The sequence below is a fragment of the Trachemys scripta genome, chromosome 21, assembly GCF_013100865.1.
Source record: "Trachemys scripta elegans isolate TJP31775 chromosome 21, CAS_Tse_1.0, whole genome shotgun sequence".
Lineage (NCBI taxonomy): Eukaryota > Metazoa > Chordata > Testudines > Emydidae > Trachemys > Trachemys scripta.
In genome coordinates this window covers 18,140,401-18,203,175 of record NC_048318.1, presented here as the reverse complement: position 1 = coordinate 18,203,175, position 62,775 = coordinate 18,140,401, and the positions used below count along the sequence as shown (strand labels likewise).

General features: G+C 42.5%; 1 protein-coding gene across 2 annotated transcripts; it reads right to left on the bottom strand.

Moving 5' to 3' along the window:
- Positions 1-3,671: 3,671 nt before the first annotated feature.
- KMT2A (lysine methyltransferase 2A) lies at positions 3,672-61,183 on the bottom strand. 2 transcript variants are annotated; one of them, XM_034754752.1, is made up of 36 exons: positions 61,120-61,183; positions 55,239-57,907; positions 53,637-53,814; positions 52,979-53,213; positions 51,534-51,598; positions 49,964-50,335; positions 49,163-49,236; positions 47,921-48,049; positions 46,865-46,978; positions 44,813-44,959; positions 44,050-44,142; positions 42,887-43,007; positions 41,578-41,691; positions 40,635-40,819; positions 38,976-39,149; positions 37,961-38,071; positions 37,518-37,591; positions 36,877-37,070; positions 35,751-35,857; positions 34,913-35,050; positions 32,969-33,127; positions 32,550-32,667; positions 32,374-32,452; positions 31,925-32,085; positions 29,973-30,161; positions 24,668-28,985; positions 22,161-22,238; positions 21,032-21,096; positions 19,881-20,051; positions 19,148-19,222; positions 17,568-17,742; positions 16,980-17,087; positions 16,369-16,452; positions 15,832-15,961; positions 12,026-14,632; positions 3,672-6,293 (listed from the first exon to the last, which is right to left on the bottom strand). In XM_034754752.1, the coding sequence occupies exons 2-35, from the start codon at positions 57,792-57,794 to the stop codon at positions 14,357-14,359; spliced, it is 11,367 nt and encodes a 3,788-aa protein (XP_034610643.1). In that variant the 5' UTR covers positions 57,795-57,907; positions 61,120-61,183; the 3' UTR covers positions 3,672-6,293; positions 12,026-14,356. The 2 variants fall into 2 exon arrangements, with proteins under 2 accessions (XP_034610643.1, XP_034610644.1); XM_034754753.1 differs by lacking the exon at positions 16,369-16,452 and having other exon boundaries at positions 44,050-44,145.
- Between the last annotated feature and the right edge of the window lie 1,592 nt (positions 61,184-62,775).

Here is a 62,775-nt window from a genome sequence, read left to right as displayed (position 1 = left end):
CAGTTTATATCCATTCGTTCTCGTATCCACATTAGTACTAAGCTGGAATAATAATTCTCCCTCCCTCGTATTAATCCCTCTAATATATTTAAAGATAGCAATCATATCCCCCCTCAGCCTTCGCTTTGTCAGACTAAACAACCCAAGCTCCTCTAGTCTCTTTTCATACAACAGGTTTTCCATTCCTCTGATCATCCTAGTGGCGCTTCTCTGCACCCGTTCCAGTTTGAGTTCATCTTTTTTAAACATGGGAGACCAGAACTGCACACAGTACTCCAAATGAGGTCTCACCAGCGCCTTGTACAACGGAAGCAGGACCTCCTTATCCCTACTAGATATACCTCGCCTAATGCATCCCAAGACAGCATTGGCTTTTTTCACCGCCACGTCGCATTGTCGACTCATAGTCATCCTGCGGTCTACTAGGACCCCTAGGTCCTTCTCCTCTTCCGTTACTTCTAACCAATGCGTCCCCATCTTGTAACTTTTAAAACTTGTAAAAATTTTTATTAGTCATCCCCAAATGCATCACCTTACACTTTTTACTATTAAATTTCATCCTATTCCTGATACTCCAATTCACAAGCTCATTCAAGTCTCCCTGCAGGATATCCCTATCCTCCTCCGAATTTACAACGCCTCCCACCTTCGTATCATCCGCAAACTTTATCAGCCCACTCCTGCAATCGGTCCCGAGGTCAGTTATAAATAAATTAAATAAAATGGGTCCCAAAACCGAACCTTGAGGCACTCCACTAGTAACCTCCCTCCAACCCGACAGTTCACCCTTTAATACGACCCGCTGCATTCTCCCCAATAACCAATTCCTTATCCACCTCTGGATTTTCATATCGATCCCCATGTTTGTCAGTTTAACCAATAATTCCTCATGGGGTACAGTATCAAACGCTTTACTGAAATCCAGGTATATCAGGTCCACCGCATTTCCCTTATCTAATAAATCCGTTACTTTCTCAAAGAAGGAGATCAGATTCGTTTGGCACGATCTGCCCTTCGTAAAACCATGTTGTAATTTATCGCAATTGCCACTAACCTCCAGGTCCTCAACTAGTTTCTCTTTCAGAATTTTCTCTAACACCTTGCACACTACAGATGTTAAACTAACAGGCCTGTAGTTACCCGGATCACTTTTTTTCCCTTTCTTGAAAATAGGAACCACATTAGCTATTCTCCAGTCTAACGGGACCACCCCCGAGTTTACAGATTCATTAAATATTATCGCTAATGGGCCTGCTATTTCCCGCGCCAATTCCTTCAATATTCTCGGATGAAGATCGTCCGGTCCTCCCGACTTAGCCCCATTAAGGCATTCAAGTTTTGTTTCTACCTCGGATACGGTAATCCCCCATCCTGAATGCCCCTCTGTAGTGGTGCTAGTATCCCTAATACCTTCATTGGCCTCATTAAACACCGATGCAAAATATTCATTGAGATATCATTGAGATATTGCGCCATGCCTCGATTGTCTTTAATCTCCTCTCCGGCAATAGTCTTCAGCGGTCCCACTTCTTCTTTCTTTGCTTTCTTCCTATTTATATGGCTGTAAAACCTCTTACTATTGCTTTTAATTCCCCTCGCTAGGTCCAACTCTACACGGCCTTTGGCCTTTCTCACTCTATCTCTACATTCTCTGACTTCGCTAAGGTAAGTTTCTTTACTAATCCCTCCCCTCTTCCACTCTTTGTATGCTTTCTGTTTTTTCCTAATCGCCCCTTTGAGTCGGTCGCTCATCCAGCTCGGTCTAAATCTCCTGCTTTGTAATCTTTTTCCCTTTTTTGGAATGCAGGCCTCCGACAGCTCATGCATCTTTAACTTGAAGTAATCCCAGGCTTCTTCTGCCTTAGAGCGGGCGCCGGGGGCTGCTGTGCTCCCTGACTCCTGGGCTCTGTAAGAGCCGAACTGCCCGAGCGCTACCAGCTTTGGGCAGCCCCCATGCCTCTGGACCCTGCACCCCCGGCCGGGCACTTCCCCTCCCGGGCTCCAGCTGTGCTGGGGAAGCGCCGGCCGGGGGCGCAGGGTCTGGAGGCTGCCCGGCAAACCGTGAAGCCGGTAGCGCTCAGGCAGCCCTTTTCACGTGGCTGGGAGGGAGAAGGAGGAATGCGGGGCGCTCAGGGGAGGGGGCAGACTTAGGGCGGGGACTTTGGGGAAGGGGCAGGGGTGGGAAAGGGGCCGGGGCCCGGGCCCATGGAGTGTCCTCTTTTTTTATTTTTTAAATATGGTAACCCTAATGTTGCTCCACTCCACTTGGTGACCTACTTACCTAAGGTGATGTCAACCTGTGTTCGCTTTGCCAGTGTTCCCAGTCTTCACTGCCCACAAAGCAGTTTCTCCCTCAGACACCTCTGTGCTGGCTTCATGCCTGAGGAAAAGCCCTGATCAAATCCCCACTGTCAGTGTCTTGTCCGCCTCAGGATGCCCCTCTGGATGGTTCTCCAGGCACTACAGCAAAGGGCATCGCTGGACAGGTGACAAGCAGGGCCTGTTGTTCTTCCCCTTCTTTTCTTTGCCCTCAACTGAAACCAGCCATCCACCATCCATGAAACTAACCCAGCAGGGCCAATTCCTCCCCAGATTCATTGGATCCGCATTTCCTCAGTGTATCTGTGGCTGTTGGCTGGCTGGCGGTTTGTACAGTGTCCTGCAATGTGGCTCCAACCCCAACTGAGGCCTTTGGGCTCTAGCAGCATATAAACATTGATTACACTAATATAACTAACTTTCCTTCCATTAAGCTGAGTTTCATAATGCTTTGAACTAATTCTGTATCAGAGGCCAAGATGATAGGGAGATGCTGAATATATGTGAATGTTTCTGTTTCCTGAAGAGCTTAGAACATGGATGCCCAGTGCCACAGTAAAATCCCACACACAAGTCACAAAGTACACACACACACACTCTTGGCACAGGGTCTACTTAACACCTGGGTGATTTTTACAAATGGTGTTTCACTTGTTCTGTGACCATGAGGGATCAAGGACTTGGGAGGGACAAGGCCTCCTTCCTTACCCTTCAATAGCTCACTCTCCATTAGTACTGCTTCCTGCACCATCATCTCCGTAAGCAACTCTGCTCAATATCCCAGAACTTTCAGAAGCCAATTCAAAACTGCCTTGTTTTTAGCTTCTTCCCTCTCTACATACCTTTTGCCCGAGCCACTTGCATCCCTTCATACAACGTCAGCCACGCTACTGCAGGAAACTCCTCTTCAGCTCCTGGCAAAGGTAAAGGGAGCTCGAATTCCACACTACCCATTCTCAAACCTCCCAAGCACGGTTTTCTCCCGTCTGTACCTTCTAATTTTTATTTCATGACATCACTGCATGCCCTTATGTTTCAAGGTTACCTGTCAAGAACCATCCCCTTTTGAGGCAGGGACTCATTTCTTTCGCAGCGCACCAGTCACATCTATGGCACTACAACACAAATAGTAATAATGAAGCCACATGATACCCATGTGCCTTTTCTGAAGAAAGGGTGATTCATATGATGAGGCTGAGCGATGGTGGCACTGGAACACCTCCTCCTCTCCAGCTTTTTAAAAATAAAGTAAATCAAGAGTCACCCTCTGCAGCAATAAACTTGACATGTTTATTAATTAAACTATCACTTAAATAAAAAAAAGTGCATAGAAAATAAACATGTTTAAAAACTCCTTTTTGTTTTTTTACAACTATATACACTTTTATTTTTACATTCAGTCTTTCGCAGAGCTTTCAGCATTGTTTTTTAACTATTAAAGTATTTCCTTCGTCCCTGTGACAGGGAGTTAACACTGATGTACTTTAGACATTTCCTTTTTTCTTTTTTTTTTTCCTTTTTTTTTTTAAAACCAGAAGCTTGGAAGAACACAAGAAAAAAAGAAATAAAAAGATCTGTTATACATGATAAGTTGTCGAGAAATGTATTATTTCTAGAACATAACCTTGCCATTCTAGAGCTTTTTTTTTTTTTTTGAACAATTATTCACCTATCTGTATTTACCAAAGAGACTGTTAAGTTTAATAAAAGAAACACCACAAGTATAGTTCTTGGTTGATAGACAAAGCTACAGTACCTTGTTAAAAAGATACCAGGAAAGCACAGAACACATTTTTCCCTATATGCAGGTGGTACCCCAACATTCATAACCAAAAAAAAAAAAAAATTCCAAAAAACAAAAAAACAAGTTGTACAAGTACTGACTGGTAACATTGAAGGTCAGAAAAATCCTCAAGCAGGGAAACTACGGGCTAAGTATTTCATTTCTGCAGCAAGCTCCTGAATGCGAATGCTGTCACTCTTCAGGCTGAGGTGTCCTGCACTAGTGCCAAGCAAGCCCCCTTCAGTTTACATTTGTTAACCCAGAAGTACACAGCTTGATTATTTTTCCTGCCTTTGTTAGCAACTGTAACACAATCCTTATCTATAGTGTTAAGAGAATTAAAAGCCATGGACCGATACTGAACTAGGCTTCATTACACGGTGCATTACTATATTCGTTCCTATATATATCATATTTATAGTTATAAAAAAAAACTCGCAAATGTGTTGAGTATGGACCAGTAGTATGGGTTTGAATGGCATGATTCTGCACAAAGACCATCTTGCTGAAGAACCTGGTATTGCTTGGAAATGAAAGAAAATGAAATAAAAAGATTATACCCAGCCCTTTGCAATGACCCGCTTTTCCTTTAAAAAAATTGGTTTGTACAAATAAAAATAAATGCCTTAAGGTTTGACTTTTAGTATTTTCAGATATCATGATCTATGTCAGTCCTTATAAAATATACATTCATATACGAGGAAGCTGCATTGTGCTCACTATTAGCCTGGGCAGGACAGGGTTAAAGGGCACATAGGCCTGTGTCTTACAGATGAATCATTGAAAACTTAAATACTAGCTGCCAAGGCTTCTCCCCACCTTCCTTTTATTTGTTTAAAACTGTAAGTGACTGAAAACCTCTGTGCTGGAGATAGACTGGTGAGAACAATGGAAGTGGGGAGCCAAGGGGACCCCTGGCCCAGCCTGTAAGTCAGCACAATTCAGCTTCTCTGGTTTACAGACAGTTTCACTGGCCACAGTGGCTGCTGGTTAAGGCAGCCACAACAGGTATAGCAGCAAAGCATTCAGTGAGCTGGACCTTCTACCAAATTCTAGCCTGATCCATTTGCGCTCTCAGTCCTCACGGTAGAGGAAATTTCTAGTGCCTGGTTCTCAGAGGGACTCAGGTGGTATCTCTCTTCTGTTTTCTCCTTTACTTATTTTTTCCCCCTCTTCTTGATTTTTTTTTCCTAAGGGGGTTTGTGGGAGCAGTGTTTCCTGATCAGAGCTTGCTCTTAGTGTGGATTTCTGGTGAGGACTCAATTTTGCTTATCAAATAGCTGATAGCTACACAGATTTTTGGCAAGAGACAAGAATGGGATTGTTGTCAGCTGCAGAGGCTAATTCTCTGCCAGATTAAGGGATATCAGCAGGAGGGAGAAGGGGGAAAATGATTGAACTAGACCATTCTGAAGTTAAAATTCACCGGTGTGTCCAGCACTGGAACTGTCCCCCAGCACTGCTGCGAAGAGCTGCGTCTAGGGACGCTGAGCTGAGATTGCCCCAGACATGCTTTCTGGCCTCTCAGTGTGTGTGCATTCCCAAACTGTCAGTGCATCAAATCATTTCAGTAACACGTGCAGCTTTGACTTTGATTTTTCCTTTAAAAAAAGTTTTACAAAATAATAATCACACAGTGCAATAAAAAAAGGAAACAGCAATTCCTGACCCTTCTGAGTGCTGCATTTCATTCTCAGGTCAGAGGAAGAGGTCTCTGGGGTTGAATGGCACAGATACATAGTGCTAGAATGTGAGCGCTAGGAGTTATTAGTCAATGCTGTCCAATTTCCATAGGTGGCTGCTGACACTGTTTCATAGCAGCCTTTCAATTTGCTAATTCAGCAAATTGTAGATGGCCTGTCCACAGGGACAGATGAGAGAGGAGTACATTATCATTTTACTGTTCAAAGGAAAAATTCATATGTTTCCAAGTGAGAGGCACTCAGGGCTGAGAAGTGCATTGGTGGGTGCAAATCCCACACCTGTTCCTAACAATGATGGTGAACAAAGGCAGGGCTGTGGTTCTATTGCTTTGCTCAATTTCCACAGGACCAAGTTTCTCTGGCTGAAGAGTTGAGAATTTTCCGAGAATGAAAACCCACTCTGTCTCTTTATCCAGTGAAGCTGCTTTAGAAACACAGTAGTGAGTGATGGGAAGTTGGCTTTCCCTGCTACCAATCACAGTCCTGGGCTTAAGGCCTGGTCTACACTACGGGTTTAGGTCGACTTTAGCAGCGTTAAACCGAATTAAGCCTGGACACGTCCACACAACGAGGCCCTTTCTTTCGACTTAAAGGGCCCTTTATACCGGTTTCTTTACACCACCTCCGACGAGGGGATTAGCGATAAAACCGGCCTTTGCGGGTCGGAATTGGGGTAGTGTGGACGGAATTCGATGTTATTGGCCTCCGGGAGCTATCCCACAGTGCTTCATTGTGACCGCTCTGGACAGCGCTCTCAACTCAGATGCACTGACCAGGTAGACAGGAAAAGACCCGCGAAGGTTTGAATTTCATTTCCTGTTTGCCCAGCGTGGAGAGCACAGGTGACCACGCAGAGCTCATCAGCACAGGTAACCGTCATGGAGTCCTCCCAGGATCGCAAAAGAGCTCCAGCATGGACCGAACGGGAGGTACGAGATCTGCTCGCCATATGGGGAGATGAAGCAGTGATAGCTGAACTCCGTAGCAGTAAAAGAAATGGAAAAGTATTAGAAAAGATCTCCAAGGCCATGAAGGACCGAGGCCATAACAGGGACACACAGCAGTGCCGCGTGAAAATTAAGGAGCTAAGGCAAGCCTACCACAAAGCCAGAGAAGCAAACGGAAGGTCCGGGGCAGAGCCGCAAACTTGCCGCTACTACGCGGAGCTGCATGCGATCCTAGGGGGTGCAGCCACCACTACCCCAACCGTGTGCTATGACTCTCTCACTGGAGAAACACACAGGGAAGACGGTTCGGGGAACGAGGAAGATGACGATGGAGGTACTGTAGGTAGCTCACAGCAGCAAGGAAGCGGAGAAACCGGTTTCCCCAACAGCCAGGATCTGTTTGTTACCCTGGACCTGGAACCAGTAACCTCCGAACTCACCCAAGACCCTCAGGGCACACAGGAGACCTCTGGTGAGTGTACCTTTGTAAATATTTGTAAACATTACACATGGTTTAAAAGCAAGCGTGTTTAATGATTAATTTGCCCTGGCAATCGCGGCCAGTACATCTACTGGAAAAGTCTGTTAACGTGTATGGGGATGGAGCGGAAATCCTCCAGGGACATCTCCAGAAAGCTCTCCTTTATGTACTCCCAAAGCCTTTGCAAAAGGTTTCTGGGGAGGGCTGCCTTATCCCGTCCGCCATGGTAGGACACTTTACCACGCCAGGCCAGTAGCACGTAGTCTGGAATCATTGCATAACAAAGCATGGCAGCGTATGGTCCCGGTGTTTGCTGGCATGCAGACAATATCCATTCCTTGTCTCTCTTTGTTATCCTCAGGAGAGTGATATCATTCACGGTCACCTGGTTGAAATGGGGTGATTTTATTAAGGGGACATTCAGAGGCGCCCGTTCCTGCTCTTCTGAACAGAAATGTTCCCCGCTGTTAACCATGCGGTGGAGGGGAGGGGTGAAGTGATCATCCCAGAGAATCGTGTGTGTGTGTGTGTGTGGGGGGGTGGTTTTCTTGTGTTTGTGCCGCATGTTAACCGGGAAACTGCAGCCCCCTCCTTTTACATTGAAACCCCATTTTAAATGGACAACCCAATTCATCCTTGAGATGGGAAATGCGCTGCTGTTTGCAACCTTTCCCGCATGTTAAGAAGGTTAAATAAGCCAAAACACTGTGGCCTACGATGGCTGCCTGCAAGCCGAAATATGCGACCTTGTAATGAAAGAGTGTACCCATTGTTCCCTAAAATGTGTCTTTTTTAACCACCTCTCCCTTCTCCTCCACCAGCTGCAAATGTTTCTCCTTCGCAGAGGCTCGTGAACATTAGAAAGAGAAAACGTAAGACGAGGGACAAGATGTTCACGGAGCTGCAGATGTCCTCCCACGCTGATAGAGCACAGCAGAATGCGTGGAGGCAGTCAATGTCGGAGATGAGAAAAGTCCAACATGAACGAGAGGAGAGGTGGCGGGCTGAAGACGATAGGTGGCGTCAGCTTGCAGACAGACGGCAAGAGGCAATGCTCCGTCTGCTGGAGCATCAAAGTGATATGCTCGAGCGTATGGTTGAGTTGCAGGAAAGGCAGCAGGAGCAGAGACCGCCGCTACAGCCCCTGTGTAACCAACAGCCCTCCTCCCCAAGTTCCATAGCCTCGTCACCCAGACGCCCAAGAACACGGTGGGGGGGCCTCCGTCCACCCAGTCACTCCACCCCAGATGATCGCCCAAGCATCAGAAGGCTGGGCTTCAATAAGAGTTAAAGTTTTAAAATGCAGTGTGTCCTTTTCCATCCCTCCTCCCCCACCCATCCCTGCTACCTTGGCAATTATCCCCCTACCTCTGTAAGGAACTAATAAAGAATGCATGAATGTGAAAAAACAATGACTTTATTGCCTCTGCAAGCGGGAGGGGAGGGAAGGGTGGGGTGGGGTGGTTGGTTTACAGGGAAGTAGAGTGAACCGGGTCGGGGGGGGGGTTGGAGGGTTCATCAAGGAGAAACAAACAGAAGTTTCACACAGTAGCCTGGCCAGTCACAAAACTCGTTTTCAAAGCTTCTCTGATGCGCACCGCGCCCTGCTGTGCTCCTCTAACCGCCCTGGTGTCTGGCTGCGCGTAATCAGCGGCCAGGCGAGTTGCCTCAACCTCCCACCCCGCCATAAATGTCTCCCCCTTACTCTCACAGATATTGTGGAGCGCACAGCAAGCAGCAATAACAATGGGGATATTCTTTTCGCTGAGGTCTGAGCGAGTCAGTAAGCTGCGCCAGCGCGCTTTTAAACGTCCAAATGCACATTCCACCACCATTCGGCACTTGCTCAGCCTGTAGTTGAACAGGTCCTGACTCCTGTCCAGGCTGCCTGTGTATGGCTTCATGAGCCATGGCATTAAGGGGTAGGCTGGGTCCCCAAGGATCACGATAGGCATTTCAACATCCCCAATGGTCACTTTCTGGTCCGGGAAGAAAGTCCCTTCCTCCAGCTTTCGAAACAGAGCAGAGTTCCTGAAGACGCGAGCATCATGTACCTTTCCCGGCCATCCCACGTTGATGTTGGTGAAACGTCCCTTGTGATCCACCAGGGCTTGCAGCAGCATTGAAAAGTACCCCTTGCGGTTTATGTAGTCGGTGGCTTGGTGCTCCGGTGACAAGATAGGGATATGGGTTCCGTCTATGGCCCCGCCACAGTTTGGGAATCCCATTTCAGCAAAACCATCCACTATTGACTGCACGTTGCCCAGAGTCACTACCCTTGCTATCACCAGGTCTTTCATTGCCCTGGCAAATTGGATCACAGCAGCCCCCACAGTAGATTTGCCCACTCCAAATTGATTCCCGACTGACCGGTAGCTGTCTGGCGTTGCAAGCTTCCACAGGGCTATTGCCACTCGCTTCTCAACTGTGAGGGCTGCTCTCATCTTGGTATCCTGGCGTTTCAGGGCAGGGGAAAGCAAGTCACAAAGTTCCATGAAAGTGCCCTTACGCATGCGAAAGTTTCGCAGCCACTGGGAATCGTCCCATACCTGCAGCACGATGCGGTCCCACCAGTCTGTGCTTGTTTCCCGGGCCCAGAATCGGCGTTCCACGGTATCAACCTGCCCCAGTAACACCATGATTTCCACATTGCTGGGGCCTGTGCCTTGTGAGAGGTCTATGGCCATGTCAATTTCCTCATCACTCTCGTCGCCGCGCTGCAATCGCCTCCTCGCCTGGTCCGGGTTTCGCCTTGGCGTGTTCTGGCTCTGCATGTACTCCAGGACAATGCGCGTGGTGTTCATAGTGCTCATAATTGCCGCGGTGATCTGAGCGGGCTCCATGATCCCAGTGCTAGCTATGGCGCCTGGTCAGAAAAAAGGCGCGAAAGTAGTATCTGATGGACCAGGAGAAGGAGGGCGGGAGGGAGGGAGGGCCGAGTGACGACATGGCGTACAGGAACAGGGAGAAACACAAACAACTGTCACACAGAATGGTCCCCCCAAAGATTAAACTGGAAACCCTGGGCTTAGCAGGCCGTTGATTTCACGGAGGAAGGGGAAGCAAATGAACACAGAACAAATCTATTTTTTACATCTTAAGGTGGCAGCCGACGCTGCAGCATGAGTGACAGCCATACCAGTATGATGACGATGGGTACCAATCATAATATACCATCATCTGCCAAAAGGCAAGGGGCTGCTGCTGTGTAGCAATGCAGCCCCACGTCTGCCAGCCCCACGTCCGCCAGCACCCAGCATCGCCCTCGGCCTCTTCTGGGTGCTTAGCAGACAATATTGGGCAATTGGCAGAAAATAGTATATTATGACTGGTAACCGTCATCATCGAAACAGTAGCATGTCTGCCCAGGTGGCCATGATTGACAGCCATACCAGTACGACGACGACGGGTACCAGTCATAATATACCATCGCCTGCAAGGGGCTGGTGCAATGCAGCACTACGGCTGCCAGCCCCACGGCTATCACTCATGCTACACCGTCTACCGCCAAAAGGCAGTTAGCAGCTGCTGCTGTGTAGCAATGCAGTCCCACGTCTGCCGGCACCCAGAGGACATATGGTGACGGTGAGCTCAGCTGAGCTGAGCGGGCTCCATGCTTGCCGTGGTATGTTGTCTGCACAGGTAACCCAGGTAAAAAGGCGCGAATCTATTGTCTGCCGTTGCTGTGACGAGGGGGGAGGGGCCTGACGACATGTACCCAGAACCGCCCGCGACACTGTTTTGCATCATCCGGGCATTGGGATCTCAACCCAGAATTCAAAGAAAAGGCGCGAACCGCTTCTCGGCTCGAGCTGTGGCGCAAACGTAGTATCTGACGGCCTAGGGGAAGGAGGGAGGGGGGCCGAGTGACGACATGGCGTACAGGCACAGGGAATTAAAATAAAGAACGGTGGCTGTGCATCAGGGAGAGACACAAACAACTGTCACAGACTGGTCCCCCCCAAAGATTAAACTGAAAACCCTGTTGACGGAGGGAGGGGGAAGCAAATGAATACAGAGAAAATCTATTTTTTACATCTTAAGACGACGGTGCAGCGTGACTGATAGCCCTCGGCATCTTTCTGGGTGCTTGGCAGCAAATACTGGGCGGTGTATGACGATGGTCTTCAGGCCTATTGCACGAGCTGCTGCTCAGGGAAGACTCTGCTAACGTGCGATGACCCGACTTGTAATAGGCCGGCTAACAGTCATAATACACCATTTACTGCCAAAAGGCAAGCCCCACGGCTGCCAGCACCCAGATCGCCGATGAAGGCTACCAGTCTACTGCACCGTCTACCGCCAAAAGGCAGTTAGCAGCTGCTGCTGTGTAGCAATGCAGTCCCACGTCTGCCGGCACCCAGAGGACATATGGTGATGGTGAGCTCAGCTGTGCTGAGCGGGCTCCATGTTGTCTGCACAGGTAACCCAGGTAACCCAGATAAAAAGGCGCGAATCTATTGTCTGCCGTTGCTGTGACGGGGGAGGGAGGGGCCTGACGACATGTACCCAGAACCGCCCGCGACACTGTTTTGCATCATCCGGGCATTGGGATCTCAACCCAGAATTCCAAGGGGCGGCAGAGACTGCGGGAACTATGGGATAGCTGTGGGATAGCTACCCATAGTGCAATGCTCCGGAAGTCGACGCTAGCCTCGTACTGTGGACGCGGTCTGCCGACTAGAGCACCTAGAGCATTTTATTGTGTGGACATACACAATCGGCTGTATACAACCGATTTCAATAAAACCGGCTTCTATAAATTCGAACTAATTTCGTAGTGTAGACATACCCTAAGTTAATGTGATCTCTCCAGAGATGCAGGGACCACTCACGCTCAGTAAGTATCCTGGCAGGATCAGTGAATTACTGAGGAGGACATGTCTGCTCTGCAAGATTCAAATAGGAAGAGCAAGGTGGAAAAATTCGTATTTCCTGCCATATTCCTAATTCTGAGCTCTGAACAAACTAATGGAAAAAAGTAAAGATAGCGATTATTACCCCCTCTCCTTCACCTTTCTATAAACAGAACAGTGGCATGTGTCAAGGCAGAATCATGCCTCTTTCTGCCCAGCGGTAGGAAAACTGTACCAAAAAATGTTAACACAGATGTTCAAATAAAGTTCCACTGAGTCAAACTCCTCCTGAGTTGGGTGATTGTTCCCCATGCCCTCTCCCTTGACAAATCAATATAATTAAGGTTCAGTCAAAGCTTCCAGGAAACAGTTACTTAAGTCAACAAGGCAGAACAAGATTAAAAGTAAAATAAAAATAAAAGTATCCCCCTCTCAGGAGGAAGGATCAGACTATGTCCAGCCAGATATTTCCTATAACCATCCTATGAAAATAAAAAAATTATTAAAAACAGATTATCTTAAATTAGGATAATACCACTGTTTAAAAATAGCCTTGTCATAAGTGCTTTTCCCTATGAAGTGCTTCTCATAGAAAAATATACAAAATATATTTACATTTATAAAACCTTAAATACTACACTGTAAACAGAACAGAGTAAAATCCAATCACTTAATTTAACAGGGTTGGGGCTTTTTTTTTTTTTTTTTTTTTTTCTTTTTCCTCTTTTGGATCCAAAAGGGGGGAAAGTTATCCCGCTTGAACCAGGACTAGTGTCATTCTGTTTTGCTTTTTAAATGGATTTACTATTTCACTCAGGTGGGTTTAATTGTGGCAGTTGCAAACTGGTTTCCTAAACACATTTTTAAATGCTACAAGGAGTATGCTCAGACTGTTAGTGTTTGGCCTTGCATGTCTACTGAGCTTTTAAAACCCCCTTTTGGTGCCTATTCCTATGTCTTACAAGGAAGATTGACGTAACCGTAACCTAGAAATGGATCTAGAGAGAGGGATGTGCTTAGAGAAATCACTCATTTGTCTGATTCATTTATCCTACTACATTATTTAAACCACGTGAGCAGAGCTTCTCCAGCTGCAATCTCTGCAAACCGCCTTTGCTGGTTTCTGTCTGGGAGCACAGGCTGGCTATCAGAGCTGCTCTCCATTTCGGACAGTTGCAGGTCCTGCTTCTCAGCTCATGGATCTCCATTGCTTGGGCAGGTCAGAGGTAGGAAGCAGATCTCTCCCTAGACCAAAGAAGAGTGCCGATTTCTGACGGCAGAAACATGGGAGAAGAGTTGTTCCTACTCTACAAAGGACTTAATTACTGAAACAAGGCCTTTGCTGACAAGGATTTCCACTTTGGGTTGTAAATCCTGAAGAGTGAATCACTGTAATCAGTTGGCATAAACCCAACACAGCCCCTTCCTTTACTAAAATAGCTAGGAACTCTCTCATACAAAAACAGGAATTTCAGAGGAAAATGCTACTGAAACCCTTTTCAGTTCACTTACAGGCTGCTGTAGGTTACCCTAGTCTTATTTACTCTTCCCAGGCCCCAATAAAGGACAGACCAACCAAGAGAAATGCACTGGGGCCACCTATGGCTGCTCTAAGAAGTCTGATAAGACCCAGCCTGCTCACAAATAGTGTTTTGGAAATGCATGGTGGAAGGAACCAGACACTCAGAACATCCTTCATGGAGCTGGTTGATGGGATACAGTCTCTCTCCTGAGGAAAAGCTCAGTCAAGTACTGTGCTTTTTTAAATTATGACACAGCAAGCGACGGAAACTGCAAACCCCACATTGCCGTTCCTGGCAAAGCTGGTCACAGAGTCCTGACAAACCAGAAACAACAAAGGACAAAATCTGAGGCCTCTACCCACATATGGGTTTTGGTCTGTTTTGCCTCATCCATCCACCCTTCCCCCTCTCCCGCTCACTATCCCACAATGACAAATACAGGAGGAGGGGGGGGGACGGGGACAAGGAGGAAAGGGGGGGGGGGGGAGTGGAAAAAGTATAACAATCATATTGAGGATCTTCTCTGATCATCCGTGTCTTTCACAAAGGATAAGTGTGCGCATGTGAGACATGAAGATGTGGACTCTGGCGGAGAAGCGCAGCCATCACTTACGTCCCTGAGCCCCCGTCAATCTTCATTTCCGTCTCTGTCCTCCCCTCTCCCCCCAAAAGGCGGGAAGGAAATGCATTGTAACTTTGGTTCGCCCCAGGCCCTTCGGGGCTCACTCACAGCTCATGAAAGTTTTAGTTTAAGAATTTCCTGCACTTCTTGGCGCCACAGTTACAAGGCAGTTTGTTGCTGGCGTCTTCAATGGGGAATTTGTAGTCATACGTGAGTTCCTCCCCGCGGTAGATTTTGCGCATGGCGAAGATGACAATGTGTTTCTGGCCATCAATGTTGATTACACGGGAGTAACAGTTGGGCTCACATGAGTGGTTGATGAAGCGGGCTGCATTTCCGTGCATAGTGGCATCTACCACTTCGGAGTCATCAATGCGGAACATGTAGCAGCCAATCCCCTGGGCATGGAGGAAAGAAAGGCATTTAGAGTTCAGGGAAGCCAAGAGTCCCTCTCCCCTGCCTGGAGTTTCAGGAGATTGTTTATTACCATAACTAAACAAGAGAAATCAAAATGTAGTTGGTGTGGAACCATGATCTCCTTAGAATCCTGCAGCCACTCTTCAGTTATAAGGTACTTGCTTGAGCCATTTTATCCTCATACCTTTTGAATCCACAGTGCTGATGCAGGGCTCAAATATTTCCTAAGCCCTTGGAGGAAGCAAAGGAAGTGATGCTAGAGCTCCAGTCAGTGCTGGAAAAACTGGGAAGTCTAGAACCCCAAACTACAGAGTTCAGGTGCAATTTTCACGCCTATTGCACGATACATTTACTTGACTCCCTTTAACCCATCCTTGCACCCACACAGACATATCTATGCCCCTTGCAATCCCCACAGACCCAGTCTGGCCAGGCTCGGGGCCCATTCTCTACAAACTGCTGCTGGAGGTCATAACACTGCATTGCTACTGGAAGTCACTAGTTTTAAAGTCACCACAAACATGTTTTGGCTCTGTCCGAAAGCACTTGGGATGTCACAATGTGAAACTTCTCTCTTTTTCATAATTATTTTCAGTTCAACATTATTCTGCAAATGTCTACGTCAACACAAACAGAAAAGAGTCTTCAAGAAGAAATTGCTGATATGTATAGGAGAAGTTGCCAACAATGGGCATTTAATTCAGGCCTTCTCCAAAGCAAACACACATCAGAATGTAAAATTTGTTTGGCCTCTACATTTTATGTTGTCAGACGAATTATCTAGTGGTTTGAGCACAGGAATGGCAGCCAGAAACTCTTCCGTTCTAATCTTGGCTATGACACCAATCCCCTCTCTGAACTGGGGCAAACAGCTTAGCTCCTCTGCCTTCATTTCCCCATCTATACTCCTTATCCCACAGAGGGTTGTGAGGATCAGCTGTTTGTACAGTACACTGAAGATTATTAGCACTTACATAGTACTCCTATTTTAAAGGACTCCACACATTAGGGCATATATTTTTTCCATAGTTACACAGGGTTTCAGTTCCATAACCCCTGTGAAAGACAATTATCAGTTTCCTCTTGGGAATGCCCCCTTCAGCTCGCCAACCAGAGAAAAGTGCTGTGAATGGGTTTAATTGTGCCTTTTACAAACGTTGATGAAAGCCACAGAACTCACCTTGCTGTCATAATACTTCTCTCGTTTGTCAGTGAGGATGGAGCGAATAACATTGCCTGAATATTCAATCACCATCTCACCTGCATCAATGTTCCTTTTGCAGAATAGGCCCCGGCCATGGATGGGAGACCTAGTAACAAGGTAAGAGAATAGATCAACCAATGCAACTGGACCACGTTGTATCAACTGAAGATCAGAAAACCTTAGCACACAGGCTAACTCTTCATCAACGGGACGAAGGGTTTGACTCTCCTCACTGGGTTTTTATCATATGCAAGTAACCTAAACCTTTTTAGCTTCCCTTCCCACCCCAGAAATAAACGCCTGAGCTATCACCAAGGTGAGCTGGCAGGAATAAGTGGTTTGTTCTGAGGATCAGCTTTGTAAAGATTTGACCTGAAAACAAAGAAAGGGAAGAGACGAAGGGGGAGAGAGAACTCTTTCCCTTCAACGTTCCAGTCGGACTTTAGAAAGGGTTTTCAATTTTTAATCACCTTCTGCCCTAGACAGAGTTAAAGCACCAGAGTAAAACCATACCTGTAGACACCAACTGCCTCCTTGGAGGTCTTCTTCAAGTGTCGGAATCGCATGGGCATTGGCAGATCCATACTAGTTGCCCTCCTAGAACAAAGAGACACTGCTAAGTGATCACCTTTATTCGAGAGCCCATGCCAAGCGTTAGTCGGTATAGTTTCAAAAATACTAACATTTAGTCACTGTGACACTGCAGCCCAATGCCCACTGAGAAAGCAACCAAGTTTAATACAGTGTATTTTTCTATAAATATTATATTATAAAGCTGTTCTTAATTCAACCTCAGATCTCAGACAAACTCCTTACTGCTAACCAGCTCTCCTCTTTTGCAAATTTAATATAAGTAAAGTAAACTTTTTTGCCTTATTCTCCCAGAATGCTGATCAGAACATCCTGCAGTAGCATGAAAACAGATTAGAGAGGGGCTGGCCATGTTCAGTAGCCAGCTCCCCTGCTAATGCAGGATTGTCCTCTACAATCTATTTTCTAGTGTTTTGTACATTTAAAGTTGTAACACCACACCTCCAGGTGCAATAGACAAGACCAAAATATTTGGCTTTTCTTCTTAGTACCCTCCCCTTTTCCCTTTTGGAGACATAAATCCAGTTGCATACCGAGCAGACTTCAGCTGCACTTCCTCCTCTTCCTCATCATTGGGGTTGTATTCTGGTGGCTGTCGGTGTTTAGAAGCCAGGAAATTGAACATATCAAATGCTGACTTCCTGGAGGGCAAAGAACATGTGTATTACTGGCAAAGTTAGTTTTCAACAATATCTTGGCTGCAGCAAGGGCTATGTGTGTCGGTTACTCTATCACTTCTCTGGCCTAACTTTCATTTCCTTCTCAGTGATTCATGCTCACCTCAGGTGCTGATCAAAGCTGTGTAAGGCAGCAACATCAAATAAACAATCTTTAGGATTGTGAATGGAAGTGGTAAAGTGGGCAGTCTTATTAATTTCAATTTCCTACTGCTTGGCAAAGCTAAGAGCAACAGAAGAAGTACTAGAGCTGCATGCAGACTCAGGAATATACAGGCCATCAGTTTACATTTGGAAGATACCATTAACCTATAATCTTGTTTTTAGTTTAAAGCTTAAATTTTGTAGAAGTTTACAGTTTATTCCCCCTCACTTGCAAGGGAAAGTCTCTTACGCTGGCTAGTAGACAGGTCAAGTCCCGCCCATCAGAAAGCTCACACTTACCTGAGGTGGACTTCAGCCCTAGCAGAGCCATGGGGATTCAATGGGGGTTCATTGGTCTCCTCTGGTTTGTGGAACCTAAATTTATAATTGTGGCAATGCTTTGCTCCATAAAGCTGCTCAATCAGGAACACAACAGCGTCATGGATAATCCCCAGCATCCTCAAACCATTCACACCTAGAACAAGGACAAAAGGAAATGGTAAGAAATCACGAGTCAGTGAAGACAGGCAGCCTGGAAAATAAACCAGCCCATTAGAAACCAGTGGAAGCTCCTGCCAGAGCCCTGCATTAGCTACATTGTTTGATTTCTAATGAGAACTTAAAATAAAAATTCTTTTGTTTCAGTCTCTGCATCAAGACCTATCCCCAGTTCAGCAACTAGCAGATGAACTACAATCATCTAGGACAGTGGCTTTTACATAGTGATTAAGTTGGTCAGAATGCTAACTCCTATAACAGATGTATAAACTATGCCTAACTAATAAAAAACCCACACTGGAGCTTATAGGGTAACTCTGGGCATTCCACTTGTATGCTATGCAGTTACATTAGTGCTTCATAGACTTTAAGGTCAGACGGGACTATCATGATCTCTAGTCTGACCTCCTGCACACTGTAGGCCACAGATCCTCACTCACCCACTCCTATAATAGACCTCTAACTTCTGGCTGAGTTACTGAAGCCCTCAAATCATGGTTTAAAGACTTCAAGTTACAGAAAATCCAACACTTACACTAGTTTAAACCTGCAAGTGACCAGTGCTCCATGCTGCAGAGGAAGGCGAAACCCCCCCCCCAGGATCTCTGCCAATCTGACCCAGGGGAAAATTCCTTCCTGACCCTAAATATGGGGATCATGTGGGCAAGACCCACCAGCCAGACACCTGGAAAGAATTCTCTGGAGTAACTCATAGCCCTCCCACTTTAGAGTCCCATCACTGGCCGTTGGAGGTATTTGCTGCTAGCATTGCAGATCGGCTACATGCCATTGTAGGCAGTCTGACCTGAAGCGAGGAGATTTCTGATCATACCATGTTGTTAAACAACTTCATGGCAGAACTCCAGGACACATCTAAACTAGTGCTATTTGTGCAGCTAATACACAGAATAAAAAGGTCAAATAGGCTCAGGTGGCCAGCCACCAGACATTAAGAGAAGTAGAATAATTTTCTTGTTTGAAGAAGTAGCAAAACTGTCTAAGCTTTGTACAATAAAAGCCCAACATTTCACAGCAAATGTAGCTTGCTCAGTGGATCAAACACAATCCCTGACACAAAGTAATGCATCAGGTAATAAGAGAGAAAGTCACTGACCCAATCAGTCTCATATAAAAGTTACTGTTGCTACAATATTGGAGCTTTTTATTTATGCAAACCTTGAGTAGTTTTTCCCTGCTTCAATCAAAATATTTACTGCCGAAAATGTTTCTCCTTTAAAGAAAAAAGCAATTGCCTATAAGCAATTGCCGTTTTTCTTCTGAAGACTCTACTCTTGTTTGACAATTTCCTCATGACACTGGTTTATCTGCTCTTAAAATACACTTGCTGGCAAAGAGGAAACAACCTCAGTGCTTGGTATTACCTGCAAACGATAGCTGCTTCAGACGGGCATTGGAACGAGCTTCTTGAACTTTATCAGTCAGTGATTTCCAGGCATCTGGGATTAGAAAATGGAAGACAAAACAATCAAAGAAGCTTTGCATCTATCAGACATCAGGAGTAACTGGATCAGCTGCTCAGTACGTCTCTGGATCGTCTTCTCATTCAGTGAGGTCTGCAGTAACGCAGCCAAGTCCAGAGGCTGTGCGTGCATCCGTATGCACACAGTACCGATCAGTATCTAGCAAAACACTCATGTGGCAGAGTGTGAATAAGCCATGTGGCAAATATAAAGAGAAATGGAATCAGTGGCCATAAACTCATTACTTCTCCTGTAGTTATACAGTTTTCACCCTCTCCAAAAAAACTTATTGGTGCACAGGCAAATAAGTAGCTTGAGCAATGACATTTGAAACAAAAGTTAGATTGCCTAGTGCCTGGTCTGTGTTAATTATTTGCTTTGTCCCACCACTCCTTTATATACCAACAACATTGTTGGTCGATGGATTCAAGACAAAGTGGGCCAATGCAGACATTTAACACAAACCAGGCACTCTGGCATAGGATTTTGTTCCAAAGCTTTATGTCTGAGAGAAGACAAGTCTATTCTGAAGAAGCTTGATACAGAGAGCACAATTTCTCAAAAAGCATCTTTTGTTTTTAACCTCTGGGAACAAAGCTCAGAGAAAGTTGCAATCAGAAATCATTGCCCTCACCTTCAATACTTTCTGCACAGATCTGAAAACCATCATCACTTGAGATCTCGAAAACTAGTCCTTTCTTTGGCTTCTTCTCACCAAGGCTTTCTTTCCTCTTTTGTTCTTGCTGCAGCCAAAACATAAGTGGGGAGCTGAAAGTGCCTTCCTCCTCCTCAGGAGCTTTGGATCCTAGAAGACAGAGAGACCAACATGAAGATGCACTTGGTCAGAATGAAGCTTTATTGTACACCCCCCCTCCCCCACCAAACAAACAGATCCCTAATGGTGAAAAGAATTTGTCCCAGATCTGAACAATAGATGATTATTTCTAAGAAGCCACCAAAACTTAAGTATCATTCTTAGTAAGAGCTGCCTCCCTTATCAGTGTGCCAGGGTTACTCCCTCGTTTTGAGATCCTTTTCATGCAAACCAACTCCTGGTTGCTTTAGAGGTTAATACAACCTGTAGAATCTGTAAGGTAATTTAACATCTAACTCTGCATGTGGGAGAACAGCATACATGATAGTAATCAGCTGTACAGTTTCAGCAGAATCCATGTCCACATGCAGGCATGTGGACTCAGCCAGAACAATTCTGCTAATGAGATTAAGTGACTTATTAAAGTTCCACAATAATGGACTACCTACTGAACCATCTGCCATCACCAGTGGCAATGGGAATTATAAAATGGGAAAACAAAGACAGGTCTCTCCATGAACCATACTCTAGGGGAGCTACTACAGGAATATCAATTTCTGGTGATGATGAACAGAAAGAAAACTGCAGTTAATGGGACAACAGCTTTACCACCAGTTTTAATTCTGTTCTCTGTATATGGGCATTCTAAAGTCTGGAACTGTTCTGAAGCTCTCATTTCCTGATCAAGAACTGAGGTCCTGAGCATGGATTTTACATCCATTTAGAAAGCGAAAGCCAGATTACACCGCAACATGAGAACATAAAAATCAAAGTTGCAAGTTTCTACAACTACAACCACAACCACACATGCAATTCACATGACTGTGTCTGGAACATAACTCCCTCCAAAACTAGCAGAAAACAATACAGTGGCTACTAAGAGTTCTTTAAAGCGGTCAAACATGAAAGTGACTATATAGTTCAACACCAAAGACTGCCAAGAAACTGCATTTTTGGAAGAAGTGACAAACCTGTATTTTCTTGCTCATTTGCTGTGTTCTGCACTGACTGTGGCTCTGTAAGAACTGCCATTTGCCTTGGGGAAAGGGAAAAAAAAAAAAGAAATATAATCCTTGGAAATAAACCACCCCACAGAAGGCAACTCCTGTTTTTTTCTATAGCTGAGCCATCTAACCAGTTGGGAGGGTTGTTTGTGTTTCACAGAGACAATGTCAACTTGAATATTTTTAAATTGATTAAATATAAAATTTCTAATTTCTAATAGAGCACAGTTTAAATAATACTCTTATTCCCAATATGTTTAGAAGAGTTTTTCAGCTCTCCAATAGCTGTTTATAAGGGTCCTTTCAGAAAGAGAGAAACTGACCGTGCAAGAGAACAGTGAACCAAACTGCATGCCTGTGACCGAAAGCACCTCTGTATTCACACCCCACACATTACCGTCATCATCTTTGTCCAAAATATGCCTTGAAAGTTATATTGGAAAACTAGTAACTCACTGGTCAATAATATCATGGTGAAATGTATGTAATCCATTAACCATGAACCACACAGCCCTAACTAGACAAAAGTTGACTGCACCCCAGAACTTCACAATGTCTTATACTGATAGACTCAAGGAGCTCAAAGGCAAGGTTAAGGAGTGACTTGATTACAGTCTATAAGTATCCACCTGGGGAATAAATACTTAATAATGGGATCTTCAATCTAGGAGAGAAAGGTGTAACACGAGCCAATGTCTGGAAGCTGAAGACAGACAAATTCAGACTGGAAATAAGGCGCACGTTTTTAACAGTATGCAACTATTTCCACACATTTACTCCTGAATCAAGTATTCTGAAACCAGCTGGTTTCAACTGAAAATGAAAACATTCTTATACATTAACATTCATTTCTGTGACATTTATCACTGTGGCATGTACTCGGATTATGTTATTACAATGAATCTTGTTCTACTAGATTAAACAAGGATTTAATATTGTGGCTAACAAGTGACATACATTCCAGGCTGAAAGCTACCGGGGTATTTTAATTTACAACAACAAATACAAGGAAGGAAGAACAGAGTTTTATTTTGTTTATAAGGTACTGAATATAAATCTGCAAAACCTGATGGGAAAGGTTTGTTTTAATACTTACCCTGCAGGCTGCCCAGATGGCTTTTGTGGTAGCTGATCTATACTTGTATCTTGAATGTCTGCCTTCACTGCGGGAGTCCTGGAACAGAAAGATTTGGGATAATTCAGAAGACTGTACAAACAAAAATTTACTGCGACCAAGAATTAATGGCTCTAGTGGGACTGCCATAAGTGATTCAGCATTTCAGCAAACTACAAAAATAGGAACAAATGCTACTGTGAAACCAGAGGACAGAAAGTAGATCAAATTGCTAGTGCTTTAGGTCAGATCCAAAACTCGCACTTCAAAGGAATGGAGTACTCTAGGATCTTTACAAGGATGTTTTTGCATAATCTTAAGCATGGAGCCACGGGGACACTCCATAAAGGATGGTATGCTGGCAAAAAAAAAAATAGCCTAGAATATTTACAAATAGAAGTCCAATTATGTCTAGAAGATTGTGGATCAATTGCTTTTCAAAACAGACTTACAGCACTGAGTTAAAAAAAATCAAGGAACTGTAGAACTGAGTCATATGACCCAACTAAGCAGACTAAAAGGTCAAGGGACCTGCCTAGTACTTTTGGGCAGGTCCCTTGCCCTCCAGGAACTGCAGTGGATTGCTGGGTTGCCCTTGGTCAAATCCCTTATCATATGGACTGTTGGCAATGTCACACAGAGAGGACACTTGGAGGACTTTCTGAACAAAAATGTTAAGTGTCATATTCAACACCCAAGTCCACAGTCCTTATTCTCCCTTCTTCCTACAGATTTGCACTTCAAGTAAAATCACCAAGACATATGCTACTTCAATTCAAAGACTGGAAAGAAATTGCCATACAGTGAGACACTTGAGTTCAATCTGTTTAGCTTATCAAAACAAATCAAAGAATGATATATATGAAGGACTGGAAAGGACCTAAGAAGATTGAGAGTTGACTTGATTACAGTGTATAAGTACTTCACTGAGAGAATATACCAAGTACTGAACTGCTCTTTAAAATAGTTTAAATTCTATAAACTGATGTTAACTGGCAGTTGTGAAAACATCCCAGAACCTGGTGGCAAAGTCACATGCTATTCCTGAAGACCAAGAACCATTGGCTGGAAGTTAAAACCAGACACATTCAAGTTAGAAAACAAACATTTAAAAAGTGGGGGCATTTAACCATCGGAACAAGCTACCAAGGAAAGTGGTAAACTCTCTTCAAATGCAGACTGATTGACTAAAACATCTTCATGAAAAGCAAACACAAGCTATTGGGCTCAGAACAGAAGTAATAGGGTGAAATTCTTCGGCCTGTAATATATATAGATCTGACTAAATTATCTAATTATCCCTTCAGGCCTTAAATTCTATAAACATTCCCTATAACTTGTGAGTCCTCTTTCCAAAGGAAAGAGAAAACTCTGTTGCATGATGAAAATGCAATGTGATTACTGACATTAACTGGCATACAGCTTTAACCCTTTAAATAATTAAACAACTAAAAAGACATCTAGACAAGGTTCTAGAAGCATTTACACACAATTAACCATATAATTAAATCTCAGCAGCATTAACATGCTATTAACAACATTTAACTGAGTATTCTACTCCCGTGACATTTTAAAATCGTACCATGGTGTTCAAGAAAAAAGAGAAACGAAGGGGCAAAATATAGGGCAGAATGAATTCAAAACAATTTACGAACTACATGTAGGGATCCCACTTCACCAGCCACTAAAATATAGACATTTCCAAAAGTGAAACAGGACACTTGTTTTCCAGCACACAGCAACAGCACACAACAGAAAGGGTGTGCGGAATCCCATTGCCACTTGAAATAGCAGGGTTATTTGGGAAGGCAGATTGTAATAGTCCAATTAGAAATTTGGCTAGGATGTTAGGACTAACTCTCCACTTGCAAAAAGTACCTTGGGATCTTCAAATGACTACAACTGGTCAGAGGCTCAGTTTTAAGTTCTACCTAAAAAGCTGGTATCACGAGCAGCAAAGTACTTCCATTAGGAACGTACCAGAGAAGTCTCTTGGTAATGACTTGGAAGAGTGCAACTTCCTCAGACCACCAGCATTTCCTATAACCACCATGCTTTCCTTGCAGAGTTCCAATCCAAGTTCTAATCAGGCCAAATGCTGCCAGATTTTAAGATAAAAAGTGTGTATTGATAGATCCAAAGCATCTATCAACATGATCGCTAACCACCAACTAAATTATAGCACAGCTAGAGGTACCATGTTTGCAAACGACTCTGCTCCCCCAAATAAATGGTTACCAACAATCTGTAAGGGCTGTCAACCATGAATGAAAGCAAAGATTGTCTGTTGACGTCTTCAGAAATCTGCTTTCCCTGTTCAGATGTCCATTGATGGCAGTGAATGTTACTCTAGAATTTACTACTAAAGGATTCTCTATGAGAAGATAAAAAGGAAATTTGATGTGGGGGACCAGTGCAACAAGAGCCAATTTTTTACCACTGTAACAAAACCTCAAGGATACGCAAAAGCAAACATATGTTTCTCTTACCCTGCAGCTGAGACCTGGGATACAGCATTGGCCCCTCTGTCTGGAATGTGTACTTCAGGGGGACTGGTCCACATGTGAGAAGTTTTATGCTTCTTTCCATTCGCTTTGTCTAAAGGCGGTTGAATTCGTTTAATTTTTGGCTTCATTTTTGTGGGACCGAGCACTGAGCTACTTGCAGACTGTTGGCCAGATGACGGGGAGCCTCCAGGCGAAGCTGAACTGGCATGCATTGCAGTTGAGGAAACCTTGCTTTGCTCAAGGCCTGTGTTGTTAGGAATGTCCACTAGCTGTGGAAAGCTTGACAACTGAGGTGCTGAAGCGGTGGCAAGGTCCAGCTGGGAAGAAGCATTTTTGATGGCTAAAAGTTGTGTCATATGCTGAAGCTGATAGGGACCTTCTGGGTCAGTGGATGATTGAGCAACTGTCATGCCCATAGTCTGTGCTGAAGGCAATACACATATGCTTGATGCAGCTGTCATTGCTGCTGTAGCTGGAGTTTGTGACGTCCCCAGTTGTGAAAACATCCCAGAACCTGGTGGCAAAGTCATGTGCTGTTCCTGAAGACCAAGACTTTGCTGACTGGCTTTGATCAAGAGATTGCTTATTGAGCCAAGGTCTCCCAACAATCCAGGGCTAGTTAATGTTACAGAACCCTGTCCCAAAACGTGGCCAGGTACTGACCCACCAGTGCTAGGTGCTGCTGTGGCCTGCATGGATACTACATTCAGCACTGATGAATTTGATGCTAGTCCCGACACCGGCCCTGTCGTGAGGTGGCCGGCATCTGGTCCAATAATGCTGGGTGAAGTGCCAACTGCCGCAGCAGGGGCTGCTCCCACACCTTGGGGCAGCAAAGACGCTTGCTCAAAATACATGACTCCAGACTTAGACCTTTTAATAATATTGGGAACTGTCCTATGGGATGTCGAATTTCCAAGGGTCCCCAAATCTAATGGGCTGTTGGAAAGTTGGGAGGGAGCAAAATTAATCAAAGTCATGTTGGAAACCATATCTGAAGGAGCTATGGCAGAAGGGGTTCCAGACGGCGCTAGCTTTTTATTCTTTCGTGACTGCAGTCGGGATATTGGCCTTTTCTTCCCAAGGCCAGATGTTGGGGTGGTAACTGTAGTGCCAAGGTCTGTCCTCTGGCTTGCTTCAGACACTAAAAGTTGAGGATCAGGAGGTGGCTGTACACCAATAAGGAGACCTGATGCAGGACTGCCAATATTTGGTGGGAAACCACTCTGAGTAGCTGTGGGAAAGGTATGCAAATGCTGGTGATGGGACATAGGCAACAGTCCTTTGCTAGTGGGGGGGAATAAAGACTGAGATGATGGCAGGCTTGGATTTAATTCTGTAGTCAATGTAAGTGCACTGCCCATGGGCCCTAGCACTGAAGTATTGGTCTCCATTACGCTCTGTGCAGAACTACCAGAAGGAGTCAGTTGTATTTTTTGTGTAACACCATTGGGAAGAGTCTGGAGGACATACAGAGGCTGCATGTTCTGATTGACTACCAGAAGTTTTTCAGTGGCTGGTTTTAGGTGGGGCGGGGTTGTCTGTACTGCAGCATTAGAAATCTGAGATGGACCAGGACTGTCAGTGGAGTTCGGAACGTATTTTTGGTTTTGAAGAGGAACAGTAGGCGATACTGGCACTTGGAGTCCAGGAGTACCGCTGTTCCTAGTTAAATCCTGGTTGCTGCCATGTCCTTGCTCTACTGAGGCGCAAGGTGGGCTGGCTATGTGCTCTGCATCTATGTGACCTTGGATGAAGTGATCAGGAGTCATATGTCCTTCAGGGCTTGGGTCTACCCCTGGGCTTAAAAGAGTTGCATCCCCTTCACCGGAGGCAGATTTTTCTGTGACTGTAACTCTCTTCTCTCCAGATTCTGTGGAAGGTAAAGCCAGAATAGACCTCTCTCCTGAAGATGAGAGTGAAGACTCTGAAATTACAGCAAGCCTGTTGCGGTTTTGGCTGGGCACAGTAGGACTACGAGTAGTTAGAACGGAGAGATCTGATGGAAGTTCTAAAGGCAACTCAAACTGCTCCTCTGCTGATATAGAGGAAGAAACGCTACTATCCACTGGTTCAGCAGTTGGCAGCTGTTGAGAAAACACTTCAAACAAACCCATGTCCTTGCCACGATTACTATCAAGACCTAGCCCTTCCCCCAGTGTTAGAAGTTCAGATGAAGAGGACTCCGGGCTTTCTCCTAAAGCCTGCATCGATGGTGTATTCTTTAGTACAAAGTCCATGATGTCCGAAGGCAGAATGTTTCCACAGTCATCGCTATTGTTATTGTCAGAGTCTGATTTTAGCAGTTCTGTGTTAAAAGTATCCAATAAGTTCTTCTCTGAGGGTGTGCTAGCATGAGCTCTACGGCCTGTGTCCAAGGAACTCAGCTGAGCTTCCAAGGAATCCTGACCCTGTGTTTTAACCCTGCTCACAGCATGGCAATTATCAATCTTTGGATCAGTCTTATGGCCAGTGGAGCTCTTGGTGACCTGTACTTTCTCTCCAGCTTCTTCAGCTCGATCAAGCTTTAAGTTTTCAGTCCCATTTTCTTTGCCACTTCTTTTGGTTACCTGATTTACTTTTCTTGTTGTTGTTGTAACACTTGTATCACTTTCTGTTCCATCATCCACACCATCTAACTGGGAGATTTTTGGAAGATTGCACTGCTCCTCCTCCTTGAATAAATTATGGGATCCAAGCCTCTCTTCTGCACTTGAGGAAACTACTGTCCTGGTGAAATTGTAGTAGTACAAGTCATCTTCATCCGAAGTACTTAAGTCATCTGCACCATCTACTTGTCCTTCTGCAGACCTCTTTCCTCGCTTCTTCCCAGTTGAGTTGCTGTAAAATGGAATGTCTTCCTCTCCATAAGATCTCACACCATACAAAGGAGTTAATCCAAAGAACATGTTAGATCTTGCCCGAGCACTTCGCCGGGGATACCTCCGCTTGTAGGAACCATCTTCCTGAGCTTTAGTTCCATCCTGAAGCATCAAGTTTCTGTCTTCAACAGGCAGATTCGGATAAGAATTATTTTGAGATTCCTGGGTAGGAGTATCACTTGGACTTCCCTGGACAACAGAACCATCTCCTTGGCTTTCAGAAGTTGAAGACAGCTCTGTCAAAGCAGTTGGTTCTGCACCCTTACTCTGCGATTCGGCATCATTTTCTTTCTGTGCATTTTTAGATTGGCTTTCACTTTCCATCTTAAGAGGAGTCAGGGTTACTTTAACTGTGCGTTTTCTAGGAGCCTGTGCTTCCTTTGAGGCTACTTCAACTTGCACCAATGGAGCTTTAGATGCCCCTTGTGTAGGTGGAGACTTATCCCCAGTTTTCTCAGCAGAAACATTACTACACAACCTCTGACTAATCTGTTCAGTTGCCAAAACCTGATTTATGAATTCTGGTTTTAAGCTTCCTTCATCACAGGTGGTCAATTGACTCGAGTCTGTAAAAGGTTTTACAGAATGTTTTTCTTTGTAAGTGTCTTTTGTTAACTTTTTTCCTTTCTGTCGTCTGTCTCTGCAAGCAGAAACCACGTGGTCACTTGCTGCAGAAGACCTGCTACTCATTCCAGCAGGCTTTAAGTTCTTTGCATCTATGTCTTCAACAGAAGGGATTTTTTCTGGTTGTATGAGGTCCATATGTAGGTCTCTATCTTTCCTTGGGCCTCTCTGATGGAAAGATGGAAAGGGCATTGTATCTTTGGAAGAAAGTGTTGCAGAAGAAGGTTCTTGAAAAGTTCCCTTTTTATGAATGTTTAATTCTATGCCTGATGTACTAAGCACTTGGGTGGACATTTTAGTATTCCCAGATGAAGCAAAGCTATGAGCTGAAGAATCTGAGTCCTTTGAGCTCAACAATTTTGTCTTCTCTCCCTTTGAAGATGTGCTTTTGGACATCAACTCTGAACTGGTAGAGTGTTTTATTTCTGAAGACTGAGATCCACCCAAATGACAAGTTTTACTTCCACTTGTAGCTACCGTTCTTGAAGAGCTTGAAGAGTTAGGGCTATTTTGAGCTAAAGCACTTGGAGCATTTAAATTCACTGACCCTTTGAAGCTGTCTATATTTTTTGAGCTTGATTCATGCTCTGAAGAGGATCCGATACTAGATACTCCAGGCACAGTGTGTCTGGAGTAAGTGTTCCCAACTCTCGTGGGAAAAATCATTCGGAGTTTTGACTGCTGTTGTGACAAAGAGGAGGTACTGTGTCTCCTAGAGCCAATGCTTCTAAGTCCAGAGGATAATAAAGGATCTCCCACTGTTACTATTTCATGGGTCGTTGGTGTAGGACTTCCTGAAGAGGAAAAGCAGGGAAAAAAAATACAGTGAAACAATATGGGTATCACACAGCCAACACATACATGTCATTTGATTATACAAACGATGCACATACCTAAGAAATTCAACAAACAAAATATATTTTAGAAATACTGTCAAATTAAAAATGAAGAAATAAGACTGAAGGTACGTGTTCCCCCAAAATCAGTCTCTTTGTAAACATCCAATATTGTCAGCTCTGCATCTTTTGAAGCTAATGTTGATAATTTCTGAATCATACCCTGCAGGGTTCAATGCTACACAATTTCAAGTCTCTGAAATGCAAGAACTAATTCTGATTTACAAAGATATCACAAAAGTTAAACAAATGAATTCAAAATAACTCAGAAGTGTTATTTTACCTTCTACCTCTCACTGCTGGCAACATTACACATGTTAATGTCATAGCAAAGTAGTTTCAGGATAACATAAGAGGATTACTATTTTGTCTTTAAAAGTAAATTTGAACTGATGCTTAATGTAGGTTTTCAACACACTCTGGAAATAATTCAGTAAGTATGCCCTCTTTTTGACTAAAACTGAACTTTGGTATATCTTTCATCCAAAGGATTTCAAAGCTTTTTATAAAAGTTTCTACAAATGCTTTTTAAAGAACACATGATCACCACACAAAAGAATTACATCACCCAAGATACTGAAATTCTGAGTCTCACTAAAAAGTGCCATTTCAAGTTTTTGGGACCTTAATAAGCCAAAACTATGACCGCTGCTGAGAGCTATTACAATTCTAGAGCCTTTTCCTGGGCATATTTTTGTTTTGAGTATGCAGCCCTTGACAAATAACCTCTCCTGCACATCCCCCAGAATCTCTCTTCTTCCCTCATGCTCCGTTTTGCACTATCATCTCCACAACAAACAAACTGAGTATCTAAAGTGAGCAGAACTTCTGAGAAACAAAGCATGAGAGAGACTCAAAAACAACGAAAGAAAGGCAGCACAATACCTGCAGAGGGCAAAGGCCTAGACCCAGGAGACCGCTGTGTTAGGGGATAGATTGGTGTCCTGACCCTGGGACCTTTTGAGATCAGAGGATAGTAACAGGAACTGGAGGTCTGAGAATGCAGGGGACGATCTGGAGATGGAGGGTTTACCATTTCTGGTGTATTTCGACTCTCTTTGGATAGAGTTTCTGCTGCAGAGTAAGAGTAATAAAAATTCAGACATTAAAAACTAAAACCCTGGACCATCTGTTGTTGACAAGTTTCACTCAGAGAAGTCAAGATACATTTTTTAAACAAAACATAAAACCACTGACAGCTTGTATTAGATCCTCAGGAAGTAATAGTCTAATTTCTTGCTCTGAAATACGTTTTTTCAGCTGAAACTCAAACAAAAAACACACAACGTAAAACTAATTTATGACCCACCCACGTGGCAGCTTCTCTAATACTTTGCCCTGGGGTAATGACCTTATCTTTTTACATGTCAATAAAGCCCCATGAACACCTTTGCCACTACAGTAATAAAAAAGTCTCCTGATTCCCAAGCCTTGGCTATAACTACCTACTTAGGTACTCAGTGAAGCACTGCATACCAGAGGAGGGTACATTCTGGTGTGCCCCAACTGCCCCATGTAGACCCTGACATGCTCTAAAAGGCATCCAGTGCCCACTGACGTGGTTCTTTCTGAAACACTACTATGTTAACATGAGGAACCTCTTAGAAAGCATTGGCAGAGCAATGCTTTGGATCAATTTACAATTTGCAATTTACACCAGTCTAGTGCACACTGCCACAGTGTGTAGACAAACCCTTACCCTCCCCTTCTATCCATAGACTTGCACTACAGTCAAAGTCTTCATGTACTTTTCAGCAAGATCGATTTCAATTCTACAGCAAGGCTCAAAGGATTCTGTTGCAGCAGTCTTGGGGCAGAAAACTTGAAATTTTGTGGCAACTGTATTTAAATAAAAAATGGAGGATTTAAATAATTTGGTTTTGATCTAAATGGCCTAGGACCTGCCGACCTGAGAAACAGTCTCTTCTTGTGCAATACTGCCACAGTTGTGATCAAGAGAGACTTGAAATGGAGCCCCAAGGTGATAGAATATTTTCAGAGAGATTCATTGCTTTGGGAGCTATCCTCACTCTAGGTCAGAACAGCTAGGTTCAGCTGATCTTCAAGGGGCAATACAAGGCTTATCTGAATACTCCGGCTTTTGAGGATGTGGGGCTTGAAGACGAGAGGAATTTTATTGGAGATTACTGGTGCATTTAGCTGTTTCAGGTTGTTTTTTATTTTTGTCAGAGGTGCCTAAAATAATAAGACAGACGCCCTTTTGTGTATGTTTTTAATATACTGCAGGTTTTTGTACTGACAACGCATAACTGCATTGTAGAAGTTGTCTGGAAGTGAAGCTGGAGGTTTTGACAGCTTGGAAGGAGGTAACTGAGGCTGTCAGCATCTGTGGAAGAGTAGGAAGCAGTCTGGAATTATGGAACAGGCATAGCAGTTAGCGGATTTTGCTAAAACTAACAGCAGTGAAATATTTACCAATATTGACATTTAAAGCATAATTTTTGGTTTCAGAGTTAACACCCCTGTGACAAATGGGTCAGTTCACAACTCTCAGCCTGACACAATCGCTCGATCTGAAGACTGGAAGGCAATGCTGCATCAGCTTAGGTTCAAGTTTCCAAGACTACCTATGCAACCATGAGTCCTAGAAACAATTTTTTAAAATAAAATCATAAGATACTGGAGCACACTTCTGCAGCACAGAGGGTATTCTGTGTCAAGTTCTATGTCCAAGAACACACAGGACACTGAGCACAGGACAAAAAATTCACGTTTTGGAATATCTCTCACCTGCTTACTAAAAATAATGAGCCATATGGTTGAAGAAAAAAATATACAGAGGATTTGCCACTATAAAAGTATCTTAAGAGACTTGCCTGTTGGGGGTGCTGGACTATGAGCAATTGTCCTGTTCTCATCATGCTCTACAGTGCTATTGATATCTGGCTCTATGACAGGAGGTCGACATTCCATGATCTTACAAGTATACACACAGCGCTTCCGAGCGTCTGTTGTGCTCCAGTACACCCTGGAACACCTGGAAAATATTTAGAAAGTAAAATAAATTTTGTCACTAATGTAGAGAGACACCTCCACATTCCTGTCTTCAGTTTTCATCTTCTCAAAACTATGGAGGCTATATGCTTCCTGTACTATTTGGAGTCATGCCAGCCAAATACCAAGGTTCTTGAGCAGTTTTTGCTCAAGCAAACTACAATCAGCTTCAATGGAAATTTCCCTGAATAAAGACCTATGGATCGAGCCCATGACTGATAAGAGTCTAGTACAGTAAGATCTACCTAATGATGCAACAGTTTATACTTACTGATAACCAATGGGGAACAGCTTGTCTTCACAGTCTGACAGATCATTCAGAATTCCTAAGCAGTCTATAGTCATTGAACCTAAACCAGAAAGAGGATAAGAAGAGTTCTAGAAGAGAGAGGAGATCAGATTCCAGCACCAAAAGATAGAACAACCGCTAAGAGACACAGGCCTTACCAATCATCATGTGGATGTTTTCTGGCTCCAGGCCACTAAGAAATTTTCTTCTCAAACTGATCCCTTCGAAGTCCACAAAAACTCTTCTAAGAACTTCAAACCCATTCTCCGGTACCACCTAGAGCAAGAACCCCCCGAGCAACACATTAATTTTAAAGGAAACATGCATGTTTCACCCAGCCTCGCTCAACGGATACTTGATTTGGTCTCTCAGATGGGGCTGTGTGGAGACTTATACAGCACTTGCCACACCTATCCAGAGCTGTTAGTCACATCACTAACCTCTCTTGCCCACTGGTGTGTCAGATCCTTACTTTCATGAAGAGGACATTCACCTAAACCTTTTAAGAAATAAAAATGCTTATTGCTACAGTTCTTCCAAGCCTTGGACAAAAAGGGGTATGAGAGTGTGATCTCACCTCTCCTTTGATCAAGTCACGATGCCGCTGGCAGTACACTTTCTTATCATCCAGAAAGACACAGTTCTTGGCTCGGGAGCACATGAAGTGATAGTTGCTAGTGCAGGAAGTAAGACAGCAGCCTACTGTGGCACCTGACTTTTGGCAGAACTCGCATCTCTACAAAGCCAAAACATGGAAAATTACAGAGACGTCTTTTCGAACAAATCATCATGTCACTATCATTCGTTTCTTTCACAGACTGAAAAAGGGGGTTAGACTTTGAATGAGCTTATGTTAATGAAAGTCAAAAATTATACAATGAGTTATTTTGCATAGGCTCACATCCAAAAACCCATCCACAGGAGACAGCGCACATGTGTGCGCGGGGGGGCGGGGGAGGGAGGGGCTGGGGCGGTTGCAGTGGAGAAAGAGGAAAATTCCCCGAAGACCATACTATTTTCCACCTAAACTTTGGATCCCTCAAAATCCACAGAGAGGTTATCCTGCTTATCCTTCAGGCCAAGAACCACACAGGTATGCTTGGATGAAGCCTGCACCATTGTGCATGTGCACCCCTGACCTAGAAATGGCAACTACTCCCCCCTGTAGGGCTTGCTGCTGGCCAAAATACAGGCACAATGTATCACTATTTTTGAAGCTTTAATATGAAAACCATTGTTTAGGGGGAAATGATGCAATACCAAGATTTGGCCAGATTACTTCAATTTGATTTGTGCAATTGCCTTCAGCCCCATTTCCTTTCTTCTAGAAAGAAAGCAGCCACTGTGTCACAATAAGAAGGTTACTCCATTTTCCAAGTCTGGTCAGAATTTAGAAAAACCTTTTGCAGAGTTTATGATGATGTCTCTCTCTGTAGGCGAGATCTCTAAAGAGTAACCAACCTATCCTGGATTTTATGAACATCCGCAAATGGCAAGCAGCCACTTTGGCTCAGTCAATAACTTATTTTGAACTAACACTCTTCAGCCCAGTTATCCTGGAATTTTGATCTAGGAATAGCGTCTCTCTCTTACCCAAGCCTCACTAGAATCAAATTTTTAAATAAATTAAAATTAAATTAAATTAATGGAGATATCCTATCTCCTAGAACTGGAAGGGACCTTGAAAGGTCTTCGAGTCCAGCCCCCTGCCTTCACTAGCAGGACCAAGTACTGATTTTGCCCCAGATCCCTAAGTGGCTCCCTCAAGGATTGAATTCACAACTCTGGGCTTAGCAGGCCAATGCTCAAACCACTGAGCTATCCCTCCCTGCTAAAGGCAAATGCAGACAGAGATGAACCAGAAAGTCCTAACTATATATAGCAGCAGTTCTCAAACTGTGAGTCAGGACCCCAAAGTGGACCCATTTTAATGGGGTTGCCAGGGCTGGTGTTAGACTTGCTGTGGCCTGGGGCTGAAGCCCAAGCCCGGGTTGTGAGACTCAAGCTTTGGACCCTCCGCCTGGGGCAGTGGGGCTTGTCTGGGCTCAGGCTTTGAGCCCCCTTCCTGCGGTCATGTAATAACGTTTGTTCTCAGAAGGGAGTCACAGTGCAGTATGTAGTTATACATTTCATATTTTAGTGCAACATTTAGCTGTGCAATTGACATCCATCATCGCTGCCATGGTTCTTAAGTGCTGAACTCACAAAGAATTTGTTCATAGGAGATTCCCCTGTAAAATTCTGAGTCCATAAAGTGTTGCCCTCCTATTACAAGCAAATTAACCCTTTGGTCTCCAACATTTTTCTATACCAGGAGTTCACACTGCATCAGGATGAAAAGTAGACTTTCAAATGCCAGCCAGCCAGCCGAAGGACTAGTTAGGGAACATACTCTATGTTACAGACAGTGGTAAAACTTACATTAATAATAGGAAGGGAGAGGAGGGGAAAAAACCCACAAGAATTCCTTTAGATGGACTCCAGTCTCAACCCTAACCAAGCCACAGTTGCTTATACTCACCAACTGCTTCCCTCTGATCACAGCCATGTGTACATTTTTCAGAGACCCATCATCATCCTCAAACACTTCTGCTGACCATAGAGCACAGTTTACATGTGTCCATTCATTCTGGCCAATGTACAGGAGACGTCCAGCATCCTAAAGAAAAACATGTAATAAATAGTTTTTCAAAGATTCCTTAGGACAGTGGTTTTCAATCTTTTTTCATTTGCAGACTCCTGGGAGGTGTGCACTCCTTTTGAAATCTTAGACATTTCAACAAAGGTTGAAAACCACTGTCCTAAGGTACAGCAATGCACAAAGATCCCAGCAAACTTCCACTTGCACTGGATTTCAATCCACCCAAAAAGGAAGTTTAGCAAATTAGCAGTAATCTCAGTTTAAAAAAAGGACAGCCTAAATAGTAGTTAAGATCCAATTTTAACCTGTTATATGCTCCATAGTACTCAATGTGCTATTGGAAGCTGAAAAATTAAACTTTTGTTTCTACAGGTTTTCTGTCTGTCCCAGAATCAGAAATTTCATCGGAAATAAATGCAGCTCATAATTTCCCTCTATGCATTATTTCGTGAACTCATAACAAAATGCCAAAAAAATAAAAAATAAATAAAAAAAATTAAATTAAATTTGGAATTAAAACCAAACCACACTCCTGATCAGAACAAACCAGGCTTAAAGAAAAAGGTTTTTTTGACCTAATGCAAGCAATAGTACTTTAATATTAACTATGACCAGAGAAATCAGTAAGCATCTATCCTGTTACCAATGGCAGCTCAAAAGGACAATCCATCGTCATAGTCTGTCACTATTATAGAGAGAGTGCTGTGCAGATACTTACGTTAGCACTATCATCACCATATTTCAGACAGAGTGCACACTGCCTATTGTCTTCCACATCAGGAGGTGGATTAAGTTCAGGGCTATCCTCCCGGCTTCTATCAGAGCCTTATAGCAAAAAAGAAAGAAAGTTTATTCTTGGCAACTGGTTCTTAAAGAGAGAGTGGGGGAGGGAAATACTTATTTAGAAAACTTGTCAGTTTAAGAGTTTTAAGTGCACAAATGTAGAAGAGTCAAATAGCAGCATATGCAGCTTTCATTACTAGCCTGAATGTTTCAAACCAAAGAGCAGGGTCAGTAAGGCAGACCTCAGGGGCTACAGGGCCACTTTCTGGGGAGAAATGAACATGATACTGGCCATGGCTCAGCAGAGGAATCCCAGACAACTGTTCAGGTTAAGTTCTTTTAAGGTGTTCCTTTGCAGCCTCCTTTCAAGCCAGGCATTTCTATGTATTTGTCTCTTCCTGACCCAGAAGAAACAGGTAGAGGGACCAGTAGAATGTCAGGTCTCACACCTAGTCCCCTGACCTCCCCCTCCTCATGGGCAGGGAGAGGAAAAAAGGATGAAGAAAAGACAGACACCACCCCAAGGGCTGAGGCTTCCTGTGTAATAGTCCCATGATATAGGGCTGCTCCCATGACCAACTGGAGCCTCCTTTGATCTCGCTTGTGGTGACTATCCTTGCAGCTCCTGGTGTCCTTAATGGAGCTGTTCTTCTTCTGCCCCTGGCACTGCTCTGCAACTTCATATTGCCTTCTGTATCACGTCCCTGCCATTCTCCTCTCTGCCTCCCACCCCAGCAGCCTAGGTCCTGCTGCCCTCTTCTCCTCTCCCTACAGCCGCCCTTGTGCCCAGTTTATTTGAGTGGAGCTGCCAGGATCCTGGATGTGCCTCAATCAGTTCCGGCAAACAGCAAATATGCTGATTGCTTGATAAGGGCTGAACTAGCAAGAGATCATGAAACCATTCACAGATTATTCAAATACACCCAAGAATTCTCTCAAAGAATGAACATGTACAAGTCCCTGTGTGGAGCTAACACAGTCTACCCCTTGGCTCTCAAGATTTTGGAGAAGGATGGGCACATCAGGGTTTGGGTCACCTCTACAGGGATCTGGTTTCTTACTAGAGATAGGTGGTGTCGGCGGATGCAGCGGAGTTGGTGAATCTGGTTCTCCAGGCCCTTTGGGTTTTGGAGCTGGAATGATTTTCTTCATCAAAGGGGGCTGTTCAGTGTGGTTATTCTCTTCACGCTCTTGCCACTGAGCATAATTATGGTCAAGTGAAGGGGGCAGCACTGCATTCGGCAACATCCCACTGCTGAAAATGTAAAGAGGAGTCAACGGTCAGACCTAGCTCTACCAAGTGACCTGGATACTGTAAACAACCTACAGTCTGTATCCAGTTACAGTTCCTTTCAATACTTAAAACCTGTATTCTGCTCTCAACTAATCACTACTACCAATCAGTTACATTTCAACATTTGTGTTGCTGTCGTCTGTTTCCTTCAGGGATGATATAAACACAGAACGAAGGCGATGCTAGACAGAGGGCAGCTCACACCACATCAGCACACACAAAACCAGGCTCTATATCATGCTTTTAGTCTCTCAGCTTCAGAAGCACAAAATGCATCCAATAAACCCATCTGGGAATTTGACTGTTTGTTTTTTTTTACTACTAAGTAACAGCATGTCTTGTTCTTTTTTTGCTTTGACAGCTGACAAACTGCAGGGTGCTGCTTCTGGATACAGAACAGTTACTTACTTGCTTGTTACTTTATTTGGCTCCCAAAACCTGGATTTTTTTACACTGAACCATGGAAAAACACGCTCCATTTGCTGAAATAAAAACAACGCTAAATTAGAATATAAGAAAATATTAATGAAAAGATCAAAGAAATTCATCCAAAATCCACAGCAAATGTGCAGATCTCAGGTCAGTCAAGAAGACTTCATTAAGGTTGAGAACTGTGCCAAGGTACTAACTTATTTCCCAAGGACAGCCAACCAACCAACAGCTTAACCAGAAAGATGCTAAGTACACAGAATGTGATGAACTCTTTGAATTCCAGTGGCAGCACAAACAGCTAATCTGGAAGTTTGGGAATCAAGGGACAAACTTTTTTTTTTATTTTTATTTTTTTTAATTTTAAAACAAAGAGGTAATTACGTAGAAAGCAGCATTTACAAATAAACTGTATTCCTCACCCGAATAAAGAAGGACTTGACCATGCTATTAGCTTTTTTAACTTCAGGTTGCCCTCCATCTGAATTAATGGCTGCTTGAATAATCTTCACAATATCGTCACTAAATTCCAACTACAAGAAAACACACAGTTCATATCAACGTTACCCTCTTCTGCACACCTGCGCCATCTCCAAATTCTTAGTCTGCACGGTAAGCCCCCACGGAATGGGATGCTCCTCCTCAAAAGCTCAGATCTTGCCCCCTTTACACCTCAAGTTGCACAATGATTTGCGAATTGACTAGTGGGGTTGCTTCTAAGTGATGTGGAACTTTACATGATTTTCCCTCACCCAATACCAAGAGAAGCAAAACCAAAGTCAAAATGGATCTTATGAGGTAACTAAACTGTCATTTTATACAGTGTCTTGGTCAAGTTTTGCGGTTATTTTAAAGACACACGGCCTGTGGTTGCAGTGGAAATAGAATATACATTCAAAGGCAAGATTATCTTAAAATGAAAAAGCTTCTGAAAAAAATAAAATTGGTAAGATTATCACATTATTCAATGCTGGTTCCTTACATAGCAAGCTGATTCAGTTATATTAGCATTTTTACATATACTGCTCCCAAGACTCTCTTCCTTCTAAATATGAATAATTAATTTCCAGAGAACTCAGATGAAAACAAAATCAATGAAGTCACTGAGCTATATATATTTAGGTAGAAGTAACACACAAAAGGTATCCTCTCCTGTTTTCTTGGATACAGATTTTTCACCAGCAACAGAAATAATTGTAACTAAATGCCTTCTCAGTGTAAAAGAACATGCAACAAAATGGTGTAAATTTAATATTTTAAAGGCTTCCCTTTAATATTATTTAATATTTTTAAAAGTTTCCTTGTTCAATAAAGATCGGACTTAGGCATTCTATGAGCAACTTCACAAAGATGGCGTTATAGTCACCAGAAAAGGGGATTTATTATAACTGAGCAATTATAACAAGAATGAGAAGTTACCCCCTAACTTTGACATACCACGGAAGTGTAACCTCCTTGATCCATTTTTCTTTTCACTCCTTCCAGGTCCAGAGGCTGCTGCTCCTCCTGCTTGCTGACCTCTGTTAGAACAGGAGGATCTGGACCTTCGGGAGAACTTCTGGATGGGATACTCTCTTCTGTCTCAGGATTTAAATCCGGTGGTTTGGCTGCCTGTTAACATTCAAAGGAAAAGGACAAACATTCTATATCCAGCGTTATACTGAGTGAGAGTCACACTTACAGGCACTAACTTTTTCCTGCAGAAATGAAGATAGGTGACAAAACAAAGTCACATGTTAGTAGGAAGAACAGTAGGCTCAATGGACAAAGCTCTGAGTCCTCCTCAAAAAAATAAATGGGAAAAATGTCTCTCTTTTTAAACTGATTCCTACTGCTGACTTCTACCCTTACACCTCATTCAGACATGGTCACCAAATTGTATTAAATAATTCACTGTGGAACTAAAATGTTGTGCAATCTATAATAATAATTCCTTTTGCTATTTCACGGTCAGAATCTTTATTCTTTCCCCTCGCTCACGCCCTCCTATTTATTATCTCTTTCTGTTTAGTGTCTAATTTAGACTCCTTCTTAAGGCATGAACTGATCATTTTTATCCAAAATAACATGCTCACCTATTGTGCTGTACAAAATAACTTTCTGGCAAGCTGCCAAAGTTTTGGACCAATTTTCAGACCATTCAGAAATGCAGCCACACAAATACATGCCTGCGGAACACCCTGCCTTCATGTAATACTTTGTACTTGTACAGTGCTGTTCCTCAAAGTGATTTATAAACGTTAATTAAGCCTATTGTCATCCTGTGCGGTAAGTAATCAGACTCCATTTTACAGAAGGATAAAATGAGGCAGAGTGGGGAAGGGACTTATCCTGGGTTGCACAGGGGCAGAGTAGGGAATACAAAACAAAAGACCTAAACTTCCACTGCCCTATAACGTAGTTCCACAGTGTCACTTCACACAGGAAATGATAAGCATATGTGGGAAGTTTTGATATTTTATTATCCCATTATTGCAATTCAACCGTACTGTGCACAAAAGGGAGGCTATCCCAGAACTTTGGCAAAAAACACATGCATAACGATGCCTGGACAGGAAAGCAAAATCATTCGGCAGCAGAGCTTAAAATGAATACATTCCGAAATTTCACTGCTGAATTTAAGCAGCAACAAGACCCAATTCATAAAACACAGCTTTGTGAACTACACAGGGGCAATTCCCCGGCACCTCTGCAAGGATTTTCACAATTTATTACATTTCCTAGCATGGGCGCAAGTAGCCGCTTGTTCACGTGCAAAGGGCAGTGATCAGCTGTGGGAACACAAATTCATTTCCACAAGTCTGACCACTTTTTACAACCATAAAGTCTCCACCCTCAGTCAGAGACATTGGTACTGCTGAAGTCCCAAATTCCCCCTCTCCCTAAAACACCACTTGTCCTACACTAATTTAAAGATTATATATCCTTCATGTCTACCTACGTAGATTACCATATAAAATAAAAACTTAATTACATATACTTTGATTTATCAAGTACAATGAATCAACTTCCCAAAAGAAGATATCTAGCAACAGTAGAACTCAATCTGGAGATGGGAAACTCATAAAATTGTGCTCAACGCAGAGGTGAACCCACCTGTCTGTAACGTAGTAAGTGACTGGTAGTCCTGGAATTTAACAAGGCTGTTAAAACCTGCTTCAAAGAAACTTGCAGCTCCTTTTCCAGTGCCAGCCGCCATTCGGCAGGGTGCTGCTCTGTGCAGTTAATGCAAGTGTATGCCACACTCTCAGGAAGGTTAGAGAGGATTTCATACATCTCATCTGGGGACAAAAAAAAGTAACAAACACAACCTGAGCTGCTTAACTAGAGAAGGGGTAAAGGGAGAGGCCAAAAAAAAAAAAAAAAAAAAAAAAAAAGGAACCACTTTATATACCACACTTGCTTTGTCTAGCGATACCCAGTCTTTCCCATCAACAATCAATGGAGCTTGGCTGTTCTCAGTAGTGGCAGATGACAGAACAAGGAGTAATGGTCTCAAGTTGCAGTGGGAGAGGTTTAGGTTGGATATTAGGAAAAACTTTTCCACTAGGAGGGTGGTGAAGCACTGGAATGGGTTACCTAGGGAGGTGGTGGAACCTCCATCCTTAGAGGTTTTTAAGGCCCAGCTTGACAAAGCCCTGGCTGGGATGATTTAGTTGGGATTGGTCCTGCTTTGAGCAGGGGATTGGACTAGAGGACCTCCTGAGGTCTCTTCCAACCCTAATCGTCTATGATTCTATGATCTTTGCATAGAGAGTAACTGTGGAACTCAGCTACAGTGCTATTACGTTAGGTAGCTTGTGAAGGAGGATATCAAAATTTGCAGAAAACTGTCAGTATTAAACCTGGGTTCAACTGTAGGAAGATCAATATTTTTCTTAAAATACCGCCCAACATACACTCTAGTAGTGAGGAATGTCTACAATTTGATCCCTTTAGTCTAGTGGCAACATCCATACATGGAAACTTTTAATGCAGCCATATTATTGGTCCAGGGGCCAAGGAGAGCCTGCTGAGTAGTAAAGACAATTTGCCTCACCTGAAAGATTTTCACATTTGGAGTGGACCCAGCGATCACACTTCCCACACTGCATCATCTTACTCTCGTAGTCATCATCATCATAGCACTTGTCACAGAGTGGGCAGAAGTTTCCTGTAAATAAGCCAGGACCTTCAATCATCCTTCCAGCTGCTGCATGCACATCTCAAAGGCTGTCTGGCTTTCTGAGAAGCAAACCCACTGAAATCTTCCCGCACAAATGTAAACTGCTCCTACTTCTACCCTTACAACACACAGTAAAAATAAGAATGCCTACAAAAATACACTACAGTCCATGTGGGTCTTACCATTCCACTATAAGAAGGCACTACATTTTTACCTTTATTGCAAGACTTGTAACAAAATAAAAGACTGACCAGATAGCTTTGTAGGGAAAAGTGAGAAAGAGAAAAAGATATACTTCTACAGGCAAAATAAGACAGAAAAACCTATCCTGCTAATCTGGCAAGTGGGATAAACTTAATTTCCTACCAGGATCTAGTCATTTACCCCTCCCCTTATCATCCATACCCCTCAGATTCAGATCCTGAACTGACATGGGAGACTGAGGAAGAGGAAAAGGTCACCTAACCCAAAGTATTTGTTTTTTTAGCTATGTCTACACTACAGCCCATGCCAGCAAAACTTATGTTGCTCAGAGGTGTGAATATTCCACCCCCATGAGTGACATAAATTACACCAGCATAAGCACTCATGTGCACAGCGCTATGTTGGCAGGAGAGCGTCTCCCACTGACATAGCTTATCCTGCTCCTGGAGGTAGTTTTTTTATGACAACGGGAGAGCTCTGTCCCGTTGGCATAGAGCGTCTTCACCACATGCGTTGCCCTGGCACAGCTGCACCACTGCAGTGCTGTACATATAGACATGGTCTAAATCAGGCCATGATCCGGTCTTAAATTTTGTAGCCTCTTCTCCACTGCTGGTATGGATCTTTAGACAACAGTTCTGAAATAAACCCTGCAACAATTTATAGTGCTTATTATATGGAAGTCCCAAAGTCTGTCACTAAGAGGCAGTGTTGACTTTCCTTGGTTAACCGCTGTAAAAAGCAACCCTACTTCCCCTGATTTCACATACCAAAAGCTTCCATAGTTTAGGATTTCACTGGTTCTTGGCCATGACACTGGAGTGGCACTATAGCTTGGAATCAGCAACACTGCTCAACTGCCTCATAGGCCATCACTTCAGTCTGTGATAACATTTCCTTACAATGGTGGTGATCGCCTTGCGAATAGCTTCAAACTACATTCACCATAAACAATGTTGCAACCGCAACTGTTTTGTACCTTTAGCAAAGAGTTTGGCACAATCGTGACACAGGGAGAAGTCATGAGACCACTGTGCATCCCATCCCTTGCCTGGAGTTGTTGAACCACAGCTCTTGCAGCGAACACATTTGGTACAGATCTGTAAGAGGGGACAGAGATTGACAGGAGTTAGCATCTTTGCTATCTTCTGAGGGTTCTAAAGAGCCATTTCACAATTTTTATTATTTAACGTGTGTGTGTGTGTGTGTGTGTGTGTGTGTGTGTGTGTGTGTGTGTGTGTGTGTGTGTGAGTGAGTGAGTGAGAGAGAGAGAGAGAGAGAATGAATCCCATAGATATGCATCTCTGGGCCCATGTTAGATGGCTAGGCATTTCCCTCACTTCAGACAACGTCGGTAGCAGAGAAGATGCTTCCCTCCTTATGGTAAAAAGCTGACCATGCAACAGAAAAATATGCTTTAGTCTAGCACTTTTGCCATTAGAAATTGTGGTACAATTAATCTCAAACCTTTCTTTAATTTGAAAAACAAACAAACAAACAAACAAAAAACAACCATGGTTTTGACAAGGACAAAATTCTTAAGACATTCAGTACAACCTCTTATTTTAGGCAGGGCTAATGTAGAAAGTTGACATAGGTATACTAGCATAAAACCCTTATTTATATTACAGTAGTATCCAAAATGGGCTAGCCACTGTGCAGAGGAAGACAGTCCCTTCCCCAAAGAGCTAACAACATGAAATACAAGGAACAGTCTAGCACACTAATCCCATTCACACCCATCACCATACCGATGTCCACTGACAGTAATGTCAGAATGGAATCTTAAGTGTTTACTTACTAATATAAGGGAATTCCCTGGCCCCTGTCCACAGTTTGCTCAGGAGGATTCATAATAAGGCTAAAAGACAGGTGTCTCCTCTTGTATCTCTGTCCTTCTTCATTCACACAATGCTAGAGAGTTCATTCACCATGAGAGCATTCAAAAGCCAGTCTTTAATAATAAAACTTTTTCAAATTTACCTTATAAAACAGTAAGCACCCTTTAATAGGCTGTACACAGACTATGACAGAATTACAAATTCTAAGAAACCCCATCATGTATCAAAGATCTGCAGTTTGACTAGCTTGAGCTTTGGCTGGTAGCTCCTAAGGACCATAAATCAAGCAGAGCAAACTCACCCAAACTTTCTTTTTCTTGGTGGGTTTTGTTGGGTAGTTTGGTCCCAGGCACTCAGGGTGATAGCTGTTTCGGCACTTATTACACTCCAACAACTGCTACAAAAATGCAAAAATCCATTTTACACTAGATTCAATATTCAGTGTGCCAGGAATAGGTCATATGTAAATTAGTCAATCTGAATTCACCAAAATGACAATCCTATGTTGTCACATGCACTGAAAGGTTCTTTATCCCAATACTAAGCCCACAAAACATACAGCCCTATATTAAATGATTTAAATAAATTAAACTAAACAGAGTTCCTGGAAGTAGGGAACTGGGATTGTTTAGTCTGCAGAAGAGAAGAACGAGGGGGGATTTGATAGCTGCTTTCAACTACCTGAAAGGGGTTCCAAAGAGGATGGATCTAGACTGTTCTCAGTAGTACCAGATGACAGAACAAGGAGCAATGGTCTCAAGTTGCAGTGGGGGAGGTGTAGGTTGGATATTAGGAAAAACTTTTTCACTAGAAGGGTGGTGAAGCACTGGAATGGGTTACCTAGGGAGGTGGTGGAATCTCCTTCCTTAGAGGTTTTTAAGGTCAGGCTTGACGAAACCCTAGCTGGGATGATTTAGTTGGGGATTGGTCCTGCTTTGAGCAGGGGGATGGACTAGATGACCTCCTGAGGTCCCTTCCAACCCTGATAGTCTATGATTTTATGATTCTATGATGGGCAAAGAAAACAGCACTCTCAAAATTATCACATTTGTTATTCTTAGTACCTTTGTTGCCTGATGCTGTCTTCCACATACATGACAGAACTTGCAACGACGACAGCACCAGTTTTCCAACTGGTCCTCCAGAGGGCGCTCACTCTCTTCTAAACAGAACTTGTGGAAGGGTTCACAACAGACCTGACAATACACAAACTACAAGGGGGAAAAACATCAGCATGTCAAACACTGTTGACTTCTCAACCAAACCCAACTGCTCTCTATTCTGTTTCTAACCCTGGTTTAGAATTCACAAAACAAGTATTTGCATTCAAATATTTTACACTGGAATTCACACACAAACCACTTTAAGCACCCATGTCGCAGTTTTAATTGCACTGTTAAACAACAGAGTACCAACTGAAATTTATTAAATATTTTGGATGTTTTTCTATATTTTCATAGATATTGCATTCTGTGTTGTAACTGAAATCAAAGTGTATATTTTTTATTATAAATATTTGTACTGTAAAAACAATAAACAAAAGAAATAGTATTCTTCAGTTCACCTCATACAAGTACTATAGTGCAATTTCTTTGTCAGGAAACGGCAACTTACAAATGTAGATTTTTTTTGTTACAGAACTGCAGTCAAGAACAAAACAATGTAAAACTTCAGAGCCTACAAGTCCATTCAGTCCTACTTCTTGTTCATCCAATTGCTAATACATACAAGTTTGTTTACATTTGCAGGAGATAATGCTGCCCTCTTCTTATTTACAGTGTCACCAGAAAATGAGAATAGGCATTTCCATGGCATTTTGTAGCCAGCATTGCAAGGTATTTACGTGCCAGATATGCTAAACATTCGTATGCCCCTTCATGCTTCAGCCACCATTCCGGAGGACATGTTTCCATGTTGATGATGATCATTTAAAAAAAAAAAATGTGCTAATTAAATTTGTGACTGAACTCCTTGGGGGAGAATTTTATGCCCCCTGCTCTGTTTTGAACATGCATCGGTCCGCACTGCTTTGGATTGTTATTGAGCAGAACCTGTCATCAGCATGGACGCATGTCCCCTGGAATGGTGGCTGAAGCATGAAGGGACATATGAATGTTTAGCACATCTGGCACGTAAATATCTTGTGACACCAGCTACAAGAGTGCATATGAACGCCTGTTCTCACTTTCAGATGACATTGTAAACAAGAAGCGGGCAGCATTATCTCCTGCAAATGTAAACTAACTTATCTGTCTGAGCGACTGGCTGAACAAGAAGTAGGACTGCGTGGACTTGCAGGCTTTAAAATTTTACACTGTAGAAAAAAAAAACTGCATTCAAAAATAAAACAGTATTAATTCTACATTTGTAAGTTCAACTTTCATGATAAAGAGATTACATTACAGTACTTGTATAAGGTGAACTGAAAAATACCATTTTTTTTATAATGAAAATACTTGTAATCAAAAATAAATATAAAGTGAGCACTGTATACTTTGTATTCTGTGTTGTAACTGAAATCAACACATTTGAAAATGTAGAGAACAGCCAAAAATATTTAAATAAATGGTATTCTATTAATGTTGTTTAACAGTGCAAATTATCGCGCGATGAATTTTTGTAATCGTTTGACAGCCCTACTCAGAAGTTTCAACGGGTGTCCTGTTCTGTCTAGGTGGTCCCAAGGCACTACAGGTATTTTTTTCAGGGACAAGCATATCCCCTACTGCATGAAACCTTTAACAGGCTGAGATAGATGCTTTTGAAAATTTTGCCTCACATGTAAGTCTCACTGACTTTCAATGAGATTTGTGTTCCTAAGTCATGTTTGAAAATGGGACTTAGGGTAACATTTTTAAAAACACCTAATACCTAACATAGATCAGATCACTTCTTTTGGAGGACTACAGAACTCTTCAAACAGTAGCTGATTTCGTATACCATGTGTTTAGGTACTGTCGGACACAACAGGGTTAGCAAAGGATGGAGTTACAGCTTATAGCCTGAATTTCCTCTTGTTTAACATGATTTAACAAAAAAGGAAATGCATACACCATTGCTGAATACTTCGGTACTTGTAAACATTCTAAGATTAACAGCAGAACAAAATGCTTTACCTCCACGTGTCCACTGCTGGCACAGAGAAAGCAGACCACCCTGGGAGTGATAGGTACCGAGGTCAGAATGCCTAGCCCACCCATCTCCCAAACGTTCTCCACTTCACAGTCCTCCTGAAAGCACAAAAGAGTACATCAAGCAGAAGAGAAATGCAACATTAGGGAAAAAAAAGTATAGCACAACATTTGCACAACTGCTTTTAGTCAGCGTAACTAAGCAGCTTCAGTTTCAAAACATTTAAAAACTCATACCTTAGGTCCAGTCATATAATATAAATTAAAAACAGAAGTCACATCTTACTAATTCTTACTGAGTGGACCCACTGTAACTGACAGGTTTGTGTATTAGTTAGTGAATATAAGAAGGACAACATATCACAAGGCATACTTTATACACTAATGTTCACAATTCTATGTTTTGATTAGTCTAATCATACTTCACAGTTTACTGTAATATAGTTTATAAAAGTATGAAATCTTAGTAATACAAGACCTCAGTACACCCTCTGCTTTTAAAACTTTTCTTGAGGGTCTGGAGAAGAGAGACTACCACTCCCACGGTGGATTAGGAAAGTGCTGATTATGTTATATATTTAAGTGACTAATGTACAAAAAAAGATGCAAAATTCAACTGTTTAACTCCCAAACATATCCCAGTGCTGCTGTGAACAACACAGGATTAACAGAATATCTAATTCTCTTTACTCAAGTAGCTGTCATGGTTTACAGTTCCACCTTGATGAAATTACTTCCTTGACAATGCAACTCCTGTTCATCCGTTCTCGCTCTTATATTGAGAATTATGTTTAAAATTCTAATAGTCTCTGCATCCAACACTAACACTGTAATAAAGAAGATGGAAGAACTTCCAACAGCAGAAAGATTTTTCAGAGAGATACTGAGGTTCCTACTGATACAATCTTAGAATAGAGCATACCACAGTACATAACTTACTTAAAAAGTCAAAAATAGCATTCCTGAGGGGGAAAACTGCTCCAAATGTTTATTTTACAGCCAATTACACTCAAAATATTTCCAAGATATTTTACCCCTTACCTTGAAGTCCACTCTGATCCTGTGGACTCCATCTGTAGGTGCCTTTTGCTTGGAACTGCTTCCATTTGACAGCGTACTGAGCAAATTCAGTGTGCTGTTCTCTGGCTTGTTGATTGGAGGAAGTTTTTCCTAAAGCGTAAAGAAAAGACATTTGCATTTATTCCAACCCCAAATAACTATTTTACGAAAGGATTGACCAGAGTAAATAAATCTTTGATAATTCTTATACAAAGAAGCTGAGTGCATCTCAGAACTAAGGTTCTTACAGAAAGTGGGAGCAGAAGATCAGTTTTGCAAATCCTTTTTAGAGCACTTCATACACAGAATTATGCTTGTTGTATTGCATTCTAAAATCACAACATTCTGTCATCCAAGACAATGCTGGTATTTAACTTACTATGTTGCGGCAACTCTGTGGGTAATCAATGTCTATACAAATTTTCCATTTTTTTTAAATGGAATTAAAAAATGGGCAGTTTCATTTGCTTTTCAAAGGAAATTTAAAAAAAGCTGCAGTTACCAGCAGGGATAGCTCAGTGGTTTGAGCATTGGCCTGCTAAACCCAGGGTTGTGAGTTCAATCCTTGAGGGGGCCACTTAGGGATCTGGGGCAAAAATCACTACTTGGTCCTGCTAGTGAAGGCAGGGGGCTGGACTCCATGACCTTTCAAGGTCCCTTCCAGTTCTAGGAGATGGGATACCTCCATTAATTGTTATTATTATTTTGAAACATCACACTTGTTTTTAAAAATTAAAATTGTTCATATTTTGTTAGTTAAAATGGAACTCATTTTTGCAGTTACTTAGATTTCTTAGTAAAACAAACTGACATGCATCAATTATGTCTTAAATGCATGTTGTGTCATTTGGGAACTTGGTACAATGGAGGTAGGAGGAGCCTTTTACATCTGTAAGGCTTGTCTGGAGGGGTAAGAAACTGCAAACTCTGCCCTTGGGACAAGTAATGGAAACTTCTTCCTTTAAAAGTGTTTACAGGATCTGGAAACATGATAGAAATCAAACTGAAGTCTATTTTAGATTGACATTCCAGGGGCAAGAAACTGAATTTAATTCTGATTGGGTTTAATTCTAAAAATGCTGGTCACAGTAATAACTTTACCTAATCATGAAAAGCCCACAACAAGGTAAGTTAGGGTTGCACACCTGTATTTGACAATAGAAACTAATTTTGAAATTCTTGTAATTTGCTGAATATGTAGTAAAACAACAACAACCACCTCACCTTTTCTTTTGGTTTCTGTTTCACAGGGAAACTTGGACGGGGAGTAACTTTCTTCTGTTTGCTTTGCTCTATGCCTAGGGAAGGAAAGAAAAAATCACATGTTTAGATCTTGGAATGAATAACCACTTCCAGGAAACAGAAGAGAAATAATGCACTTGAGGAAAAGATATTTTAGGCCTTGCTCCCTGATCTGCCCAATCTTTACTCCCAACTGTTCCCTTATCTCTTTTAGTGACTAAACACCACCATTTATGCTTTATGCAGCTTCCTAAACAACACAGCAAACATGCACTCCCCACAAAACACTCCTGAAAACCCACCTGATTCCCCAGAGCATAACACATGCAACACTGACAGACTGCCTCAAAACTGCCCATATAGTAACAATCCATATCTGTTAGACTACACTTTTTCAAGTAGGGATTCTTGACTTTGTTTAGCACTTTCACTCTACTGTGATGTGCCACTATGGATAATAACAAAAGTTTAACTAAACACTATAAATCTCTGTTTTAAGGTTACCAGGGTTTGAATGGAAAACTCAAACATACAGATAAGACATCCTTATCCCTTCCCACACACACACACATTAAGTTTAATATAAAGAAATCCAATTTAAATAAACATCTCCCAAAACATTTTAGAGTGATACCGCCAGTATATAAAATATTTTCCAGCTTTATACTGTTCAATGATGTTTAATAGCCAATATACAATACTCTCAGTTCTTACATAATAATCTAGTTTTTAGTTTGTTTTTGAACAAGTGACTGATTATTTTCATTACATTTGTTCATTTACCTAATTCTGGTAGGGGTGTCTGCTTTTTCTTGGGCTCGGTAGGTATGGTTTTAGATACTTCTTTTTTCAGTGGTCCTGAGCTAGGCGGCTGACAAAGGGGAACTTGCAATGGCTGGGGTGCCTGTTTGCCACTTTTTCTGGCACCAGAAGCAGTGACCTGTTTGGACTCCAACACCGGGACAGAGGTATTTCCCTCTTCATTTTTCTCCTCACTTGGCTTTCGGGCAGGTTCACTGCTCTTCTTCAAGGCATTATCTTCTTTTGCTAAAACAGTCTGAGGAGCTGGTTTCTGTCCAGAATCCACTTGGTTCTTCCCAGAATGGCTCTCTTTCTTTTCATTGGTCTTGGATTTCTTCTCTTTCTTTTTCACAACTATGAAACAAATGATAGGAAGTAAATTATCAGTTTTCACAATGGAGAGAAGTGAACAGCAGGGTCCCTAAAGGATTTGTACTGGGACCTGTCATGTTCAACATATTCATTAATGGTCTGGAAAAGGGGGTGAATGGTGATTTGACAAAATTTGCAGGCGATAAAAAATTATTCAAGATTGTTAAGTCCAAAGTTGATTGTAAGGAAATACAGAGGGATCTCACAAAACTGGGTAACAAATTGGCAAATGAAATTCAACACTGATAAGTGCAAAGTAATGCACATTGGAAAAAATAATTCCAAATATACATATACAATGATGAGTTCTAAATTAGCTGTTACAAGCCACGACAGATCTTGGCGTCATCGTGGATAGTTCTTTCAAAACAGCTCAATGTGCAGCAGCAATCAAAAAGGCTAACACGCTATGTTAGGAATTATTAGGACAGGGATAGCAAATAAGAGAAAAATATTATAATGACACTATATAAATCCATGGCATGCCCACATTTCAAACAGTGTCCACTTCTGGTCACCTGATTGCAAAAAAAACCCCACAATGGAACTGGGAAAGGTTCAGAGAAGAGCAATAAAGATGATCAAGGGTATGTAACAGCTTCCATATGAGGAAAGACTAAAATGATTAGAGCTGTTCAGCTTGGAAGAGAGATGACTAAAAGGGTGGAGGTCTCTAAAATTATTAATGGAACAAAAAGAATGAATCGAGAGGTGTTATTTACACCCTTTCCTACAATACAAAAAACAGAGGTCACCTGAAGAAATTAATAGGCAGCAGGTTTAATACAAAGAAGAGGAAGTACTTTTTCATATAGCTTATTGTCATGGGATGTTGTGATGGCCAAAAGCATGACTAGATTAAAAAAAGAACTGGATAAAGTTCACGTAGGGTAGGTCCATCAATGGCTATTAGCCAAGATGGTCATGGACGCAAATCCACAGTCAGGGTGACCCTAAACCTCTGACTGACAGAAGACAGGAATGGATCACTCCATAATTGCCCTGTTCTGTACCCTCCCCTGAAGCTCTGGTATGGGCTACAGGATCATGCTCTCTGCAACATTTTGTCTGAGACGCATCTTATGTCTTTGGCTCTGCTGCTCAATGCAGCCACAAAAGCTTCAGATATGAATTTAGTACCCACTTCTCAAAAAGATGGTCCATTATACACACTGCATACCTTTAGCTTGCTTCTGGAGATAAGCTTTTGAAGGCATCCATTGCAGATTCTGGCATTTCCTCATCCTGAGATGAAAGGGATAAGTTGGAACAATCAGAAACTGATATACGACAGCAGCACCCTTCAGCAGGGTTTGCTGCTGAAAAAGCCTTTTCACCAGTCAATATTCCCATTACCATTTTTGAACCATTCATTTTTTCTTCAAAAGTGTTAAGGCTGAGGAATCCTAGTTTCCTTTTGGCTCATAATTACTACAATCATCCAATGCAAAGGTATGTGAATAGTGCCACAAGAAACAGAGTGGCTCTGTCAGCATCATGGTGATATCTCTATCAGTTCCCTTTCTCATATACTAGGATTTGAGAGGCACAGAAGATCTGGAAAACAATGTCAAATCCATCAACTGCAAGTTCTCTGAATTTTGATTAAGGCTAATTAGGGCAGGGCCAACCATTTGGTGACTTAATTTGGACTTGGTTCATAAGAATGGAATCCTTCCCACATGGGAACAGCCCCTTCATTTATACAGAGTGGGATGAGATAAGGTCATCAAGTTGTTATTTTGCCATAACTTAAATTCCTAGATTTCATGTAAAATTAAGAATACAATATCTGTTGTCTACTGAATTAGCGTTTGTTTCTCCTTTAGCTCTTGCAGCAGGACCCCGGGTTTTGAAACCTTGTCCACGGCCAGGGCAAAGCTGCTTGGAGACAGACTACTTACGGATTGTACTCTGCAGACTGTTTTCACACAGCTGCATGCTATGCAGCAATTCTCACAGCTATACTTTATAAATAGCCTTCATATCACAACAATCTTTATTTATGCCACTTCACTTGCTGCCTTCTCAAACAGATTATCCAGGCTGGTAAAACCAGCCTAATGCAGTTACTGTAGAAAGGAGGAAGGTAAGTTCCAAATCCAGGGATGTTTACACAAAAATGTTTAGATGAACTGATAAAAAGGATCAAGAAACAAAAGTGATATTTTTCAGCCAATGTCCAGAGTTTCCTTCACTGCATGTTAAATACACACTGGATAAATATCATATGCTGCAAGAAATCCACTTCTTTATATATTATCTGAGAAAATAAATTTCAATCTTGCCTAATTATTAAATTACCTATAAAGTATCAGTGCATTTTGCTATATCACATGCCTTACAATCCTCTCAAGTTTTTTTTGGGAAGTGCAGTAAAGCAGGGGGAGCAGTAGAGAAGAAGGGGTGTCCACAACTCAGAGCAAAAATACTCCAGCAATTTTCTTTTCTTTTGTCCTTTACCTACCTCTACCCAACACCAGCCAAGACTGAACAAAAGGGATTCCCTTCAAAGCCTGTCAACTCTGCTTCTAAGCAGTGAATGAGAAAATCTCCACCTATAATCCCAGGGCTTCCTCTCTCAACGCAAGGGTTAGCTAAACAGCTTGTCAAATATACACTTACTTGCAGCACTGTTTCTTTATGTTGCGCCCACCAAACTTCGGTTTGTCTAGACAGTTAGTACAGACACCACAGTCCTCTGGAACCTGGCAGCCTGGGCACTGCCCACAGCGCCTTGAACGCCGACCTTTCTTCACTGGAGGCTCTTGGGGTGCCTTGTTTCTGGTAACTGGCTTAATTGGTTTGATAGGTGGAGCAAGGGGTTCAGCCTCTTCTGAGCCAGCTATTGATGACTTATCTGTCAAAAAAATCTGCTGTGAATTCAGCGGCCATCAGCACCATTTCAGAAGTCTTAAGTTTACTCAGAAATCATCCATCCCATCAAAAGTGTAAGGTCATCCTCAGAGGCATACAAGTTGAGTGTTTTTTGTTTAAGATTTCAGATGAGAAAAACTTATAAAACTTTTGTGCCATGAAATATCAAATGAACAGAGGTCAATGGATTAATGAATTACCTTTTAGACTGGAAGTTTATTAAAAATATCTGAAATTTGTTCAACTCAGACCTTCCCCTGTATAATCTTATGCAGCATGTCGTCCATTCTATAGAAACATATATTCAACCATATAAGTATTGCCCCACAAGAAACTAAACTAATGGGCAACAGCATCAAAATTTTGTATGAATCCACAGACCCCAAGATGAAAATCTTGAACTTACCATCATTTCCCATGGAAGACAATATCTTCTCTCGTTCTTCCCATGGTAAGGCACTCAGAGTAGGCATGTCATCAGGAAACACTGCCCGCTTACGGCCTAGTGCTACAGCCGCCCTCCTGCAGACATGTTTTATTCGTGGTCCTCGCACTGAAGTCTCTGATGAATCACTCTCTTGACCCTAAGTTTCAGGTGTGCAAGAACATAGGCATTTCTGAAGAAGGATTCTGAGTGTACTTGGAAAATACCAAACGCACACTTAAAGAAAAAGGTAGTGGTTAAAACCAAACGCTCAAACTGTAGGTCACATAAGAATCTGAGAGTCAACTATAGTTTTCATAGCCTCCTTCCCAGTGAAGACGTACTTTAGAGAACAGCAAAGCAGAACGCTTATTATGTTTACTAGAGTTCCATAACCAATTTTAACCTCTTACTTCAAGGACCTGAATTCCTTAATACTATATACTCATGTAAAATGCATCAGTACCAAAACATCAGAGCTGGCACAGATAATTAGGATAAAAGAGGCTAAAGCATTCTACCAGTCTAATTACCCTGACAGAGAAGTGAATCAGGCTGTTTGAAAGCCTTGTAGTCAGTGGGACATATGAAAATAAGGCTGTATTCCCCCTTATAAGGTTCTAGAAATTACAGCACAACCAGCCTGTAATCCCTGCTGTTAAAAGAAATCGAGTAATTTAATTTTTTCTCCCACGATTTGCCCCCCAAAGATTCAGGGCTATTTCTGATGAACAAATATACTCCCATAAAGTTGAATTTTAGGAACAAGTCATTTTTCCCTAATGTGAAACTGGCCAACAGTGCATGGAGTGGTATAGAGTAGACAAGTGGGAGGGTTCAGAACTTGATGGCAGGGAGAAAAACTCTGGAGGTTTTCTACTGAAAAAAAATCTATTTTCCGCAATTCCTGAATGTTACCACTGACAGCAGGCCAAATTCTGGTTTAAACCAAAATAGGAACCATTACCTGAAAATGTGTCTGTATGATGTCTACTTTTTTAGTAGCCAAAATGGACTACAGTGAGAGCATTTGACAGAACACTGGGGCCAAGAAGGAGGGATGTGTGAGGTCCCATTCCTTTAGACGCAAAATCCCATGGGATCTCACTTCCATCCCATGAGACCGAGATCATGGCAATACGCACCTTAAACAAAAATCAGATAAGGACCACTGTCATTTTTGGATGTCAGCTTTGTAAGCAAGTGGGGTACCAGAAACACAAATCAAGGGGCCAGAGATGACTATATGATTTGCCATAGCCTTGCCTTTATAAGCTCAACATACACTAGATGAACATCTCCACCAGACTTCGCCAGAAAAATCTACTAAGCAATTACACTGCACCGTTCTCAGAAAACGTGTGCAACTCCATCCTGAACTGACGCCAGCAGCTTTATCTCCCCCTCAACTTCTGCCCAGTGCTTCTCGTTTTCAAATTAGTTACCATCTGTTGCTCTAACAATTATTCAAATTAATATGCTATTTGTTCTCTTTCAGCATCTGAATGACATTAACAATTTTCAATCCAAGTACAAAACAAAATGCACTGTAAAGCCCGCTCATGAATAAGTCTGAAAGAATACCTGGGCTTTTGGCTGATCCGCTTGTTTGAGGGATTTGCTCTTCTCAATCTTGTACAGCTGGGCTTTAGCCTTTTTTAGGAGACTGGCCACCCTCTTATCGGTCATTGGAAGTTTGTCCGCTTGAGCCAACATCGAGCTGATGGAGGAAGTGGAATGTTTAACAGTGCTTGACGAAGGAGCAGAGAGGCGTAGGGCTTTGTCTTTCTCCAGGGGCGGAACAGTGGGGCTTAGATCTAGATCGGATTTTTCTAAGCCCCCTCTACCTTTCTTAGGCATTTTGGTTTTGCCAGCTGTCATATCTACAAGAGCCACAGCGGCAGCATCTGCTACAGGATCTATTGCCGTAGACTTCTTCCGCCCTGCAGCTTTTTTAGCGGAAGATGCTGCTGCAACATCTTCATTAGCTTTTTCTTTGGACACTCTACCTACAGGAAATAAAGCAGAGCTACTCTGAATTTCTAACCCTTTTTTCCTTTTCTCTTTTCTTGATTCGCGTTTGTTCTCTTTTTCTCGCTCTCTGTCTTTCTCTCTGCTCTTGTCCTTTTCCACACTTTTGTCAACGTCTTTATCTTTGGACAGTTCCTCAGTAGCCCTGTCTTTATTTCTCCCTCTCTCTGTCTGGGGACTTGGTGTGAACCAGGGAAACAGAGGAGTAGGATTAGTGGATGAGAAAGGCTCAGTTGGAGTGCTGATCTGCTTCCTTGGTCTCTGGCTTCTCTCTGCTGATTCCCCAGACTGGGTCAGGGGAGGGGAAGAAAAAGTAAAAGTTGAGTTTAAGGCACTAGTGGCAAGAGAACTAACAGACATGCTAGTTAGTGAGGAAGAGACAGAAGATTGAGGGGTGAGAGTTGTCAGGTCAGAGGTACTAAGTCTTCCACTTCTTGTCCTCATGGAGTGCGAAGGAGATCTGGGTTCTGATCGGATCGGGCTAAACACTCTTCTCTTTCGTTTCCTAGAAGATATGCCTGTCACAGAAGTTCCTGCAGTGGTTCGACTAACAGATGAAGGCAAGGTTACAGATTCAAAAATTCTGGAGTGGGCCTCACTTGGAGTGAATCTTGGAGCTCGAAGCAGAGGACTTCTTTTGTGCATATCAAATCTTGTTCCAGAATGAAGAGCAGAAAACAAGCGAGCTGGAGCCGTAGCACCAGATGTTGAAAAACCAGATGCAAAGCCAACATCCTCTGGCGTCAGTGGTGGGGGTCTAAAGTTATCAAATACTGGTTTACGGATGAGACCTTCTTTGGCATACTTTGCTGAGGAAAAGTACTGTGGTTCTGACCTAGAATGCTTCAGAGAGGTCCACCTGAATGTTGGTTCTCGTAGAATTGATTTCCGTTTCTCTTGCATGGGTGCAGCAGAGGTGGGCAGAAAAGGTGAAGCCAACGGTATTGTTGGAGGCATAAGCCACGGCGTGTGGTCTGAGATGCCAGTAGCAGGCTGTAAGGGTGGGGGAGGAGTGAGCAGAGGTGGAGGAGGAGAGGAAGAGGACTGCTGCTGGGACACACTTTGCAAGGTCGACAGTTTTTTAGCTGCCCTTTGCCCGAAACTCCTTTCTGACATTGAAAACCTCCTGCTTCTCCTATCACCGTTATCAGTTTCAGGGGACTGAGAAATAGGTAAAGGGGTATGAACTTCTGGAGTATTGCTGCGCTCTTCGGAAAGTGCCTGCATCTCCTCGGATGCCTGAGAGTCGGTAGATGTATCTACACTAGGACTACTAGATCGTGAGGAATCTGAAGACATCTGAGATGAGTGCTGAGAAGCCGCACTTGATTTTTCACTGGACCCACAAGATGTAGCACTAAACCTGCTGTTTGGTGTTGACTCTAGGCGAGCTATTTTAATAGGAGGATCATAGTCTTCATCTTCAATGAATCGCTTGGGTGTTTTAATGATCCGCGAAGAGATAGCGCTCACAACTGGCATGATGAACTGCCGTATGTTTTTGAGCTGAGTTCTTCCCTTTCTACCCTGCAGTTTAGCTGCTTCTTTCTCAATCTTCTTTTGTGCCCCCTTTTTAGCCCTCTGCAAGAGTTGCTTAGCAATTGTTGCATCTGTCCTCTTGGTAGAAGGAATAATCCTAACAGGCTTAATCCTGCGGGGGCTCTGTCTGACAGCTGTCTTTTCTTCTTTTGTAAGTGGTGGTGTGCCATCTTTCTCCTTACGTACCCTCTGGGGTTTCTCCAGCTGTGAATTAATGACTAGTGGTGAGGCAGTCTTTAAACGTTCCGAAGACGGTGGCCTTCCTCTCCTGCGCACAATCTGAACCGCTTTCCTCCCAATCTGAAGTTTCCCCCCAGTCTTGAATTTAGACTTCAGTGGGGAGAGTTTACCAGTTCGTAACTTCTTGATTTTTGCAGCATGCTGAAATGTAGTGGACGGTGCCCTTTTTATTTTCTTCAGATTCTCTTTTGTTTCTTTGCTCCCCTTATGAATATCTGATGTGTCCTTTACTTGTGATAACTTGAACTTCACACTACTAAGTGTTGGAGGTCTTCCTCGTCTCTTTTCCCCACTTTTAATTTCCTTCTTCTTTACCTTTTCCATGGACATGGTTTCAGACTTGCTCAGGGGGGAACACACTGATGAAGAGTCTGAGTGTGCAGCTGAACTTGGATCAGGACTGCTTCTGGGTCTCCTACGAGGTTTTCGTGGACTAGACTTCACTGAGGGGGAAGTAGAGAATGCAGAGCACATGTTAGGCTTTTCTGTATGCTGTTACAACACTATCCAGGTCACAATTGACTTTATTCATCACCAGTCACTTTACATGCATAGAACAAGCTACCATAATTTTGATCCACCAACCCACTATGAATACAACTTATTAATAAGAACTGTACATGAAAGGGTTCCGCCACAGACAAACAAAACACTTCCCTTATAATAAAGAGCTTATTTTCCAAAACATACTTTAAGTACAAATATCTTTCCTCCAAAAGAACTTTTACCTTTATAAAAACAAATACCAAAAACAACTTTTTGAAGGGAACAGTAACTCCCAAGATCAACTTTCCTGAAACATCATATACAAAGAATGAAAAAAGTTCAAAACTAGTTCATTTAAAAAAAATATATTTTTCTTGGTTATCATCCACTCCCACTGCTAATACAAAGGCCACCACGCCAAGAATAGCATTTGGGAAAAGCGTGAATCAAAACTGGTATTTTACTAATTCAAGATTTTGTTTTAATTTTGGAGTAAATTTAGTGCTTGTGACTACACTCGGAACTGGTGTCAGGCATGTGTTGTGCAAGATTTCATTATCCACTTCTGCCAATGCACCTTAATCTCAACACTGGGTCCCCACACAGCTCTCCCAATGCACGTCAGCGACTACCGGAGACATTCACATGATAGCAGTACAAAGTCTCTTCTAAGCAGACATTGTTGTCTAGGCCAAGCTGTGTAGAATATTGTAATGGGGACATTTATCCATTCAAATCTAGGTTAAGACGATCAAACTCATTCACTTGCAACCAAATCAAAATCTGAACGTAGGGCTCCAGAGCTGAAAGGAAGTATAATAAGCTATTACACCTTTCTTCACAAGCCCTCCATCTTTGTCTGGTTTCACACAAATTCAAATGTTGAATAGTTTCATATCAAGGATGTACCATTGGCTCACTAAATCAGATCAGAGACACTAAACAAAATGGAGTTAAAAAACCCAGATTAGCCAGTGTTGATTGCATATCAGAAGGGTTACCCTTATTAAGGCTTACTTTTGTGTCAGTATTTCAGAGAAATGCATCATATCTTCATTGGCAAGTTATGTTCACCCATCTCTCCCTTTGGCTACTTAAGCCTACCATAGGGTTGGACTCATAAAACTAGACCATCATTAGCAAAAGACACCTCACCACACCTTCAGTTAAGGCATAAATTTACTCACATTTCATTTGTTAGTCTCCCTTCAAATGTTAGTCTAACCTTCTAATATCAGTTTCACTCTCTCTTTCCCACAAAACTTCCCTGCTCCATGATAGATCAGACAGACAGACCATGATAGAGTCAGTTCTAAACAGTTGCTGATTTGAATCAAAAGACTGGATGTAGGTTTTATTTTGTTGTTCCACAAACACATACAACTTTTAGGTAAGATGGAATTGTCTCTAGGTCTCCAAAAGAAAGCATGCCATAGTATCAAAGTAGCATGGAAATGGGGAGTACAAGGAACTACAGTGAATCCATTACTTCATTCCATCAGAAAGAGACTCCCAGCCAAAAAACATGCACAGGATTTGCCATCTTCATAGTGGACTTGAACCTGACCAATTTTCATGGCTTCTCTGGTTCCAAGTGTCATCTCCTGTTAAACTAAAATTCAAAAATTCTTCAAAACATCCTCCCAATGGAAAAGGAAGTTCACTCCCTCACAGTCCTTAAGGTTTTTTAGAAATAAACTGAAACCTACGTATGCCAGGCTGGTACTTGGAAAAAGCAATTGTAGAGTTCTTTAAATTACATCTTGATGATGCTACTACTAGAGTTTAAAGAGCACTGTGTGCATGCTCAATCGTATGATTTCAGGGCCATTCTCTCAAAAAAAATGTAATGTAATGAGAGGGGAGGAAAAAAGGTTACAACTTTTGTTTAGGGCCACTGCTGCTACATACAACTGAGTAGCAATTGTTTGCAGAGGGGTTTCCACAATATTAGGTTAGTACCATCATTAGTACCGGGATCAACTGGCTGTTGAGATTTTCCACAATAAAACTAATGCCAGACAGATAATATGATGTATAATCAGCTGGAATAGGTTGAGTGCTAGTGTATTAGACATCTGCATAAATTTCACAGGATCTTTTTATCTCCTTCCCCCACACTTCCACCCACTGCCACATACCCAGCATGTAGAACTGGAATTGAGACAGAATGGGAGCTCCCCACCATCCTCACTTGGTATTCCTGGGAATAAATAGATTGTTGCAATTTTTCTAAGATAATACTTAATCCTGCCATGAGTGCAGGGAACTGGACTAGATGACCTCTCAAGGTCCCTTCCAGTCCTATGAGTCTATGATTTTTCAGGTTTGAGCATTGGCCTGCTAAACCCAGGGTTGTGAGTTCAAACCTTGAGGGAGCCACTTAGGGATCTGGGGCAAAAATCTGTCAAGGATGGTACTTGGTCCTGCTGTGAAGGGAGGGGACTGGACTCTATGACCTTTCAAGGTCCCTTCCAGTTCTATGAGATAGGTATATCTCCATATAATAAAAGATCCAGAGAAAGCTACCCAAGTTCACTTTAATTCAGAGTTTTTTTGTGAAAGTAAATTTAATAAAGACTGCCCAATGTAATTTAATATCTTCAGTAAGACTCCAACCCTTATATTTCAGAAGTGAAAGATACAACATTGTAACAAATAGGAAGATTAAGCAGGTCTAATTTTAGTTTGTCTGTTTCCATTTTTGCTTGCTTTGTCATTGCTCACCACCTCCTCTCATTAATAAAAAAAGACCAGTGGGTTAAAAGGCTCCTCTCACTTTAATTACACTCACTGGAGAGTGAAGAGCAAGTGAAGGACTCCAAATCCACATCAAAAGATCAGGAGGTCAGCCTTATTTCTATTAAAAAATGCTTGACATATCTCCTGTTATACGATGACGAAACTCTAAGAAGCACTTTACATTGTGAGTGCTGGACCCTGCCAAAGAGCAGATCCTAAAGTAGGACAGCCTGGGCTAGCTATGGGTGAAGCACAGACTCTCAGAAACAGCAGTTCTCTAAGTGGTCCACTCAGAGTAGGACAAAAAGACCTACAATTGTTTTCCAGCGAGCTCTCGTTAGAATAAGCTATTGCAATAGGAACAGGGAGTAAACCATGCAAAGTGACAACATGCCACTCAACTTCCAATCCTATGAGCTAAACATACCTGTGGGAGATTTGGTGGGACTTTGTACTTTGACCTCTTCATCTGAGCCAAAACCTAGGAACTGCTCATCCTGCAATGAAAGTGATTTTTAAAGTTAAAAACATGGGCATGAACTTTAAAAAAAATTTAACTACCATCAAAAAATTCCAGGAAAAAAAAAAAAATCTATTCTATAGCAATGCTTGTTCCTTCAGCAAACCGTGGCTAAAAAGGAAATAGTATCTAGTCATGGGGGATAGCCACAGAATGATCAAAAGAGTTGAGAGGGGAATAAACAGCACATTCGGATGAGAATGTACCTTGTACGACACAATACACTCTTCTCCACAAACTAGAGAGAAAGACCTAACCCGTAGGAACTACACAGTTTACCCTAAGGGCTTGTTGGCACTGGAATGTTTTTTTCAGTATAAGTTTTTCCACTATAATTATACCAGTATAACTATAGTGAAAGAATGTGTCCACACCACTTTGTTTATGCCAACTTAAACTATTTCCCTTCGAAATCACTGTGCCCACACAGCTCTGTGTTTTTGAAAAATAACCACACAGCATTCTGGGCAAATATCCCATGGTGCAATGTTCTGCTGCAAGACCCTACACATTCTGGGATTTTGCTGCACTGTGGAAGGTCCACTGGAACCTACTGAAATTCTGGGACATGGGCTCAAACTAAAGTCCCATGATTCCTCTCCTGTCATCCCATAATTTCTACTGTTTTTTGCAAGCCAGCACTATTTTCAAACTGCAGTAGAGGAAACACTACTGAATACCGCAATCCTGAGAATCATTAACACAAACAAACTGCTCCACCAAATGTTTCATCATTCAAACTACTGAATGGCTTTGGATGGGTTGGGAGACAGACACAGTGAGACGGCTAGACGAGGAGAAGGTTGAAAAAATTGAGCTGTTACTTTGGCAGGACGTTTTCCTGGAACAGCTTCACTTGAAATACCATTTCTGGGTGTGGCCAACTAGCACTGACTGGTGGGACAGGACAGTGCTGCAGAAGCGGGATGACCAGCAATGGTGGCAGAACTTCAGGATGTAGTAGCTTACCAGTTTGGTGTTGCTAGACCCAACTGTCAGGACTACCATCGTGCTATTGAGAGTGTGCTGCTACCCCAGGGTCATAAGGCTTGCCAGTGCATATAAGTTTATTAATGGATTGGCACAGTTGGGATCCCCAAGTTATATTGGGGCCATTGACAGGACCCATGCCAGGGTGGACTGATTTCAATCACAGGGATTTCAATCACTAAATTTTAATCATGATTTAAATCAGCAAACAGGAAACCTGGACTTAAATCATTGATCTTAATCTTGTTTGGCATTTTACCTTACTTATTTTCCTACAGAACTGTCCATTCTCATTGGCTGTTCATACTACACATTAAAATACATTCATTTGCAACCAAATATAGCCACTAACAAAAAGGTATCAAATTTAGTGCAACACTATAGCTTTACATTTATTTAAGCAGTTATATAGCTTAAAATACATTTATTCAGAGTCTTAATTTTTACTTTTTTTTATTATGCAAGAAAGTGATTAATGACATTAGATTTTCTTTTTTTGGGGGGGGAAACCGTGTCAAGCTTCATTTGGATGGAAAGTAGAATTCAATTAAAAATGTATAAAAATAATATTTT

Excerpts from the sequence above, each read along its gene's own strand:
- KMT2A (XM_034754752.1), bottom strand. The coding sequence starts at position 57,794 with ATGTCCATGGAAAAGGTAAAGAAGAAGGAAATTAAAAGTGGGGAAAAG. Across the intron at positions 44,960-46,864 it reads CCAGCAGTGGACACGTGGAG|TTTGTGTATTGTCAGGTCTG; the intron begins GTAAAGCATTTT and ends TCCCCCTTGTAG. Across the intron at positions 38,072-38,975 it reads AAGGAGGTTACACTTCCGTG|TTGGAATTTAGTGACGATAT; the intron begins GTATGTCAAAGT and ends GTTTTCTTGTAG.